The sequence below is a fragment of the Daphnia pulicaria genome, chromosome 1, assembly GCF_021234035.1.
Source record: "Daphnia pulicaria isolate SC F1-1A chromosome 1, SC_F0-13Bv2, whole genome shotgun sequence".
NCBI lineage: Eukaryota > Metazoa > Arthropoda > Branchiopoda > Diplostraca > Daphniidae > Daphnia > Daphnia pulicaria.
The window spans coordinates 41,994,934-42,067,022 of NC_060913.1; the positions used below are offsets into that span (position 1 = coordinate 41,994,934).

General features: G+C 35.0%; 1 protein-coding gene and 3 long non-coding RNA genes across 5 annotated transcripts in view; 2 read left to right on the forward strand and 2 right to left on the reverse strand.

Annotated features, from left to right (window-relative positions):
- The first annotated feature begins 33,316 nt into the window (after window positions 1-33,316).
- LOC124326123 lies at window positions 33,317-34,765 on the forward strand. Its single transcript, XR_006915513.1, has 2 exons — window positions 33,317-33,874; window positions 33,937-34,765. It is a non-coding gene; the product is annotated as an uncharacterized LOC124326123 (long non-coding RNA).
- On the reverse strand, window positions 34,750-41,769 carry LOC124326120. Its single transcript, XR_006915511.1, has 12 exons — window positions 41,643-41,769; window positions 40,662-40,826; window positions 37,856-38,057; window positions 37,269-37,767; window positions 36,802-37,009; window positions 36,686-36,761; window positions 36,511-36,613; window positions 35,844-36,241; window positions 35,611-35,774; window positions 35,371-35,544; window positions 35,087-35,301; window positions 34,750-34,961 (listed from the first exon to the last, which is right to left on the reverse strand). It is a non-coding gene; the product is annotated as an uncharacterized LOC124326120 (long non-coding RNA).
- A 1,130-nt stretch (window positions 41,770-42,899) lies between these two features.
- Window positions 42,900-44,371, forward strand: LOC124324758. The gene is made up of 4 exons (XM_046784390.1): window positions 42,900-42,964; window positions 43,022-43,947; window positions 44,030-44,164; window positions 44,235-44,371. Exons 2-4 carry the CDS (start codon window positions 43,284-43,286, stop codon window positions 44,369-44,371), a joined length of 936 nt encoding a protein of 311 aa, XP_046640346.1. The 5' UTR covers window positions 42,900-42,964; window positions 43,022-43,283.
- A 27,060-nt stretch (window positions 44,372-71,431) lies between these two features.
- LOC124339157 overlaps window positions 71,432-72,089 on the reverse strand; it is a 6,189-nt gene continuing 5,531 nt past the window's right edge. Inside the window, exons 8-9 of one of the 2 annotated variants that reach the window (XR_006918010.1) lie at window positions 71,638-72,035; window positions 71,432-71,568 (exon numbers count right to left, since the gene is read on the reverse strand). This is a non-coding gene — a long non-coding RNA (uncharacterized LOC124339157). Of the gene's footprint in view, window positions 72,036-72,089 lie in introns of both variants that reach the window. The other variant, XR_006918009.1, reaches the window with a different exon arrangement.

Here is a 72,089-nt window from a genome sequence, read left to right on the forward strand (position 1 = left end):
AATTCATTGAAGTTGTGTTTTCACTTCCTGGAAGATTTTTTATCAACTCTTATTTCTAATTCTTTTCCTTCATGAGTGTCTTAATAGATTCATTGATTTTAAAGACTTGAAATAGTGTATTGGACATCGATTAACATATCCTGTAACAGGGAAACCCTTGAAATTTGTAAAACAATCAGAATCGTCATTTCAAATTCATTGAAGTAGTGATTTTCAGTTCCTGGAAGATTTTCTATCAACCCTTATTTCTATTTCTTTTCCTTCATGCATGTCTGAATAGATTCATTGATTTTAAAGACTTTAAATAGTGTAATGGACATCGAATTAACATATCGTGTAACAGGAAATTTGTTTAAACTTGTAAAACAATCAGAATCGTCATTTCAAATTCATTGAAGTTGTGTTTTCACTTCCTGGAAGATTTTTTATCAACTCTTATTTCTAATTCTTTTCCTTCATGAGTGTCTTAATAGATTCATTGATTTTAAAGACTTGAAATAGTGTATTGGACATCGATTAACATATCCTGTAACAGGGAAACCCTTGAAATTTGTAAAACAATCAGAATCGTCATTTCAAATTCATTGAAGTAGTGATTTTCAGTTCCTGGAAGATTTTCTATCAACCCTTATTTCTATTTCTTTTCCTTCATGCATGTCTGAATAGATTCATTGATTTTAAAGACTTTAAATAGTGTAATGGACATCGAATTAACATATCGTGTAACAGGAAATTTGTTTAAACTTGTAAAACAATCAGAATCGTCATTTCAAATTCATTGAAGTTGTGTTTTCACTTCCTGGAAGATTTTTTATCAACTCTTATTTCTAATTCTTTTCCTTCATGAGTGTCTTAATAGATTCATTGATTTTAAAGACTTGAAATAGTGTATTAGACATCGATTAACATATCCTGTAACAGGGAAACCCTTGAAATTTGTAAAACAATCAGAATCGTCATTTCAAATTCATTGAAGTAGTGATTTTCAGTTCCTGGAAGATTTTCTATCAACCCTTATTTCTATTTCTTTTCCTTCGTGAGTGTCTTCATAGATTCATTGATTTTAAAGACTTGAAATAGTGTATTGGACATCGAATAAACATATCATGTAACAAGAAATTTGTTTAAACTTGTAAAACAATTTATTTCGTCATTTCAAATTCATTGAAGTTGTGTTTTCACTTCCTGGAAGATTTTTTATCAACTCTTGTTTCTATTTCTTTTCCTTCATGAGTGTCTTAATAGATTCATTGATTTTAAAGACTTGAAATAGTGTATTGGACATCGATTAACATATCCTGTAACAGGGAAACCCTTGAAATTTGTAAAACAATCAGAATCGTCATTTCAAATTCATTGAAGTAGTGATTTTCAGTTCCTGGAAGATTTTCTATCAACTCTTATTTCTATTTCTTTTCCTTCGTGAGTGTCTGAATAGATTCATTGATTTTAAAGACTTGAAAAAGTGTAATGGACATCGAATTAACATATCGTGTAACAGGAAATTTGTTTAAACTTGTAAAACAATTTATATCGTCATTTCCAATTCATTGAAGTTGTGTTTTCACTTCCTGGAAGATTTTCTATCAACTCTTATTTCTAATTCTTTTCCTTCATGAGTGTCTTAATAGAATCATTGATTTTAAAGACTTTAAATAGTGTAATGGACATCGAATTAACATATCATGTAACAGGAAATTTGTTTAAACTTGTAAAACAATCAGAATCATCATTTCAAATTCATTGAAGTTGTGTTTCATTCCTGGAAGATTTTCTATCAACCCTTATTTCTCTTTCTTTTTTTTTCATGCATGTCTGAAAAGATTCATTGATTTTAAAGACTTTAAATAGTGTAATGGACATCGAATTAACATATCGTGTAACAAAAAATTTGTTTAAACTTGTAAAACAATTTATATCGTCATTTCAAATTTATTGAAGTTGTGTTTTCACTTCCTGGAAGATTTTCTATCAACTCTTATTTCTAATTCTTTTCCTTCATGAGTGTCTTAATAGATTCATTGATTTTAAAGACTTGAAATAGTGTATTGGACATCGATTAACATATCCTGTAACAGGGAAACCCTTGAAATTTGTAAAACAATCAGAATCGTCATTTCAAATTCATTGAAGTTGTGTTTTCACTTCCTGGAAGATTTTCTATCAACCCTTATTTCTATTTCTTTTCCTTCGTGAGTGTCTTCATAGATTCATTGATTTTAAAGACTTGAAATAGTGTATTGGACATCGAATAAACATATCATGTAACAAGAAATTTGTTTAAACTTGTAAAACAATTTATTTCGTCATTTCAAATTCATTGAAGTTGTGTTTTCACTTCCTGGAAGATTTTTTATCAACTCTTGTTTCTATTTCTTTTCCTTCATGAGTGTCTTAATAGATTCATTGATTTTAAAGACTTGAAATAGTGTATTGGACATCGATTAACATATCCGGTAACAGGGAAACCCTTGAAATTTGTAAAACAATCAGAATCGTCATTTCAAATTCATTGAAGTAGTGATTTTCAGTTCCTGGAAGATTTTCTATCAACTCTTATTTCTATTTCTTTTCCTTCGTGAGTGTCTTAATAGATTCATTGATTTTAAAGACTTGAATTAGTGTATTGGACATCGATTAACATATCCTGTAACAGGGAAACCCTTGAAATTTGTAAAACAATCAGAATCGTCATTTCAAATTCATTGAAGTTGTGTTTTCACTTCCTGGAAGATTTTCTATCAACCCTTATTTCTATTTCTTTTCCTTCGTGAGTGTCTTCATAGATTCATTGATTTTAAAGACTTGAAATAGTGTATTGGACATCGAATAAACATATCATGTAACAAGAAATTTGTTTAAACTTGTAAAACAATTTATTTCGTCATTTCAAATTCATTGAAGTTGTGTTTTCACTTCCTGGAAGATTTTTTATCAACTCTTGTTTCTATTTCTTTTCCTTCATGAGTGTCTTAATAGATTCATTGATTTTAAAGACTTGAAATAGTGTATTGGACATCGATTAACATATCCTGTAACAGGGAAACCCTTGAAATTTGTAAAACAATCAGAATCGTCATTTCAAATTCATTGAAGTAGTGATTTTCAGTTCCTGGAAGATTTTCTATCAACTCTTATTTCTATTTCTTTTCCTTCGTGAGTGTCTGAATAGATTCATTGATTTTAAAGACTTGAAAAAGTGTAATGGACATCGAATTAACATATCGTGTAACAGGAAATTTGTTTAAACTTGTAAAACAATTTATATCGTCATTTCCAATTCATTGAAGTTGTGTTTTCACTTCCTGGAAGATTTTCTATCAACTCTTATTTCTAATTCTTTTCCTTCATGAGTGTCTAAATAGAATCATTGATTTTAAAGACTTTAAATAGTGTAATGGACATCGAATTAACATATCATGTAACAGGAAATTTGTTTAAACTTGTAAAACAATCAGAATCGTCATTTCAAATTCATTGAAGTTGTGTTTCATTCCTGGAAGATTTTCTATCAACCCTTATTTCTCTTTCTTTTTTTTTCATGCATGTCTGAAAAGATTCATTGATTTTAAAGACTTTAAATAGTGTAATGGACATCGAATTAACATATCGTGTAACAAAAAATTTGTTTAAACTTGTAAAACAATTTATATCGTCATTTCAAATTTATTGAAGTTGTGTTTTCACTTCCTGGAAGATTTTCTATCAACTCTTATTTCTAATTCTTTTCCTTCATGAGTGTCTTAATAGATTCATTGATTTTAAAGACTTGAAATAGTGTATTGGACATCGATTAACATATCCTGTAACAGGGAAACCCTTGAAATTTGTAAAACAATCAGAATCGTCATTTCAAATTCATTGAAGTTGTGTTTTCACTTCCTGGAAGATTTTCTATCAACCCTTATTTCTATTTCTTTTCCTTCGTGAGTGTCTTCATAGATTCATTGATTTTAAAGACTTGAAATAGTGTATTGGACATCGAATAAACATATCATGTAACAAGAAATTTGTTTAAACTTGTAAAACAATTTATTTCGTCATTTCAAATTCATTGAAGTTGTGTTTTCACTTCCTGGAAGATTTTTTATCAACTCTTGTTTCTATTTCTTTTCCTTCATGAGTGTCTTAATAGATTCATTGATTTTAAAGACTTGAAATAGTGTATTGGACATCGATTAACATATCCTGTAACAGGGAAACCCTTGAAATTTGTAAAACAATCAGAATCGTCATTTCAAATTCATTGAAGTTGTGTTTTCACTTCCTGGAAGATTTTCTATCAACCCTTATTTCTATTTCTTTTCCTTCGTGAGTGTCTTCATAGATTCATTGATTTTAAAGACTTGAAATAGTGTATTGGACATCGAATAAACATATCATGTAACAAGAAATTTGTTTAAACTTGTAAAACAATTTATTTCGTCATTTCAAATTCATTGAAGTTGTGTTTTCTCTTCCTGGAAGATTTTTTATCAACTCTTGTTTCTATTTCTTTTCCTTCATGAGTGTCTTAATAGATTCATTGATTTTAAAGACTTGAAATAGTGTATTGGACATCGATTAACATATCCTGTAACAGGGAAACCCTTGAAATTTGTAAAACAATCAGAATCGTCATTTCAAATTCATTGAAGTAGTGATTTTCAGTTCCTGGAAGATTTTCTATCAACTCTTATTTCTATTTCTTTTCCTTCGTGAGTGTCTGAATAGATTCATTGATTTTAAAGACTTGAAAAAGTGTAATGGACATCGAATTAACATATCGTGTAACAGGAAATTTGTTTAAACTTGTAAAACAATTTATATCGTCATTTCCAATTCATTGAAGTTGTGTTTTCACTTCCTGGAAGATTTTCTATCAACTCTTATTTCTAATTCTTTTCCTTCATGAGTGTCTTAATAGAATCATTGATTTTAAAGACTTTAAATAGTGTAATGGACATCGAATTAACATATCATGTAACAGGAAATTTGTTTAAACTTGTAAAACAATCAGAATCGTCATTTCAAATTCATTGAAGTTGTGTTTCATTCCTGGAAGATTTTCTATCAACCCTTATTTCTCTTTCTTTTTTTTTCATGCATGTCTGAAAAGATTCATTGATTTTAAAGACTTTAAATAGTGTAATGGACATCGAATTAACATATCGTGTAACAAAAAATTTGTTTAAACTTGTAAAACAATTTATATCGTCATTTCAAATTTATTGAAGTTGTGTTTTCACTTCCTGGAAGATTTTCTATCAACTCTTATTTCTAATTCTTTTCCTTCATGAGTGTCTTAATAGATTCATTGATTTTAAAGACTTGAAATAGTGTATTGGACATCGATTAACATATCCTGTAACAGGGAAACCCTTGAAATTTGTAAAACAATCAGAATCGTCATTTCAAATTCATTGAAGTAGTGATTTTCAGTTCCTGGAAGATTTTCTATCAACCCTTATTTCTATTTCTTTTCCTTCATGCATGTCTGAATAGATTCATTGATTTTAAAGACTTTAAATAGTGTAATGGACATCGAATTAACATATCGTGTAACAAGAAATTTGTTTAAACTTGTAAAACAATTTATATCGTCATTTCAAATTCATTGAAGTTGTGTTTTCACTTCCTGGAAGATTTTTTATCAACTCTTATTTCTAATTCTTTTCCTTCATGAGTGTCTTAATAGATTCATTGATTTTAAAGACTTGAAATAGTGTATTAGACATCGATTAACATATCCTGTAACAGGGAAACCCTTGAAATTTGTAAAACAATCAGAATCGTCATTTCAAATTCATTGAAGTAGTGATTTTCAGTTCCTGGAAGATTTTCTATCAACTCTTATTTCTATTTCTTTTCCTTCGTGAGTGTCTTAATAGATTCATTGATTTTAAAGACTTGAATTAGTGTATTGGACATCGATTAACATATCCTGTAACAGGGAAACCCTTGAAATTTGTAAAACAATCAGAATCGTCATTTCAAATTCATTGAAGTAGTGATTTTCAGTTCCTGGAAGATTTTCTTTCAACCCTTATTTCTATTTCTTTTCCTTCATGCATGTCTGAATAGATTCATTGATTTTAAAGACTTTAAATAGTGTAATGGACATCGAATTAACATATCGTGTAACAGGAAATTTGTTTAAACTTGAAAACAATCAGAATCGTCATTTCAAATTCATTGAAGTTGTGTTTTCACTTCCTCGAAGATTTTCTATCAACCCTTATTTCTATTTCTTTTCCTTCATGCATGTCTGAATAGATTCATTGATTTTAAAGACTTTAAATAGTGTAATGGACATCGAATTAACATATCGTGTAACAGGAAATTTGTTTAAACTTGTAAAACAATCAGAATCGTCATTTCAAATTCATTGAAGTTGTGTTTTCACTTCCTGGAAGATTTTCTATCAACCCTTTTTTCTATTTCTTTTCCTTCATGCATGTCTGAATAGATTCATTGATTTTAAAGACTTTAAATAGTGTAATGGAAATCGAATTAACATATCGTGTAACAAGAAATTTGTTTAAACTTGTAAAACAATTTATATCGTCATTTCAAATTCATTGAAGTTGTGTTTTCACTTCCTGGAAGATTTTCTATCAACTCTTATTTCTATTTCTTTTCCTTCATGCATGTCTGAATAGATTCATTGATTTTAAAGACTTTAAATAGTGTAATGGAAATCGAATAAACATATCATGTAACAAGAAATTTGTTTAAACTTGTAAAACAATTTATATCGTCATTTCAAATTCATTGAAGTTGTGTTTTCACTTCCTGGAAGATTTTTTATCAACTCTTGTTTCTATTTCTTTTCCTTCATGAGTGTCTTAATAGATTCATTGATTTTAAAGACTTGAAATAGTGTATTGGACATCGATTAACATATCCTGTAACAGGGAAACCCTTGAAATTTGTAAAACAATCAGAATCGTCATTTCAAATTCATTGAAGTAGTGATTTTCAGTTCCTGGAAGATTTTCTATCAACTCTTATTTCTATTTCTTTTCCTTCATGAGTGTCTTAATAGATTCATTGATTTTAAAGACTTTAAATAGTGTAATGGAAATCGAATTAACATATCGTGTAACAAGAAATTTGTTTAAACTTGTAAAACAATTTATATCGTCATTTCAAATTCATTGAAGTTGTGTTTTCACTTCCTGGAAGATTTTCTATCAACTTTATTTCTATTTCTTTTCCTTCGTGAGTGTCTTAATAGATTCATTGATTTTAAAGACTTGAAATAGTGTATTGGACATCGATTAACATATCCTGTAACAGGGAAACCCTTGAAATTTGTAAAACAATCAGAATCGTCATTTCAAATTCATTGAAGTAGTGATTTTCAGTTCCTGGAAGATTTTCTATCAACCCTTATTTCTATTTCTTTTCCTTCATGCATGTCTGAATAGATTCATTGATTTTAAAGACTTTAAATAGTGTAATGGACATCGAATTAACATATCGTGTAACAGGAAATTTGTTTAAACTTGAAAACAATCAGAATCGTCATTTCAAATTCATTGAAGTTGTGTTTTCACTTCCTGGAAGATTTTCTATCAACCCTTATTTCTATTTCTTTTCCTTCATGAATGTCTGAATAGATTCATTGATTTTAAAGACTTTAAATAGTGTAATGGACATCGAATTAACATATCGTGTAACAGGAAATTTGTTTAAACTTGTAAAACAATCAGAATCGTCATTTCAAATTCATTGAAGTAGTGATTTTCAGTTCCTGGAAGATTTTCTATCAACTCTTATTTCTATTTCTTTTCCTTCATGAATGTCTGAATAGATTCATTGATTTTAAAGACTTTAAATAGTGTAATGGAAATCGAATTAACATATCGTGTAACAAGAAATTTGTTTAAACTTGTAAAACAATTTATATCGTCATTTCAAATTCATTGAAGTTGTGTTTTCACTTCCTGGAAGATTTTCTATCAACTTTATTTCTATTTCTTTTCCTTCGTGAGTGTCTTAATAGATTCATTGATTTTAAAGACTTGAAATAGTGTATTGGACATCGATTAACATATCCTGTAACAGGGAAACCCTTGAAATTTGTAAAACAATCAGAATCGTCATTTCAAATTCATTGAAGTAGTGATTTTCAGTTCCTGGAAGATTTTCTATCAACTCTTATTTCTATTTCTTTTCCTTCATGAGTGTCTTAATAGATTCATTGATTTTAAAGACTTGAATTAGTGTATTGGACATCGATTAACATATCCTGTAACAGGGAAACCCTTGAAATTTGTAAAACAATCAGAATCGTCATTTCAAATTCATTGAAGTAGTGATTTTCAGTTCCTGGAAGATTTTCTATCAACCCTTATTTCTATTTCTTTTCCTTCATGCATGTCTGAATAGATTCATTGATTTTAAAGACTTTAAATAGTGTAATGGACATCGAATTAACATATCGTGTAACAGGAAATTTGTTTAAACTTGAAAACAATCAGAATCGTCATTTCAAATTCATTGAAGTTGTGTTTTCACTTCCTGGAAGATTTTCTATCAACCCTTATTTCTATTTCTTTTCCTTCATGAATGTCTGAATAGATTCATTGATTTTAAAGACTTTAAATAGTGTAATGGACATCGAATTAACATATCGTGTAACAGGAAATTTGTTTAAACTTGTAAAACAACCAGAATCGTCATTTCAAATTCATTGAAGTTGTGTTTTCACTTCCTGGAAGATTTTCTATCAACTCTTATTTCTATTTCTTTTCCTTCATGCATGTCTGAATAGATTCATTGATTTTAAAGACTTTAAATAGTGTAATGGAAATCGAATAAACATATCATGTAACAAGAAATTTGTTTAAACTTGCAAAACAATTTATATCGTCATTTCAAATTCATTGAAGTTGTGTTTTCACTTCCTGGAAGATTTTTTATCAACTCTTGTTTCTATTTCTTTTCCTTCATGAGTGTCTTAATAGATTCATTGATTTTAAAGACTTGAAATAGTGTATTGGACATCGATTAACATATCCTGTAACAGGGAAACCCTTGAAATTTGTAAAACAATCAGAATCGTCATTTCAAATTCATTGAAGTAGTGATTTTCAGTTCCTGGAAGATTTTCTATCAACTCTTATTTCTATTTCTTTTCCTTCATGAGTGTCTTAATAGATTCATTGATTTTAAAGACTTGAATTAGTGTATTGGACATCGATTAACATATCCTGTAACAGGGAAACCCTTGAAATTTGTAAAACAATCAGAATCGTCATTTCAAATTCATTGAAGTAGTGATTTTCAGTTCCTGGAAGATTTTCTATCAACCCTTATTTCTATTTCTTTTCCTTCATGCATGTCTGAATAGATTCATTGATTTTAAAGACTTTAAATAGTGTAATGGACATCGAATTAACATATCGTGTAACAGGAAATTTGTTTAAACTTGTAAAACAATCAGAATCGTCATTTCAAATTCATTGAAGTTGTGTTTTCACTTCCTCGAAGATTTTCTATCAACCCTTATTTCTATTTCTTTTCCTTCATGCATGTCTGAATAGATTCATTGATTTTAAAGACTTTAAATAGTGTAATGGACATCGAATTAACATATCGTGTAACAGGAAATTTGTTTAAACTTGAAAACAATCAGAATCGTCATTTCAAATTCATTGAAGTTGTGTTTTCACTTCCTGGAAGATTTTCTATCAACCCTTATTTCTATTTCTTTTCCTTCATGAATGTCTGAATAGATTCATTGATTTTAAAGACTTTAAATAGTGTAATGGACATCGAATTAACATATCGTGTAACAGGAAATTTGTTTAAACTTGTAAAACAATCAGAATCGTCATTTCAAATTCATTGAAGTAGTGATTTTCAGTTCCTGGAAGATTTTCTATCAACTCTTATTTCTATTTCTTTTCCTTCATGAATGTCTGAATAGATTCATTGATTTTAAAGACTTTAAATAGTGTAATGGAAATCGAATTAACATATCGTGTAACAAGAAATTTGTTTAAACTTGTAAAACAATTTATATCGTCATTTCAAATTCATTGAAGTTGTGTTTTCACTTCCTGGAAGATTTTCTATCAACTTTATTTCTATTTCTTTTCCTTCGTGAGTGTCTTAATAGATTCATTGATTTTAAAGACTTGAAATAGTGTATTGGACATCGATTAACATATCCTGTAACAGGGAAACCCTTGAAATTTGTAAAACAATCAGAATCGTCATTTCAAATTCATTGAAGTAGTGATTTTCAGTTCCTGGAAGATTTTCTATCAACTCTTATTTCTATTTCTTTTCCTTCATGAGTGTCTTAATAGATTCATTGATTTTAAAGACTTGAATTAGTGTATTGGACATCGATTAACATATCCTGTAACAGGGAAACCCTTGAAATTTGTAAAACAATCAGAATCGTCATTTCAAATTCATTGAAGTAGTGATTTTCAGTTCCTGGAAGATTTTCTATCAACCCTTATTTCTATTTCTTTTCCTTCATGCATGTCTGAATAGATTCATTGATTTTAAAGACTTTAAATAGTGTAATGGACATCGAATTAACATATCGTGTAACAGGAAATTTGTTTAAACTTGAAAACAATCAGAATCGTCATTTCAAATTCATTGAAGTTGTGTTTTCACTTCCTGGAAGATTTTCTATCAACCCTTATTTCTATTTCTTTTCCTTCATGAATGTCTGAATAGATTCATTGATTTTAAAGACTTTAAATAGTGTAATGGACATCGAATTAACATATCGTGTAACAGGAAATTTGTTTAAACTTGTAAAACAACCAGAATCGTCATTTCAAATTCATTGAAGTTGTGTTTTCACTTCCTGGAAGATTTTCTATCAACTCTTATTTCTATTTCTTTTCCTTCATGCATGTCTGAATAGATTCATTGATTTTAAAGACTTTAAATAGTGTAATGGAAATCGAATAAACATATCATGTAACAAGAAATTTGTTTAAACTTGCAAAACAATTTATATCGTCATTTCAAATTCATTGAAGTTGTGTTTTCACTTCCTGGAAGATTTTTTATCAACTCTTGTTTCTATTTCTTTTCCTTCATGAGTGTCTTAATAGATTCATTGATTTTAAAGACTTGAAATAGTGTATTGGACATCGATTAACATATCCTGTAACAGGGAAACCCTTGAAATTTGTAAAACAATCAGAATCGTCATTTCAAATTCATTGAAGTAGTGATTTTCAGTTCCTGGAAGATTTTCTATCAACTCTTATTTCTATTTCTTTTCCTTCATGAGTGTCTTAATAGATTCATTGATTTTAAAGACTTGAATTAGTGTATTGGACATCGATTAACATATCCTGTAACAGGGAAACCCTTGAAATTTGTAAAACAATCAGAATCGTCATTTCAAATTCATTGAAGTAGTGATTTTCAGTTCCTGGAAGATTTTCTATCAACCCTTATTTCTATTTCTTTTCCTTCATGCATGTCTGAATAGATTCATTGATTTTAAAGACTTTAAATAGTGTAATGGACATCGAATTAACATATCGTGTAACAGGAAATTTGTTTAAACTTGTAAAACAATCAGAATCGTCATTTCAAATTCATTGAAGTTGTGTTTTCACTTCCTCGAAGATTTTCTATCAACCCTTATTTCTATTTCTTTTCCTTCATGCATGTCTGAATAGATTCATTGATTTTAAAGACTTTAAATAGTGAAATGGACATCGAATTAAGATATCGTGTAACAGGAAATTTGTTTAAACTTGTAAAACAATCAGAATCGTCATTTCAAATTCATTGAAGTTGTGTTTTCACTTCCTGGAAGATTTTCTATCAACCCTTATTTCTATTTCTTTTCCTTCATGCATGTCTGAATAGATTCATTGATTTTAAAGACTTTAAATAGTGTAATGGAAATCGAATAAACATATCATGTAACAAGAAATTTGTTTAAACTTGTAAAACAATCAGAATCGTCATTTCAAATTCATTGAAGTTGTGTTTTCACTTCCTGGAAGATTTTCTATCAACCCTTATTTCTATTTCTTTTCCTTCATGCATGTCTGAATAGATTCATTGATTTTAAAGACTTTAAATAGTGTAATGGAAATCGAATTAACATATCGTGTAACAAGAAATTTGTTTAAACTTGTAAAACAATTTATATCGTCATTTCAAATTCATTGAAGTTGTGTTTTCACTTCCTGGAAGATTTTCTATCAACTCTTATTTCTATTTCTTTTCCTTCATGCATGTCTGAATAGATTCATTGATTTTAAAGACTTTAAATAGTGTAATGGAAATCGAATAAACATATCATGTAACAAGAAATTTGTTTAAACTTGTAAAACAATTTATCTCGTCATTTCAAATTCATTGAAGTAGTGATTTTCAGTTCCTGGAAGATTTTCTATCAACCCTTATTTCTATTTCTTTTCCTTCATGCATGTCTGAATAGATTCATTGATTTTAAAGACTTTAAATAGTGTAATGGAAATCGAATTAACATATCGTGTAACAAGAAATTTGTTTAAACTTGTAAAACAATCAGAATCGTCATTTCAAATTCATTGAAGTTGTGTTTTCACTTCCTGGAAGATTTTCTATCAACCCTTATTTCTATTTCTTTTCCTTCATGCATGTCTGAATAGATTCATTGATTTTAAAGACTTTAAATAGTGTAATGGACATCGAATTAACATATCGTGTAACAGGAAATTTGTTTAAACTTGTAAAACAATCAGAATCGTCATTTCAAATTCATTGAAGTAGTGATTTTCAGTTCCTGGAAGATTTTCTATCAACTTTATTTCTATTTCTTTTCCTTCATGCATGTCTGAATAGATTCATTGATTTTAAAGACTTTAAATAGTGTAATGGACATCGAATTAACATATCGTGTAACAGGAAATTTGTTTAAACTTGTAAAACAATCAGAATCGTCATTTCAAATTCATTGAAGTTGTGTTTTCACTTCCTGGAAGATTTTCTATCAACCCTTATTTCTATTTCTTTTCCTTCATGCATGTCTGAATAGATTCATTGATTTTAAAGACTTTAAATAGTGTAATGGACATCGAATTAACATATCGTGTAACAGGAAATTTGTTTAAACTTGTAAAACAATCAGAATCGTCATTTCAAATTCATTGAAGTTGTGTTTTCACTTCCTGGAAGATTTTCTATCAACCCTTATTTCTATTTCTTTTCCTTCATGCATGTCTGAATAGATTCATTGATTTTAAAGACTTTAAATAGTGTAATGGACATCGAATTAACATATCGTGTAACAGGAAATGTGTTTAAACTTGTAAAACAATCAGAATCGTCATTTCAAATTCATTGAAGTTGTGTTTTCACTTCCTGGAAGATTTTCTATCAACCCTTATTTCTATTTCTTTTCCTTCATGCATGTCTGAATAGATTCATTGATTTTAAAGACTTTAAATAGTGTAATGGAAATCGAATTAACATATCGTGTAACAAGAAATTTTTTTAAACTTGTAAAACAATTTATATCGTCATTTCAAATTCATTGAAGTTGTGTTTTCACTTCCTGGAAGATTTTCTATCAACTCTTATTTCTATTTCTTTTCCTTCATGCATGTCTGAATAGATTCATTGATTTTAAAGACTTTAAATAGTGTAATGGAAATCGAATAAACATATCATGTAACAAGAAATTTGTTTAAACTTGTAAAACAATTTATCTCGTCATTTCAAATTCATTGAAGTAGTGATTTTCAGTTCCTGGAAGATTTTCTATCAACCCTTATTTCTATTTCTTTTCCTTCATGCATGTCTGAATAGATTCATTGATTTTAAAGACTTTAAATAGTGTAATGGAAATCGAATTAACATATCGTGTAACAAGAAATTTGTTTAAACTTGTAAAACAATCAGAATCGTCATTTCAAATTCATTGAAGTTGTGTTTTCACTTCCTGGAAGATTTTCTATCAACCCTTATTTCTATTTCTTTTCCTTCATGCATGTCTGAATAGATTCATTGATTTTAAAGACTTTAAATAGTGTAATGGACATCGAATTAACATATCGTGTAACAGGAAATTTGTTTAAACTTGTAAAACAATCAGAATCGTCATTTCAAATTCATTGAAGTAGTGATTTTCAGTTCCTGGAAGATTTTCTATCAACTTTATTTCTATTTCTTTTCCTTCATGCATGTCTGAATAGATTCATTGATTTTAAAGACTTTAAATAGTGTAATGGACATCGAATTAACATATCGTGTAACAGGAAATTTGTTTAAACTTGTAAAACAATCAGAATCGTCATTTCAAATTCATTGAAGTTGTGTTTTCACTTCCTGGAAGATTTTCTATCAACCCTTATTTCTATTTCTTTTCCTTCATGCATGTCTGAATAGATTCATTGATTTTAAAGACTTTAAATAGTGTAATGGACATCGAATTAACATATCGTGTAACAGGAAATTTGTTTAAACTTGTAAAACAATCAGAATCGTCATTTCAAATTCATTGAAGTTGTGTTTTCACTTCCTGGAAGATTTTCTATCAACCCTTATTTCTATTTCTTTTCCTTCATGCATGTCTGAATAGATTCATTGATTTTAAAGACTTTAAATAGTGTAATGGACATCGAATTAACATATCGTGTAACAGGAAATGTGTTTAAACTTGTAAAACAATCAGAATCGTCATTTCAAATTCATTGAAGTTGTGTTTTCACTTCCTGGAAGATTTTCTATCAACCCTTATTTCTATTTCTTTTCCTTCATGCATGTCTGAATAGATTCATTGATTTTAAAGACTTTAAATAGTGTAATGGAAATCGAATTAACATATCGTGTAACAAGAAATTTTTTTAAACTTGTAAAACAATTTATATCGTCATTTCAAATTCATTGAAGTTGTGTTTTCACTTCCTGGAAGATTTTCTATCAACTCTTATTTCTATTTCTTTTCCTTCATGCATGTCTGAATAGATTCATTGATTTTAAAGACTTTAAATAGTGTAATGGAAATCGAATAAACATATCATGTAACAAGAAATTTGTTTAAACTTGTAAAACAATTTATTTCGTCATTTCAAATTCATTGAAGTTGTGTTTTCACTTCCTGGAAGATTTTCTATCAACTCTTATTTCTATTTCTTTTCCTTCGTGAGTGTCTTAATAGATTCATTGATTTTAAAGACTTGAAATAGTGTATTGGACATCGATTAACATATCCTGTAACAGGGAAACCCTTGAAATTTGTAAAACAATCAGAATCGTCATTTCAAATTCATTGAAGTAGTGATTTTCAGTTCCTGGAAGATTTTCTATCAACTCTTATTTCTATTTCTTTTCCTTCATGAGTGTCTTAATAGATTCATTGATTTTAAAGACTTGAAATAGTGTATTGGACATCGATTAACATATCCTGTAACAGGGAAACCCTTGAAATTTGTAAAACAATCAGAATCGTCATTTCAAATTCATTGAAGTAGTGATTTTCAGTTCCTGGAAGATTTTCTATCAACCCTTATTTCTATTTCTTTTCCTTCATGCATGTCTGAATAGATTCATTGATTTTAAAGACTTTAAATAGTGTAATGGAAATCGAATTAACATATCGTGTAACAAGAAATTTGTTTAAACTTGTAAAACAATTTATATCGTCATTTCAAATTCATTGAAGTTGTGTTTTCACTTCCTGGAAGATTTTCTATCAACTCTTATTTCTATTTCTTTTCCTTCGTGAGTGTCTTAATAGATTCATTGATTTTAAAGACTTGAAATAGTGTATTGGACATCGATTAACATATCCTGTAACAGGGAAACCCTTGAAATTTGTAAAACAATCAGAATCGTCATTTCAAATTCATTGAAGTAGTGATTTTCAGTTCCTGGAAGATTTTCTATCAACTCTTATTTCTATTTCTTTTCCTTCATGAGTGTCTTAATAGATTCATTGATTTTAAAGACTTGAAATAGTGTATTGGACATCGATTAACATATCCTGTAACAGGGAAACCCTTGAAATTTGTAAAACAATCAGAATCGTCATTTCAAATTCATTGAAGTAGTGATTTTCAGTTCCTGGAAGATTTTCTATCAACCCTTATTTCTATTTCTTTTCCTTCATGCATGTCTGAATAGATTCATTGATTTTAAAGACTTTAAATAGTGTAATGGAAATCGAATTAACATATCGTGTAACAAGAAATTTGTTTAAACTTGTAAAACAATTTATATCGTCATTTCAAATTCATTGAAGTTGTGTTTTCACTTCCTGGAAGATTTTCTATCAACTCTTATTTCTATTTCTTTTCCTTCGTGAGTGTCTTAATAGATTCATTGATTTTAAAGACTTGAAATAGTGTATGGGACATCGATTAACATATCCTGTAACAGGGAAACCCTTGAAATTTGTAAAACAATCAGAATCGTCATTTCAAATTCATTGAAGTAGTGATTTTCAGTTCCTGGAAGATTTTCTATCAACCCTTATTTCTATTTCTTTTCCTTCATGCATGTCTGAATAGATTCATTGATTTTAAAGACTTTAAATAGTGTAATGGAAATCGAATTAACATATCGTGTAACAAGAAATTTGTTTAAACTTGTAAAACAATTTATATCGTCATTTCAAATTCATTGAAGTTGTGTTTTCACTTCCTGGAAGATTTTCTATCAACTCTTATTTCTATATCTTTTCCTTCGTGAGTGTCTTAATAGATTCATTGATTTTAAAGACTTGAAATAGTGTATTGGACATCGATTAACATATCCTGTAACAGGGAAACCCTTGAAATTTGTAAAACAATCAGAATCGTCATTTCAAATTCATTGAAGTAGTGATTTTCAGTTCCTGGAAGATTTTCTATCAACTCTTATTTCTATTTCTTTTCCTTCATGAGTGTCTTAATAGATTCATTGATTTTAAAGACTTGAAATAGTGTATTGGACATCGATTAACATATCCTGTAACAGGGAAACCCTTGAAATTTGTAAAACAATCAGAATCGTCATTTCAAATTCATTGAAGTAGTGATTTTCAGTTCCTGGAAGATTTTCTATCAACCCTTATTTCTATTTCTTTTCCTTCATGCATGTCTGAATAGATTCATTGATTTTAAAGACTTTAAATAGTGTAATGGAAATCGAATTAACATATCGTGTAACAAGAAATTTGTTTAAACTTGTAAAACAATTTATATCGTCATTTCAAATTCATTGAAGTTGTGTTTTCACTTCCTGGAAGATTTTCTATCAACTCTTATTTCTATTTCTTTTCCTTCGTGAGTGTCTTAATAGATTCATTGATTTTAAAGACTTGAAATAGTGTATGGGACATCGATTAACATATCCTGTAACAGGGAAACCCTTGAAATTTGTAAAACAATCAGAATCGTCATTTCAAATTCATTGAAGTAGTGATTTTCAGTTCCTGGAAGATTTTCTATCAACCCTTATTTCTATTTCTTTTCCTTCATGCATGTCTGAATAGATTCATTGATTTTAAAGAGTTTAAATAGTGTAATGGAAATCGAATTAACATATCGTGTAACAAGAAATTTGTTTAAACTTGTAAAACAATTTATATCGTCATTTCAAATTCATTGAAGTTGTGTTTTCACTTCCTGGAAGATTTTCTATCAACTCTTATTTCTATATCTTTTCCTTCGTGAGTGTCTTAATAGATTCATTGATTTTAAAGACTTGAAATAGTGTATTGGACATCGATTAACATATCCTGTAACAGGGAAACCCTTGAAATTTGTAAAACAATCAGAATCGTCATTTCAAATTCATTGAAGTAGTGATTTTCAGTTCCTGGAAGATTTTCTATCAACTCTTATTTCTATTTCTTTTCCTTCATGAGTGTCTTAATAGATTCATTGATTTTAAAGACTTGAAATAGTGTATTGGACATCGATTAACATATCCTGTAACAGGGAAACCCTTGAAATTTGTAAAACAATCAGAATCGTCATTTCAAATTCATTGAAGTAGTGATTTTCAGTTCCTGGAAGATTTTCTATCAACCCTTATTTCTATTTCTTTTCCTTCATGCATGTCTGAATAGATTCATTGATTTTAAAGACTTTAAATAGTGTAATGGAAATCGAATTAACATATCGTGTAACAAGAAATTTGTTTAAACTTGTAAAACAATTTATATCGTCATTTCAAATTCATTGAAGTTGTGTTTTCACTTCCTGGAAGATTTTCTATCAACTCTTATTTCTATTTCTTTTCCTTCGTGAGTGTCTTAATAGATTCATTGATTTTAAAGACTTGAAATAGTGTATTGGACATCGATTAACATATCCTGTAACAGGGAAACCCTTGAAATTTGTAAAACAATCAGAATCGTCATTTCAAATTCATTGAAGTAGTGATTTTCAGTTCCTGGAAGATTTTCTATCAACTCTTATTTCTATTTCTTTTCCTTCATGAGTGTCTTAATAGATTCATTGATTTTAAAGACTTGAAATAGTGTATTGGACATCGATTAACATATCCTGTAACAGGGAAACCCTTGAAATTTGTAAAACAATCAGAATCGTCATTTCAAATTCATTGAAGTAGTGATTTTCAGTTCCTGGAAGATTTTCTATCAACCCTTATTTCTATTTCTTTTCCTTCATGCATGTCTGAATAGATTCATTGATTTTAAAGACTTTAAATAGTGTAATGGAAATCGAATTAACATATCGTGTAACAAGAAATTTGTTTAAACTTGTAAAACAATTTATATCGTCATTTCAAATTCATTGAAGTTGTGTTTTCACTTCCTGGAAGATTTTCTATCAACTCTTATTTCTATTTCTTTTCCTTCGTGAGTGTCTTAATAGATTCATTGATTTTAAAGACTTGAAATAGTGTATGGGACATCGATTAACATATCCTGTAACAGGGAAACCCTTGAAATTTGTAAAACAATCAGAATCGTCATTTCAAATTCATTGAAGTAGTGATTTTCAGTTCCTGGAAGATTTTCTATCAACTCTTATTTCTATTTCTTTTCCTTCATGAGTGTCTTAATAGATTCATTGATTTTAAAGACTTGAAATAGTGTATTGGACATCGATTAACATATCCTGTAACAGGGAAACCCTTGAAATTTGTAAAACAATCAGAATCGTCATTTCAAATTCATTGAAGTAGTGATTTTCAGTTCCTGGAAGATTTTCTATCAACTCTTATTTCTATTTCTTTTCCTTCGTGAGTGTCTTAATAGATTCATTGATTTTAAAGACTTGAAATAGTGTATTGGACATCGATTAACATATCCTGTAACAGGGAAACCCTTGAAATTTGTAAAACAATCAGAATCGTCATTTCAAATTCATTGAAGTAGTGATTTTCAGTTCCTGGAAGATTTTCTATCAACTCTTATTTCTATTTCTTTTCCTTCATGAGTGTCTTAATAGATTCATTGATTTTAAAGACTTGAAATAGTGTATTGGACATCGATTAACATATCCTGTAACAGGGAAACCCTTGAAATTTGTAAAACAATCAGAATCGTCATTTCAAATTCATTGAAGTAGTGATTTTCAGTTCCTGGAAGATTTTCTATCAACCCTTATTTCTATTTCTTTTCCTTCATGCATGTCTGAATAGATTCATTGATTTTAAAGACTTTAAATAGTGTAATGGAAATCGAATTAACATATCGTGTAACAAGAAATTTGTTTAAACTTGTAAAACAATTTATATCGTCATTTCAAATTCATTGAAGTTGTGTTTTCACTTCCTGGAAGATTTTCTATCAACTCTTATTTCTATTTCTTTTCCTTCGTGAGTGTCTTAATAGATTCATTGATTTTAAAGACTTGAAATAGTGTATGGGACATCGATTAACATATCCTGTAACAGGGAAACCCTTGAAATTTGTAAAACAATCAGAATCGTCATTTCAAATTCATTGAAGTAGTGATTTTCAGTTCCTGGAAGATTTTCTATCAACCCTTATTTCTATTTCTTTTCCTTCATGCATGTCTGAATAGATTCATTGATTTTAAAGACTTTAAATAGTGTAATGGAAATCGAATTAACATATCGTGTAACAAGAAATTTGTTTAAACTTGTAAAACAATTTATATCGTCATTTCAAATTCATTGAAGTTGTGTTTTCACTTCCTGGAAGATTTTCTATCAACTCTTATTTCTATATCTTTTCCTTCGTGAGTGTCTTAATAGATTCATTGATTTTAAAGACTTGAAATAGTGTATTGGACATCGATTAACATATCCTGTAACAGGGAAACCCTTGAAATTTGTAAAACAATCAGAATCGTCATTTCAAATTCATTGAAGTAGTGATTTTCAGTTCCTGGAAGATTTTCTATCAACTCTTATTTCTATTTCTTTTCCTTCATGAGTGTCTTAATAGATTCATTGATTTTAAAGACTTGAAATAGTGTATTGGACATCGATTAACATATCCTGTAACAGGGAAACCCTTGAAATTTGTAAAACAATCAGAATCGTCATTTCAAATTCATTGAAGTAGTGATTTTCAGTTCCTGGAAGATTTTCTATCAACCCTTATTTCTATTTCTTTTCCTTCATGCATGTCTGAATAGATTCATTGATTTTAAAGACTTTAAATAGTGTAATGGAAATCGAATTAACATATCGTGTAACAAGAAATTTGTTTAAACTTGTAAAACAATTTATATCGTCATTTCAAATTCATTGAAGTTGTGTTTTCACTTCCTGGAAGATTTTCTATCAACTCTTATTTCTATTTCTTTTCCTTCGTGAGTGTCTTAATAGATTCATTGATTTTAAAGACTTGAAATAGTGTATTGGACATCGATTAACATATCCTGTAACAGGGAAACCCTTGAAATTTGTAAAACAATCAGAATCGTCATTTCAAATTCATTGAAGTAGTGATTTTCAGTTCCTGGAAGATTTTCTATCAACTCTTATTTCTATTTCTTTTCCTTCATGAGTGTCTTAATAGATTCATTGATTTTAAAGACTTGAAATAGTGTATTGGACATCGATTAACATATCCTGTAACAGGGAAACCCTTGAAATTTGTAAAACAATCAGAATCGTCATTTCAAATTCATTGAAGTAGTGATTTTCAGTTCCTGGAAGATTTTCTATCAACCCTTATTTCTATTTCTTTTCCTTCATGCATGTCTGAATAGATTCATTGATTTTAAAGACTTTAAATAGTGTAATGGAAATCGAATTAACATATCGTGTAACAAGAAATTTGTTTAAACTTGTAAAACAATTTATATCGTCATTTCAAATTCATTGAAGTTGTGTTTTCACTTCCTGGAAGATTTTCTATCAACTCTTATTTCTATTTCTTTTCCTTCGTGAGTGTCTTAATAGATTCATTGATTTTAAAGACTTGAAATAGTGTATGGGACATCGATTAACATATCCTGTAACAGGGAAACCCTTGAAATTTGTAAAACAATCAGAATCGTCATTTCAAATTCATTGAAGTAGTGATTTTCAGTTCCTGGAAGATTTTCTATCAACCCTTATTTCTATTTCTTTTCCTTCATGCATGTCTGAATAGATTCATTGATTTTAAAGAGTTTAAATAGTGTAATGGAAATCGAATTAACATATCGTGTAACAAGAAATTTGTTTAAACTTGTAAAACAATTTATATCGTCATTTCAAATTCATTGAAGTTGTGTTTTCACTTCCTGGAAGATTTTCTATCAACTCTTATTTCTATATCTTTTCCTTCGTGAGTGTCTTAATAGATTCATTGATTTTAAAGACTTGAAATAGTGTATTGGACATCGATTAACATATCCTGTAACAGGGAAACCCTTGAAATTTGTAAAACAATCAGAATCGTCATTTCAAATTCATTGAAGTAGTGATTTTCAGTTCCTGGAAGATTTTCTATCAACTCTTATTTCTATTTCTTTTCCTTCATGAGTGTCTTAATAGATTCATTGATTTTAAAGACTTGAAATAGTGTATTGGACATCGATTAACATATCCTGTAACAGGGAAACCCTTGAAATTTGTAAAACAATCAGAATCGTCATTTCAAATTCATTGAAGTAGTGATTTTCAGTTCCTGGAAGATTTTCTATCAACCCTTATTTCTATTTCTTTTCCTTCATGCATGTCTGAATAGATTCATTGATTTTAAAGACTTTAAATAGTGTAATGGAAATCGAATTAACATATCGTGTAACAAGAAATTTGTTTAAACTTGTAAAACAATTTATATCGTCATTTCAAATTCATTGAAGTTGTGTTTTCACTTCCTGGAAGATTTTCTATCAACTCTTATTTCTATTTCTTTTCCTTCGTGAGTGTCTTAATAGATTCATTGATTTTAAAGACTTGAAATAGTGTATTGGACATCGATTAACATATCCTGTAACAGGGAAACCCTTGAAATTTGTAAAACAATCAGAATCGTCATTTCAAATTCATTGAAGTAGTGATTTTCAGTTCCTGGAAGATTTTCTATCAACTCTTATTTCTATTTCTTTTCCTTCATGAGTGTCTTAATAGATTCATTGATTTTAAAGACTTGAAATAGTGTATTGGACATCGATTAACATATCCTGTAACAGGGAAACCCTTGAAATTTGTAAAACAATCAGAATCGTCATTTCAAATTCATTGAAGTAGTGATTTTCAGTTCCTGGAAGATTTTCTATCAACCCTTATTTCTATTTCTTTTCCTTCATGCATGTCTGAATAGATTCATTGATTTTAAAGACTTTAAATAGTGTAATGGAAATCGAATTAACATATCGTGTAACAAGAAATTTGTTTAAACTTGTAAAACAATTTATATCGTCATTTCAAATTCATTGAAGTTGTGTTTTCACTTCCTGGAAGATTTTCTATCAACTCTTATTTCTATTTCTTTTCCTTCGTGAGTGTCTTAATAGATTCATTGATTTTAAAGACTTGAAATAGTGTATTGGACATCGATTAACATATCCTGTAACAGGGAAACCCTTGAAATTTGTAAAACAATCAGAATCGTCATTTCAAATTCATTGAAGTAGTGATTTTCAGTTCCTGGAAGATTTTCTATCAACTCTTATTTCTATTTCTTTTCCTTCATGAGTGTCTTAATAGATTCATTGATTTTAAAGACTTGAAATAGTGTATTGGACATCGATTAACATATCCTGTAACAGGGAAACCCTTGAAATTTGTAAAACAATCAGAATCGTCATTTCAAATTCATTGAAGTAGTGATTTTCAGTTCCTGGAAGATTTTCTATCAACCCTTATTTCTATTTCTTTTCCTTCATGCATGTCTGAATAGATTCATTGATTTTAAAGACTTTAAATAGTGTAATGGAAATCGAATTAACATATCGTGTAACAAGAAATTTGTTTAAACTTGTAAAACAATTTATATCGTCATTTCAAATTCATTGAAGTTGTGTTTTCACTTCCTGGAAGATTTTCTATCAACTCTTATTTCTATTTCTTTTCCTTCGTGAGTGTCTTAATAGATTCATTGATTTTAAAGACTTGAAATAGTGTATTGGACATCGATTAACATATCCTGTAACAGGGAAACCCTTGAAATTTGTAAAACAATCAGAATCGTCATTTCAAATTCATTGAAGTAGTGATTTTCAGTTCCTGGAAGATTTTCTATCAACTCTTATTTCTATTTCTTTTCCTTCATGAGTGTCTTAATAGATTCATTGATTTTAAAGACTTGAAATAGTGTATTGGACATCGATTAACATATCCTGTAACAGGGAAACCCTTGAAATTTGTAAAACAATCAGAATCGTCATTTCAAATTCATTGAAGTAGTGATTTTCAGTTCCTGGAAGATTTTCTATCAACCCTTATTTCTATTTCTTTTCCTTCATGCATGTCTGAATAGATTCATTGATTTTAAAGACTTTAAATAGTGTAATGGAAATCGAATTAACATATCGTGTAACAAGAAATTTGTTTAAACTTGTAAAACAATTTATATCGTCATTTCAAATTCATTGAAGTTGTGTTTTCACTTCCTGGAAGATTTTCTATCAACTCTTATTTCTATTTCTTTTCCTTCGTGAGTGTCTTAATAGATTCATTGATTTTAAAGACTTGAAATAGTGTATTGGACATCGATTAACATATCCTGTAACAGGGAAACCCTTGAAATTTGTAAAACAATCAGAATTGTCATTTCAAATTCATTGAAGTAGTGATTTTCAGTTCCTGGAAGATTTTCTATCAACTCTTATTTCTATTTCTTTTCCTTCATGAGTGTCTTAATAGATTCATTGATTTTAAAGACTTGAAATAGTGTATTGGACATCGATTAACATATCCTGTAACAGGGAAACCCTTGAAATTTGTAAAACAATCAGAATCGTCATTTCAAATTCATTGAAGTAGTGATTTTCAGTTCCTGGAAGATTTTCTATCAACCCTTATTTCTATTTCTTTTCCTTCATGCATGTCTGAATAGATTCATTGATTTTAAAGACTTTAAATAGTGTAATGGACATCGAATTAACATATCGTGTAACAGGAAATTTGTTTAAACTTGTAAAACAATCAGAATCGTCATTTCAAATTCATTGAAGTTGTGTTTTCACTTCCTCGAAGATTTTCTATCAACCCTTATTTCTATTTCTTTTCCTTCATGCATGTCTGAATAGATTCATTGATTTTAAAGACTTTAAATAGTGAAATGGACATCGAATTAAGATATCCTGTAACAGGAAATTTGTTTAAACTTGTAAAACAATCAGAATCGTCATTTCAAATTCATTGAAGTTGTGTTTTCACTTCCTGGAAGATTTTCTATCAACCCTTATTTCTATTTCTTTTCCTTCATGCATGTCTGAATAGATTCATTGATTTTAAAGACTTTAAATAGTGTATTGGACATCGAATAAACATATCATGTAACAAGAAATTTGTTTAAACTTGTAAAACAATTTATTTCGTCATTTCAAATTCATTGAAGTTGTGTTTTCACTTCCTGGAAGATTTTTTATCAACTCTTGTTTCTATTTCTTTTCCTTCATGAGTGTCTTAATAGATTCATTGATTTTAAAGACTTGAAATAGTGTATTGGACATCGATTAACATATCCTGTAACAGGGAAACCCTTGAAATTTGTAAAACAATCAGAATCGTCATTTCAAATTCATTGAAGTAGTGATTTTCAGTTCCTGGAAGATTTTCTATCAACTCTTATTTCTATTTCTTTTCCTTCATGAGTGTCTTAATAGATTCATTGATTTTAAAGACTTTAAATAGTGTATTGGACATCGATTAACATATCCTGTAACAAGAAATTTGTTTAAACTTGTAAAACAATTTATATCGTCATTTCAAATTCATTGAAGTTGTGTTTTCACTTCCTGGAAGATTTTCTATCAACTCTTATTTCTATTTCTTTTCCTTCGTGAGTGTCTTAATAGATTCATTGATTTTAAAGACTTGAAATAGTGTATTGGACATCGAATAAACATATCATGTAACAAGAAATTTGTTTAAACTTGTAAAACAATTTATTTCGTCATTTCAAATTCATTGAAGTTGTGTTTTCACTTCCTGGAAGATTTTTTATCAACTCTTGTTTCTATTTCTTTTCCTTCATGAGTGTCTTAATAGATTCATTGATTTTAAAGACTTGAAATAGTGTATTGGACATCGATTAACATATCCTGTAACAGGGAAACCCTTGAAATTTGTAAAACAATCAGAATCGTCATTTCAAATTCATTGAAGTAGTGATTTTCAGTTCCTGGAAGATTTTCTATCAACCCTTATTTCTATTTCTTTTCCTTCATGCATGTCTGAATAGATTCATTGATTTTAAAGACTTTAAATAGTGTAATGGAAATCGAATTAACATATCGTGTAACAAGAAATCTGTTTAAACTTGTAAAACAATTTATATCGTCATTTCAAATTCATTGAAGTTGTGTTTTCACTTCCTGGAAGATTTTCTATCAACTCTTATTTCTATTTCTTTTCCTTCGTGAGTGTCTTAATAGATTCATTGATTTTAAAGACTTGAAATAGTGTATTGGACATCGATTAACATATCCTGTAACAGGGAAACCCTTGAAATTTGTAAAACAATCAGAATCGTCATTTCAAATTCATTGAAGTAGTGATTTTCAGTTCCTGGAAGATTTTCTATCAACTCTTATTTCTATTTCTTTTCCTTCATGAGTGTCTTAATAGATTCATTGATTTTAAAGACTTGAAATAGTGTATTGGACATCGATTAACATATCCTGTAACAGGGAAACCCTTGAAATTTGTAAAACAATCAGAATCGTCATTTCAAATTCATTGAAGTAGTGATTTTCAGTTCCTGGAAGATTTTCTATCAACCCTTATTTCTATTTCTTTTCCTTCGTGAGTGTCTTAATAGATTCATTGATTTTAAAGACTTGAAATAGTGTATTGGACATCGATTAACATATCCTGTAACAGGGAAACTAGATACTTTCGTATTGAATCACTATAGAATACTCTATTTTACAATAATTACAAGAAGAAACTCAGAACATGTGACAGGTTGCATTGGTGTTGAAGAAATACCAAAAAAAATCGTCCAAAACATCTAGCCTGAAATATTTCCAAATCGTGGTGGAGACCTTTTCTATCACATGTTTTAGTATTTTTCGTGTTGAATCAGTATAGAATACTCTAATTTACAATAATTATAAGAAGAAACTCAGAACATGTGACAGGTTGCATTGCTGTTGAAGAAATACCAAAAAAACGTCCCAAACATCTAGCCTGAAATATTTCCAAATTATGGTGGAGACCTTTCCTATCACATGTTTTAGTATTTTTTGTGTTGAATCAGTATAGAATACTCTATTTTACAATTATTACAAGAAGAAACTCAGAACATGTGACAGGTTGTATTGGTGTTGAAGAAATACCATAAAAAACGTCCCAAACATCTAGCCTGAAATATTTCCAAAACGTGGTGGAGACCTTTCCTATCACATGTTTTAGTATTTTTCGTGTTGAATCAGTATAGAATACTCTATTTTAAAATAATTATAAGAAGAAACTCAGAACATGTGACAGCTTGCATTGCTGTTGAAGAAATACCAAAAAAACGTCCCAAACATCTAGCCTGAAATATTTCCAAATTATGGTGGAGACCTTTCCTATCACATGTTTTAGTATTTTTTGTGTTGAATCAGTATAGAATACTCTATTTTACAATAATTACAAGAAGAAACTCAGAACATGTGACAGGTTGCATTGGTGTTGAAGAAATACCATAAAAAACGTCCCAAACATCTAGCCTGAAATATTTCCAAAACGTGGTGGAGACCTTTCCTATCACATGTTTTAGTATTTTTCGTGTTGAATCAGTATAGAATACTCTATTTTAAAATAATTATAAGAAGAAACTCAGAACATGTGACAGCTTGCATTGCTGTTGAAGAAATACCAAAAAAACGTCCCAAACATCTAGCCTGAAATATTTCCAAATTATGGTGGAGACCTTTCCTATCACATGTTTTAGTATTTTTTGTGTTGAATCAGTATAGAATACTCTATTTTACAATAATTACAAGAAGAAACTCAGAACATGTGACACTTTGCATTGGTGTTGAAGAAATACCCAAAAATACGTCCCAAACATCTAGCCTGAAATATTTCCAAATCGTGGTGGAGATCTTTCCTATCACATGGTTTAGTATTTTTCGTATTGAATCAGTATAGAATATTCTATTTTACAATAATTATAAGAAGAAACTCAGAACATGTGACAGGTTGAATTGCTGTTGAAGAAATACCATAAAAAACGTCCCAAACATCTAGCCTGAAATATTTCCAAAACGTGGTTGAAACCTTTCCTATCACATGTTTTAGTATTTTTTGTGTTGAATCACTATAGAATACTTGTTTTTACAATAATTATAAGAAGAAACTCAGAACATGTGACAGCTTGCATTGCTGTTGAAGAAATACCAAAAAAACGTCCCAAACGTCTAGCCTGAAATATTTCCAAATCGTGGTGGAGACCTTTCCTATCACATGTTTTAGTATTTTTCGTGTTGAATCAGTATAGAATACTCTATTTTACAATAATTATAAGAAGAAACTCAGAACATGTGACAGGTTGCATTGGTGTTGAAGAAATACCAAAAAAAAACGTCCAAAACATCTAGCCTGAAATATTTCCAAATCGTGGTGGAGACCTTTTCTATCACATGTTTTAGTATTTTTCGTGTTGAATCAGTATAGAATACTCTAATTTACAATAATTATAAGAAGAAACTCAGAACATGTGACAGGTTGCATTGCTGTTGAAGAAATACCAAAAAAACGTCCAAAACATCTAGCCTGAAATATTTCCAAATCGTGGTGGATACCTTTCCTATCACATGTTTTAGTATTTTTCGTGTTGAATCACTATAGAATACTCTATTTTACAATAATTACAAGAAGAAACTCAGAACATGTGACAGGTTGCATTGCTGTTGAAGAAATACCAAAAAAAACGACCCAAACATCTAGCCTGAAATATTTCCAAAACGTGGTGGTGACCTTTCCTATCTCATGTTTTAGTATTATTCGTGTTGAATCAATATAGAATACTCTATTTTAGAAAAATTATAAGAAGAAACTCAGAACATGTGACACTTTGCATTGTTGTTGAAGAAATACCCAAAAAAACGTCCCAAACATCTAGCCTGAAATATTTCCAAATCGTAGTGGAGATCTTTCCTATCACATGTTTTAGTATTTTTCGTATTGAATCAGTATAGAATACTCTATTTTAAAATAATTATAATAAGAAACTCAGAACATGTGACAGATTGCATTGCTGTTGAAGAAATACCATAAAAAACGTCCCAAACATCTAGCCTGAAATATTTCCAAAACGTGGTGGAGACCTTTCCTATCACATGTTTTAGTATTTTTCGTGTTGAATCACTATAGAATACTCTATTTTACAATAATTATAAGAAGAAACTCAGAACATGTGACAGGTTGCATTGCTGTTGAAGAAATACCAAAAAAACGTCCCAAACATCTAGCCTGAAATATTTCCAAATTATGGTGGAGACCTTTCCTATCACATGTTTTAGTATTTTTTGTGTTGAATCAGTATAGAATACTCTATTTTACAATTATTGCAAGAAGAAACTCAGAACATGTGACAGGTTGTATTGGTGTTGAAGAAATACCATAAAAAACGTCCCAAACATCTAGCCTGAAATATTTCCAAAACGTGGTGGAGACCTTTCCTATCACATGTTTTAGTATTTTTCGTGTTGAATCAGTATAGAATACTCTATTTTAAAATAATTATAAGGAGAAACTCAGAACATGTGACAGCTTGCATTGCTGTTGAAGAAATACCAAAAAAACGTCCCAAACATCTAGCCTGAAATATTTCCAAATTATGGTGGAGACCTTTCCTATCACATGTTTTAGTATTTTTTGTGTTGAATCAGTATAGAATACTCTATTTTACAATAATTACAAGAAGAAACTCAGAACATGTGACAGGTTGCATTGGTGTTGAAGAAATACCATAAAAAACGTCCCAAACATCTAGCCTGAAATATTTCCAAAACGTGGTGGAGACCTTTCCTATAACATGTTTTAGTATTTTTCGTGTTGAATCAGTATAGAATACTCTATTTTACAATAATTATAAGAAGAAACTCAGAACATGTGACAAGTTGCATTGCTGTTGAAGAAATACCATAAAAAACGTCCCAAACATCTAGCCTGAAATATTTCCAAAACGTGGTGGAGACCTTTCCTATCACATGTTTTAGTATTTTTCGTGTTGAATCACTATAGAATACTCTATTTTACAATAATTATAAGAAGAAACTCAGAACATGTGACAATTTGCATTGCTGTTGAAGAAATACCATAAAAAACGTCCCAACCATCTAGCCTGAAATATTTCCAAAACGTGGTGGAGACCTTTCCTATCACATGTTTTAGTATTTTTCGTGTTGAATCACTATAGAATACTCTATTTTACAATAATTATAAGAAGAAACTCAGAACATGTGACAGGTTGCATTGCTGTTGAAGAAATACCATAAAAAACGTCCCAAACATCTAGCCTGAAATATTTCCAAAACGTGGTGGAGACCTTTCCTATCACATGTTTTAGTATTTTTCGTGTTGAATCAATATAGAATACTCTATTTTAGAAAAATTATAAGAAGAAACTCAGAACATGTGACACTTTGCATTGGTGTTGAAGAAATACCCAAAAATACTTCCCAAACATCTAGCCTGAAATATTTCCAAATCGTGGTGGAGATCTTTCCTATCACATGGTTTAGTATTTTTCGTATTGAATCAGTATAGAATATTCTATTTTACAATAATTATAAGAAGAAACTCAGAACATGTGACAGGTTGAATTGCTGTTGAAGAAATACCATAAAAAACGTCCCAAACATCTAGCCTGAAATATTTCCAAAACGTGGTTGAAACCTTTCCTATCACATGTTTTAGTATTTTTCGTGTTGAATCACTATAGAATACTTGTTTTTACAATAATTATAAGAAGAAACTCAGAACATGTGACAGCTTGCATTGCTGTTGAAGAAATACCAAAAAAACGTCCCAAACGTCTAGCCTGAAATATTTCCAAATCGTGGTGGAGACCTTTCCTATCACATGTTTTAGTATTTTTCGTGTTGAATCAGTATAGAATACTCTATTTTAAAATAATTATTAGAAGAAACTCAGAACATGTGACAGGTGGCATTGGTGTTGAAGAAATACCAAAAAAACGTCCCAAACATCTAGCCTGAAATATTTCCAAATCGTGGTGGAGACCTTTTGTATCACATGTTTTAGTATTTTTCGTGTTGAATCAGTATAGAATACTCTATTTAAAATAATTATAAGAAAAAACTCAGAACATGTGACAGGTTGCATTGCTGTTGAAGAAATGCCAAAAAACGTCCCAAACATCTTACCAGTTCTGCATAGCAGAGCACGCCAGAGCACGCCAGAGCACGGTAGAGCACACCAGAGCACGCCAGAGCACGCCACAGCACGCCAGAGCACGCCAGAGCACGCCAGAGCACGCCAGAGCACGCCAGAGCACGCCAGAGCACGCCAGTGTACGCCAATTCACACCAGAGCACGCCCGTGCACGCCAGTGCACGCCAGAGCACGCCAGTGCACGCCAGAGCACGCCAGTGCACGCCAGAGCACGCCAGTGCACGCCAGAGCACGCCAGTGCACGCCAGAGCACGCCAGTGCACGCCAGTGCACGCCAGTGCACGCCAGAGCACGCCAGTGCACGCCAGAGCACGCCAGTGCACGCCAGAGCACGCCAGTGCACGCCAGTGCACAACAGAGCACGCCAATTCACACCAGAGCACGCCAGTGCACGCCAGAGAATGCCAGTGCACGCCAGAGCTTGCCAGAGCACTCCAATACACGCCAGAGCACGCCAATTCACACCAGAGCACGCCAGTGCACGCCAGAGCACGGTAGAGCACGCCAGAGCAAGCTAGAACACGCCAGTGCACGCAAATTCACACCAGAGCACGCCAGTGTACGCTTTAACACGCCAATGCACGCCAGTGCACGCCAGTTATCTCAGTTATTTGAGTTCTATTGTCGGGTAGTGGATTTCTATTGTCAAACACTTGATTTCTGCATAGCAGAGTACGCCAGAGCACGCCAGAGCACGCCAGTGCACGCCAGAGCACGCCAGAGGAAGCCAATTCACACCAGAGCACGCCAATGCACGCCAGTGCATGCCAGAGCATGCCAGAGCATGCCAGAGTACGCCAGTGCACGCCACAGCACGCCAGTGCACGCCAGAGCACGCCAGAGCACGCCAGAGCACGCCAGAGCACGCAAGTGCACGCCAGAACACGCCAATTCACACCAGAGCACGCCAGAGCACGCCAGAGCACGCCAGTGCACGCCAGAGCACGCCAGTGCACGCCAGAGCACGCCAATTCACACCAGAGCACGCCAGAGCATGCCAGAGTACGCCAATGCACGCCAGTGCACGCCAGAGCACGCCAGAGCACGCCAGAGCACGCCAGTGCACGCCAGAGCAAGCCAGAGCACGCCAGTGCACGCCAATTCACACCAGAGCACGCCAGTACACACCAGAGCACGCCAGAGCACGCCATTGCAGGCAAGAGCACGCCAGAGCACGCCAGTGCACACCAGAGTACGCCAGAGCACGCCAATTCACACCAGAGCACGCAAGAGCACGCAAGAGCACGCCAGAGCACGCCAGTGCACACCAGAGCACGCCAGTCCACGCCACTGCCCGCCACAGCACGCCAGAGCACGCAAAAGCAAGCCAGTGCACTCCAATTCACACCAGAGCACCCCAGTGCACGCTAGAGCACGCCAGTGCACGCCAGAGAACGCCAATGCACGCCAATGCACGCCAGAGCACGACAGTGCACGCCAGTGCACACCAGAGCACGCCAGTGCACGCCAGAGAACAGCTCAGCACTTGAAGTTGCTATAGCACGCCAGAGCACGCCAGTGCACACCTGAACACGCCAGTGCACGCCTGAGCACGCCAGTGCACGCCAGTGCACGCTTTCAGTGCACGCCAGAGCACGCCAGAGCACGCCAGTGCACGCCAATTCACACCAGAGCACGCCAGAGCACGCCATTGCACGCCAATTCACACCAGAACACGCCAGTGCACGCCAGAGCACGCCAATGCACGCCAGTGCACTCCAGAGCATGCCAGTGCACGCCAAAGCACGCCAGAGCACGCCAGTGCACGCCAGTGCACGCCAGAGCACGCCAGTGCACGCCAGAGAACAGCTCAGCACTTGAAGTTGCTATAATATTTATTTCTATTGTTAAAACCATTTTTTAATTACAGCATGTGTAAATCAATGTCCAATACACCATTTCAAGTCTATTGAATCAATAAATTTATAGAGCAAATCATGAACAAAAAGTTTTAGAAAAACGCACATCACAGCACTTGAATTTTTAAAAATTATTCAAGTTTTTTTAGTTCTATTGTCGGGTAGTGGATTTCTATTGTCAAGCACTTGAGTTCTGCATAGCAGAGCACGCCAGAGCACGCCAGAGCACGCCAGAGCACCCCAGAGCACGCCAGAGCACGCCAGTGCAAGCCAGAGCACGCCAGAGCAAGCCAGAGCACGCCATTGCACGCAAGAGCACGCCAGTGCACGCCAGAGCACGCCAATTCACACCAGAGGACGCCAGAGCACGCAGGAGCACGCGTTGCCTTGCCGAGGAAGAAGAGTGCGTTAGGCATTATATATGCGTATTTTATCAGTTTAGTCTATAATGTACAAAATATGGTTATTCTCACAACGCACTCTTCTTCCTTGCCAAGGTAATCACTATGCGTATAGTCAATCAAGATTGACTTGCCCTGTCTTGATTGACTGTGTATGCGAATTACAGGAAGTAATCCGCTAAATAATGAGGAAAACAAACAATAGTTAAATCACTTAAATGGATCTGTTAAAACTCTCACAGAAACGAAATTGCGTTTAGAACAGAAATTTTTTTAATTAAACTTACTAAATCTTGTATATAATATTTTCCTACTTCATAAAACTTACTTTAAAATAAAAAATAAAAAAAGTCTTACCCGGGTATTGAACAGATGGCGTGCGGCACCGTAGCACAAGGCACAAGGCACAAGGCTCCAGCCACTCGGCCAACTGTTCCTCTTAAATAGATGTTTTTTTTTTGTCATTGTGTATGCGTATTTTATCAGTTTAGTCCATAATGTACCATATGTGGTTATTCTCACTACGCACTCTTCTTCATTGCCCAGGAAATCTCTCTATGCGAAGCTAATCAAGATGGACTTGCCCTGTCTTGATTGACTGTGTGTAATAAACTTGTTAGTTTAATCCCTCGTCCGCCCTCGTCGCTGTTCCAAACCTTATCCACTAGTGGAATATGCCGAAAGATGTTGAACTTATTCCAGGTATCTTCTCATTATCTTTTTTTTTTACTGCATTCTTAGTTAGTCATTTTCTTTCATTTCAGGTTAACCCTTCGCCATCGTGCTATAGAAGTTGACGGTTAAAGAAGAGCTTGCTTTCGATCAATAACAATAAATTAGGTAAATGTAGATAAATTACAAGTGCATGGGCTCCCTTCTATTCTGTGGCCCCGTTTCCCTAACTAACCACCTACGGAGGGCTCTGGTCGAACGGGGACTTGAACGGTTCATGTTCTGAAGAAAATTTTTGGAGGGACAAGAGTCTAATCAGGCAGTCTACTATGATCCCAAGCAAAAATTGCCTCGCACTCTAAGCTTCTATCTTCTTCCCTGTCCGGGTAATCTCTCTGGGCAGAGTCAATCAAGGTAGTCTCCCCCTATCTAGATTGGATGTGCGAGGCCTAGCAACTAATGGAAATTTGCGTTTGGTTATTTAAACTTCAGCAGTATATCGTTTATTTCATTTTATGTTAGACTATTTATTTAGCTAGAATGAAAAAAGGAAAATTTCGCTTTGAAGTATATTGTTTATTATGTTATTATTCATGAATAAGTAGTTATGAGAATAAGTATATTAAGTTGTAACAGGATTATTTATAAATATATTTCATAGAAATGTGGTTAAATGGTGTAAGCAATAAATGTATAGGTGTATGTTTATAAGATTAATAAAGTTGAAGATATTTATAATTACCGAATCAATTTCTTCGACAAAACACTTCAACATTTCTTTTAAATATTTAAGTCTCCCTCCCACCTCCTCGTTGCTTTCCCAATCTTTGATTTGTTTACTATTTGGCAAAATGACAATTTAACATACTGTTTGAAACTTCCGCAACATGAAACCATCATCAAGGTACAGTCACAGTTCAATTTATGCAAAAAGTCTTTTACCAGCAGGCTGCAACAACATATCAAATTAGACAGCAGCTATGGGAGCATAATCTAGAAACAAAATCAAATTAAATTAATCTTCAGATTCAGGCCATGTGAAAAATTGTTTGGCAGAGTTGAATTATGAAATTCAGCATCTCCATTGACACCGTCAACGTCAAATGGCTATCGAAACCTACAGGGAAAAAGACAGATTTAGTTTCAGACAGAAATTGGTTAATGACATCAAAGGAATTAAAGTTAATGAAGAAAGTTAGCCACATCTTACTGCAAGTTCAATGAATACACAAACATTATTACCTTGTCCACTATGCTGTTATCTGTTCATAGGATGCTATGTAGAGCAAGCAGGAGAAGACATATTTTCGGCAACATGAGACACAATTTCAAGTCAAGTACTTTTTTTTTATTACATCTTTAACTAATTTAGTAGAATGTGGTCCCACGACAGCAATGTAGCTCCGACTTGGCTGAGTTCTCAATTTCTGCAATATATCAGCAAAGCAGTCTGATCCCTGAACATAAGCTAATAAAATCTTTAAAATCTATTGCATTATTGCAGGGATATTGATCAATATATTTACTTAAATTGGTCTGAAGTGCTTCTTCACGGGACGAGACGTACAGCAAACTCGTACAGCAGGTACAGGTAATAATAGACGCCTAGACGACATTCGGCAAAATGGACAGCAGTTTTGGCCCACGTGATCAGATTATTTCGCCAAAAGGAAATTACAGGAGGATGGATTACGCATTGCCTATAGAATCACACATTAATATGTAACATTTAGTAAATTGAAGAAAAAGTTTCAAACTAGAATTACCAATTAGTTTTTATGACCATGATGAATTTGGAAGACATTTTCAGTCGGTGGCTGGAAAATGTGAAAATGTCTGAGTTTTGACGCGACGCTCGCGCCACCTGGCGGCCGGAGGACATAAGCGCTACATTATGCAAGGCATACCCAGAGGGCATACCTGTCTGGAGCTGAAAATTGGTTGCATGCTTTCATTCCGAAGTGGAAAATGCTATGAATGTAAGAAATAAATCACTAACAATATGAACAATAAACATGCCTGAACACATTCCAAGAGGCAAGAACGGAAGTTAGGTAAAATAAAACATGCCTATGTTACAATAAAATGGTAACCTTTCTTAGGATGCAAGAAGGGAATGCTAACTTAACAAATCTGAAATGATACCATACCACATTTAGTGGGTTGGAGGACAGAATGACAGATTTCTTTGGAAGGACATGGTCTTCTATGTTCTCAACATTTTTGGTTATCTCTGAATATCAACCCAAAAATACTTATCAATAAAATACACGCAAACACTGAGCAGACACAAATCAAGTGAAACCATGCCAAAATGTCAGCACCATGAAAAGCTGAGAACAGCAAGCACATTAGATTGCTTTACCAGAGACTGCTCCAACAAACACCAACCACCTGCTTCAAAGCAAAGTGAAATAATACAATTTTTAAAATGTTATTAGTTTAAAGTGAAACGCTACACTAAAGGGAGCATCAATTGGCACAACCCAACAGAATAAATTAAAGAGTTCAAGCTTAAATTGAAGAAGATATTGTTCTACTTAAATAAATATCAAAACAAAATCACCCAGGTAATGGACTAGAGAAAATTTGTAACTAGGAAGATCCATTAGAAAACAATTCACTCGATAAATATTGAATAAAACTACAATTTCAACTCAATTTACCTGTTTGATAGTCTTCCCACACAGGTAAGTAGATAAGGTTTACTTCAATTGCCATCAATTCTCACTTCATCACAATACCGAGGTAAGACATTAATAGGAACCACTGTAATTAAGTCACAACATTTAAATACACATTTTCCAAAGGACAATAATTGACAGCTAAAATTCCAGTTACCTTGTTGTAATCCACGGAGATCTGGCGAACCGTCGACCAGAATCGATCACGTGCTGGTAATGGAATGTCCTTCCCACTGTAATGCAGTCAGAAATGTTTTAATTAATCCTTGTTACCTTTTCTAGATCTATAAATTAAATCTACAATTTCAATAAATTTTCTTCAAAGTTTGACGCGACGAACTGCAAATTCTCATTACACCTTTCGAAGTCCTGTGAGAAAATTTGCAAATGAACAGCAGAGTGCAGACAGCAGAAAACGCCAAACGTTCTTTGGTGGAAGATGAGTGGCGTTGGCGTTGCCAATTTGGTGCAACTCGGCCGTCTAATAAAATATATTTTGCAACTCTTCCAATATAGAATTTTTGTTTTTCAAAATATGAATTCCAAGATTAATTACAGATTAAGATCACTTGTTTTTTTCTCTCTATAAGAGTAGAAATGTTTCTTAGGAATTAGTTACTTGGGTATGTTAGTTGCATAGGATCATTTTTCGAAAGCATTACAGACATTATAGAATAGGATGTTAATCTATAGCTCTTTTGTTGAGGAGTGAAAAGGACTGAAAAAGACACTCCACTTACAGACAACAATAAAACATTAGCTGCCTCTAAATGAGATTGGAGATAATCCAACTGATGGTGTAAATGGGTAAGTAGGGAATCTGCTTTGGAGCCAGGTGGTCGCTCAGGCTAGCAATCGAAAAATGTCATGTCCACTACAAGTTGGTCGTTCTTCTGGCAGGCATATGCATTCCAGGGCTTGGAAAGTTTGCGTCGACGACAATCGGGCTAGCCTGATACGTAAGTAAGCCTCGTAATAACTCCTTGATACTATCAGGCTGTAAGGGTATCCAGTCGACGTAAATAAGGGATCAACCAACGACAAAGTTTTGGTTTTAAAAAATCAACATCACAGCTATCCGTGATTAGATGACAAACGCTCAGTTCGCTCATGCCGTCGAGTCTTTCCAAGTTGAAATGTTATTGCTGGAGGTTGTAGACAAAGATGTGTTCCAAGTGAGGTACGTTTCCTTCTAGACCAGCAAGTTTGACAAAAGCCAACGGGTTCTCTACCTACATACTATCAAATATAACAAATGTGTATCACCAATATTATCAGTACCTACAACATAACATACATACTACCTACATAACAAATCAAACCAAACCTTAGTTTCTCGATGTCCGCAGCTCGTGTTCCATAGAACAGACTTACAAGGTCGGTGGTTAGTTCAATTCCCATGGAGATGAAAGGTCTCATTGTTTCGCTTCTTCACTGTAATTGATCAACAGTGTTTATTTCTAATAATTGATCCACATCGACAGCCATAGGGGCGACTAGGCATTCACACCGATCTGACTTTGTAGTCCCTGTTGTTGCTCCCATTAAAAAAATAAAATAAAATCCTCACCGACATCACATTCGGGTAAAAGGAGCGGAATTCAAAAGGCGGAAAGGTGTCAGGGAAGCAAGAACATATACGTCCGTGAGGTAGCGTTTGGGGTCCACTGAGAGTGAACATAACAGAGACGGTTTGACATTTAGGCATTTACCCTGGCGGAAAAAACCTCCCGCCGATTCCAACGCTGTTGAGACCGTTCGAAAAACAAACAAAAAAAAGACTGGACAAAGGCGCTGTCCTGCGGCATGAGGTCCACTCATTAAAGTTTATCTTGTAACAAGGCAATCGATCTAGAAACTGCAGCAAAATTCGTCGTGTTGATATCATCATAAATGTTTCGCTCCACTATCAAATTGTGCCAGCCTCTGTTTTCTTTGCCTTCCTTGTTGAAGATACCAAGTTACGAATCTTAAAAATCAATGGGACCCCATACTGCCTTCTTACGACGTCCTCCCTCTATGACAATTACTCCGCCTAGATCAGTATTTGAAAAATTTAAACGGCTAAATTGTCAGTGAAATAAAAATAATTATTTACTCAACCTCGACTTCACTTTAATACACAACATGAACATTAATCACAGCTTACACTATGATTTGTGACTAAATATTTTTTTCTTTAAGCTTCAAATCTATAATATTACGAAATTAATAATATGTAACTGGTGTTTTTTTCTCCTATCTTAATAAATTTCTACTTTTATGTTGATCAATCAACCATCGGGGATGACATGAAAATTCGTTTAGAATAGAACTCGAATAGAGAGGGGTTGAATTCAGGACTGCTCAACGTAAGAGTAGAAATTCTTAATTAAGGAGAAACAATATCAGTATCATAATAATTGATCATTGTTTGTAATTATGTGGTTATTTCATTAGCAGTAATCATTTAAAGTCAATAGAATTTAAATCAAATCAAATTATGCAAAAACAAGCCCAATTGGCGGTTGCTAACAACCTACGACACACCCAAACCTTGATAAAGACCGGCAGTTAATGGAAAGTTCAGTTATACGATTGATTTTCATCATCTTTGAAATACAAAAATGGCACGAGGACAGCAAAACCGAAATGGAACCCACACGAGAAAATTGACGAAAAAGCAGAAGCTGGCGCTTGCATCGAAAAGGCTTACCCACGGTCAGGAAAAAAAGGCTATCCTTATCACAAAAATCTTGGCAAGAGCTCTCTTCCTTTTCAAACGAGAATTGACACAGTTTCTCAAGTCATGGGGATTGGCCCCTCGCAAATATCAAGACACGCCCACCCTTCTCAAGAAAATGATTGACTATAATCAACAGATACCGAATTTCTTTGGAACCACCAAACGTCGAGTGGAAGTCGTTACCGCAACGCTACTTAAGGCCACTTATGGCAGAAACGCCGTCTTCCACGGTGTTTTACCCGTTGTCTGGAGGGAATGGAAAAAGTTTCTCCGAGCTTGGATTACAGTGGCGAACATGATTGGGGCCAAGTCGCTAGCCCAAAAGTTACGAAAAATGATGACGCGTCTACTTTCCTCGCACGGACGACGACCCTACACCGTGTCGAAAAACACTATTTTCATGAGTATGGCTTCGGAAGAGACGACTAAATGGACATCCTCCAAACGATCGGCCGCCATCGCGATTGGGCACATAGTTTTCGACACTTTTCTTCAAAATGTGGCACCGAACCTTCGCACATTCATCGATTCAAATAACATCAGACCGAATTGGACTTCCGTGTTGGACGCATATGAGCTGAGTAAGCTCATTTTGGACAAATGCAGCGCCGACTGCTTTTTCGTTCCGCCCGGGACGCAAGATGAAGATGAATTGATAACAAGACTGGAAGGAGCGATGGAGGGGCGGCATGCGGTAAGTCACGATAAGCAAGAGAACGTCTTCTATAATTGGGAACCATACTTAAAGGATTGTGTTTATATACTGACAGCGATTCACTGTCCAGACGCAGCCGCACGCGTCCAGAAACGCCTTGATCGCCTCACTGCATCCAGAGACCAGGCCAAAAAACAATTTTCTGCATTAACAGCTCGCCGCGTCACTACCGTCCATCGCAGCTTCCTGCAAGCCAAAAAATCGCCCCAACTCAAAGGTAAGCCAGGAAAGTGGCCGAGGCCTAATAGTCGATGGTTGAAAGGAATGTGTCCGTCCCAAACGATCGGGGACGCCTTTAGATTCCGACTCAAGAACAAGGTTCACAAGATTCTTCATTAACCGAATTTCGATTCTCTAAATTCTCTTGATTGTTGCTGCTAAGTCGCTGATACGTTGACCGTAATTCTGAATACAAAAGTTGTCGATTTGAAAATTTTCTATCTAGTCTCGTCTTTCATTCAGTTGCAATTAGTTATGAATAATTAAATGGATAACTCATGACTCATGAGAAGCAAAAATACGAAGCGGTAAAATGATCTGACAATAAAGCCGGTCAAATACCACATATGTCAGAAATTCTATCAATCCTCACTGAACAAATTTGTTTCTCAACTGAGGCTGGTATAACAAAGAGCCAAACAACACACACTTGGCACTTCCAAACGAATACAAGGGAAATTGTCAGATACATACCTGTTAGATATACTGTTGAAGACATAGTGGCATTCTCCATCATGAAATTGCAGTCAGCCAACCGTCTAACTTTACTGCTGTTTGGTCACCAACTGCTTGTTGAAAAGGGTAGACAAATTCACGCGGGATGCGGTGGTGAACCCCAATGTTGGCACACCTTCAAACCTGGAACACAAAAAGATTGCACAGCAGTTAGGATAACAACTTCGGAAATAAAACAGTAAATTAGTCTCAATTTGAATTTGTTCTTTACGCTTGCATTCTAAAAATACACAAATCTTACTGGATAATAATAAAAGATTGATTTTTAAAAAGTATTTCATAGAAAGTCAGTGATCAGCTGGGTGAGAATGATCAGGTCATCAATTTCAACCCTCTTCTTTGAATCTGGAACGTGTAGGCAAAATTCAGGCTTCCATTAACTTTTACATTTTTCTCATTGGCTACTCACTTTACTTCAGCTGGGATATTTTGTTATACATTGTGAAGCTATGATCCATGACTATCCACATGTAAATTGGAGAAATTGTTATATTAACCATGCATTGTGTCTATAGTTTTAGGAGTAGGCTACAGTGGCTACAGCTAGTTCAACCTTGTTACGAGATATTCTTCTTAAACGGATTCTTCCAAAGGCACAGACAATTCTAAAAGTCAAACATTAATTGGAAAGTATAGACTTGTCGTGCATCAGCTAAATGATGCTGTAACATTGGCTAAGAATCACACGAAAAATTTCCCAATAGTTCCACCATTTTCAGTATGGAGATATTATAAGTCATATGCAAGAGAAACCATCGACGCCTCACCTCTCGTACCGATGAGATCTTATTCTAAGAGATGTAGAATGCTTAACTGTTTTCTCACATTTTATCGGTTACTATACCTACACATTTTCAACCACGCGTAAGGGGACGCGATACTTGTGATAACAACACATGAATTTTAGATCAGGCAATGAACAAACAAAAGAATACTTACGTCAATGAACTTTTTAAGCAATTAATTCAATTTCACTCTACTTTGTAAAACTACTCCTCTCCCCACGACTGGTTAATGTATATTGTAAAGGCCGGTCACTCAGCCACAATCTGTTTCAATCACGCTCTCTTCAAAACAGCATCAGAGTGGCAGACTGGCAGGGTGCTGAATGCAGACGAACTTCCGTTTTAACAGCGTTGCCATTTTAGCTCGACGGAGTTTAATCAAATGTTTGATAAGTGAATCAAAACAATCTCCATTAAATTCATTTGTCGTATCAAAGTAGACTAGTAGAGGCCTCTTTAATTTAATTTAATCTTTGTATTTAATCTTTAATTTAATAGAAATGCACCAATAATATTTTATTTTACCAAAATTTTCCGAAGAGACAAAAAGTCTGGATCTCGTCTTCTTCATCTCACAACAAATAAGATTTTTGATAAGAATGACATGATCGGCTTCCACTCTGCTGGTTTCTCTGTGTGTAAACCTGAAAAATATGAAAATTGACTAGAAGTCACTATAGAGGTTGCCTTGCACTGATGGATCATAAAGGATAATTGCTGTCTAGGAGGAGAAAATCGAGAAATTTCTGAAATCTCAAATGAATCCGGATCTGTTATGTTAAAAAGTGGAAATGTTCAATGTCTTTTATCCATGATCTTATCAGTATAACCATATTAAGAGCAAAATGGACGTCGCTGTTGAAATACGAATATTACCAAAAATTCGTAGGAAAAAAACAAAAACAGTTGGCCGAGAGGTGGGAGCGTACGCTATACGCAGGCTGTTTAATCCAAGGAGGAATTTAATTTTTTTATTTTTTAATGAAATTATAGAGTTGAGAAATATTCGAGAAATTATTAACAGAGAGAAAAATATAGAACAGACGACAGTTCGAGTCTAAACGCAATTTTTTTCTGTGCAAGGTTTAACATATCAATTTAACTATCGCTTTTCCCTCATTACGTAGGGGATTACTAGCTAAATTTCGAACATACAATAAATTAAGAAAGGTAAAGTCCATGTTGATTTACCTTTCCTGGAGATTACCTGGGCAAGGAAGAAGAGAGAAGAGTGCCTATAGTGAGAATAACAATATATTGTAGATTATGGACTATAAACTGATAAAATACGAATGTATAATGACCAAAAATTCGATTAACTAAGAGGAACAGTGGTAGGAGTCTTAGTGGAGTCAAGATATGAAAAAAAGGGGGGTTACCGGGAACAAATTGCAACACGGAATTTTTTTCATGAGCTTAGTTTTTGAATATAATTTTAATATAAAGATGCCAGCATTTCATCACTCTCTTTTGCAGGTTAGATTTTCTTTTACATAAAAATGGCAGTATTTTTTAATTTATTGTTGCTATTAGGTTTTAGTACTCGGGTTTCTGTTGACGGCTGTTGTAGCCGATCCCCGCAGACAATATGATGCCAATGACGTAAGGCCAACAGTACATAACAGTAAGGGCGCATTGCGCCAACAACGGGCTGCCTGCCCGGAAGATTATTCGCCTTGCCTGTGCGAATTGACTGCCAACGGGATCGAAGTCACTTGCGTCGATATTCCCGTCGCCGATATTGCCAACGTCTTTTACCGCACCCGAAACATCGACCTATATACCAGGTCGTCTTATGACGGCCTCTGGTTCGGGATCTGTCGATTTGCCCACCGACCTCTTGAAAGACAAACGCGTTGAACGCATTTACCTGGGCTGCCAGGTCAATGCTTCCCCCAAACTCGGCCTCACTATTGCGCCTTCGACTTTTGAATTCACGCGGTACAACACGACCGTCTTCGGCATCTTGAACTGCGATCTGGCCGGACAGACGGACATGCAATACCTGAACGATTTTTTAATTCTCAACACTTTGAGAATTGACGATTGCGATAAAATGGAAGCCATCGAAAGCCTACCCACTTCTACCTTACCCGCCCTCAAGGAAATGATTGTCGTCAACTGCACAGGACTGGAAAATGTCACCTTTCCCGATTTGACTCCGGCCAGATTGGAGCTGTTGCAATTGGAAGGCAACGGGTTGACCGATGCGGCCGTCAACAGCATTTTAGTTTCCGTTGCCAGTTCCTCGTCGTCCAGTTCATTGCAGAAATTGGTTTTGTCGAATGAGTACACGATGACCAAAGTCCCAAGGATCGCCTCTTTCTCTAAATTGGCTTTGTATGACGTCAGTTTCAACGCCATCCCTTTCATGAGCCAATCAAATTTGATTTTCAACGCACCTGTTAACTTGGTCGGCCTCAAAAATATCGGATTGCCCGCCAGGGATCGAAGGAGGGGCTTTCTTGGGTAAGCCTGTGTTTAAGTAACGCAAATAAAATGTCTTTCTCTGTTTATCTTTTTTTACATCTTTTTGGGCAGGTGACTACTCAAAGGCATTTGTCTACTTGGAGAACAATAAACTGACCGAGTTTAGGGAGGACGTCTTCAAATCGATGCTGCAGCAGATGGCCGCTCAGCCTGTCGGTTCTGGAGGTCAAGTTTTCGTCACTGGAAGTAATTCAAAATTGATTGAGACATGGCCGTATGTTGCTGACATGATATACTGACTCGCATTTTTCTACAGATCCTTTTGATTGCGGTTGCGGTTTGGCCTGGTTGATCCGAGACAATCCAGCTCTTCTACCCAGTGTCCAGGACGGAGTTTGCGGCGGATTCTTTAGATTCGAGGACCTTAATCCTGATTCCTATGCAAACTGTTAACTTGGGTCAAACTGCTGAAATTTATTTTTATAGAATTTGGTAATCCCCTTCAGCGTCTTGCTTTATTAATTACTTAAACATTATGGTAAGCAATATACGATTCATTCCTGTCAACATCAAAATTATTGTCTTTGATTATTTATCGACACTATTGTTCCCGTATCAGTTCGATGAATTTAGTTTTTTACGAGTTGGAGTTGACCCCCCACCCCCACTCTTTGCGGCTTCATTTTCGTTTCATAAAAATAAAAATTAGTAGTTTAAGCGGAAAAATTAAGAAAAGTTGATGGACTCTGTATTCAACCTTTTCTGAATACCGTTGTTAATTACCTAGCTCTCATTAACTCCATTCCACTCATGTGGAATTTTGCATCAATTCTACTGGTACACATTGCGATTGTTTACGTTTAATAGTTTAGGAGATTTTTGTAAAAAAATAGTGAGTAGTCTAAAATCAAATTTTTCAGATGGAAAAAAATGCGTTTAGAACAGAAATTTCTTTATTAAATTTACAAAATCATGTATGTAATATTTTCCAACTTCATAAAACTCCCTTAAAAATTAAAAAAAAAAAAAATCTTACCCCGGGTATTGAACAGCTGGCTCACGGTACCGTAGCACAAGGCACAAGGCACAAGGCTCCAACCACTGGCGCAACTGTTCCCCTTAGATTAGCGAATTTTTGGTCATTATAAATGCGTATTTTATCAGTTTAGTCTGTAATGTACAAAATATGGTTATTCTCACTACGCACTCTTCTCTCTTCTTCCTTTCCAAGGTAATCTCCCTATGCAAAGTCAATCAAGATAGATTTGCCCTGTCTTGATTGACTGTATGTGCGAATTACAAGTAATCCGCTAAGTAATGAGGAAAACAAACAATAGTTATATGGATCTGTTAAAACTTGCACAGAAAAAATCAATTGCGTTTAGAACAGGAATCTCTGTTTATTAAATTTACAAAATCATGTATTTATTATTTTCAAACTCTAAATAACTCTCTTAAAAAATAAAATTAAAAAGTTGTCCCGAGGATCGAACAGCTGACTTACGGTTCCGTAGCACATGGCTTCCACTTTTCGGCCAACTGTTCCTATTATTTATACGAATTTTTGGTAATATATGCGCATTTTACGGCATTTCATCAGTTTCGTCCATTATGTAAATAATAATGTTATTCTCACTACGTACTCTTCTCTCTTCTTCCTTGCCCAGGTAATCTCTAGGAAAGGTCAATCAACATGGACTTTCCCTGTCTTAATTTACTGTATGTTCAAATTTTAGCTAGTAAACCGCTACGTAGGCCTAATGAGGAAAAAAAAAACGATAGTTAAATGGATGTGTTTAATCTTAAACAGAAAAAAATGCGCTTAGAACAGGACGCTCTGTTTATTAAATTTACAAAATCATGTATATATTATTTTTCAACTCTTAATAACTTCATAAAAAAATAAAATAAATAAGATGTCACCGAGGATCGAACAGCTGACTTACGGTTCCGTAGCACCTGGCTTCCACTTTTCGGCCAACTGTTCTTATTATTTTTACGATTTTTGGTAATTTATGCGTATTTTGTGACGTCCTACGTACATGATATGTTAATACTCACTACGCACTCTTATCTCTTGTGCCTTGCCTATGCAAAGTAAATCAAGATGGACTTGGCCTGTCTTGATTGACTGTATGTGCGAATTACAGCAAGTAATCCGCTAAATACTGGGAAAACCAAACAATAGTTAAATCACTTAAATGGACCTGTTAAAACTCGCACAGAAAAATAAATTGCGTTTAGGACAGAAATTTCTTTATTAAATTTACAAAATCCATATATAATAAAAGAACAAGCTTTTGGGGGAGGAGCCTGTGTCTGTCACGGACATTTTGGGGGGAGGAGCCTGTGTCTGTGTCAACACAGGCTCCTCCCCCAAAATGGAACATGCCCAAACATGCCAATCACCACTAGATGTCGTCGCCGTGATGACGCAATCTTTGATGACGTAACAACCAGCATCACACCCAGATGTCTCGCCGTGATGACGAAATCTTCAAGTAAGGTACTGGGCAGATTTCTCACGATAAATTCTTTTACGGGCAGATCGTGCTACAGAAAAGCGAATAGCAAAAGAGTCCAACTTTACGCTAGACCAAAGTTCCCCGGATTTGAACGGGGCTCAGGTTACTCGTCCGCTATATAATGAGGAAAACAAACAATAGTAAAATCACTTAAATATGGATCTGTTAAAACTCTCACAGAAAAAAAATTGCGTTTAGAACAGGAATTTTTTTATTAAACTTACAAAATTATGTATATAATATATTCCAACTCCATAAAACTTCCTTAAAAATAATAAAAAAAAAGTCTTACCCCGGGTATTAAACAGCTGGCTCACGGCACTCTTGCACTTGACGCGAGGCACAAGGCTCATACCACTGGCGCAACTGTTCCCCTTAGATAAGCGAAGTTTTGGTCATTATAAATGCGTATTTTATCAGTTTAGTCCATAATGTACAATAAATGGTTATTCTCACTATGCACTCTTCTCTCTTCTTCCTTGCCCAGGAAATATCTATGCAAAGCTAATCAAGATGGACCTGCCCTGTCTTGATTGACTGTATGTGCGAATTACATTAAGTAGCTAATCCGCTAAAAAATGAGGAAAACAAACAATAGTTAAATAGATCTGTTAAACCTTCACAAAAAAAACATTGTGTTTAGAAAAGAAATCTCTTTTTATTAAATTTACAAAATTATGTATATAATATCTTCCAACTCCATAAACCTTCCTTAAAAATAATAAAAAAAAAAGTCTTACCCCGGGTATTGAACAGCTGGCTCACGGCACTCTTGCACTTGGCGCGAGGCACAAGGCTCATACCACTGGCGCAACTGTTCCCCTTAGATAAGCGAAGTTTTGGTCATTATAAATGCGTATTTTATCAGTTTAGTCCATAATGTACAATAAATGTTTATTCTCACTATGCACTCTTCTCTCTTCTTCCTTGCCCAGGAAATATCTATGCAAAGCTAATCAAGATGGACCTGCCCTGTCTTGATTGACTGTATGTGCGAATTACATTAAGTAGCTAATCCGCTAAAAAATGAGGAAAACAAACAATAGTTAAATAGATCTGTTAAACCTTCACAAAAAAAAAATTGTGTTTAGAAAAGAAATCTTTTTTTATTAAATTTACAAAATTATGTATATAATATCTTCCAACTCCATAAAACTTCCTTAAAAATAATAAAAAAAAAGTCTTACCCCGGGTATTGAACAGCTGGCTCACGGCCCTCTTGCACTTGGCGCGAGGCACAAGGCTCATACCACTGGCGCAACTGTTCCCCTTAGATAAGCGAAGTTTTGGTCATTATAAATGCGTATTTTATCAGTTTAGTCCATAATGTACAATAAATGTTTATTCTCACTATGCACTCTTCTCTCTTCTTCCTTGCCCAGGAAATATCTATGCAAAGCTAATCAAGATGGACCTGCCCTGTCTTGATTGACTGTATGTGCGAATTACATTAAGTAGCTAATCCGCTAAAAAATGAGGAAAACAAACAATAGTTAAATAGATCTGTTAAACCTTCACAAAAAAAAATTGTGTTTAGAAAAGAAATCTTTTTTTATTAAATTTACAAAATTATGTATATAATATCTTCCAACTCCATAAAACTTCCTTAAAAATAATAAAAAAAAAAGTCTTACCCCGGGTATTGAACAGCTGGCTCACGGCCCTCTTGCACTTGGCGCGAGGCACAAGGCTCATACCACTGGCGCAACTGTTCCCCTTAGATAAGTGAAGTTTGGGTCATTATAAATGCGTATTTTATCAGTTTAGTCCATAATGTACAATAAATGTTTATTCTCACTATGCACTCTTCTCTCTTCTTCCTTGCCCAGGAAATATCTATGCAAAGCTAATCAAGATGGACCTGCCCTGTCTTGATTGACTGTATGTGCGAATTACATTCAGTAGCTAATCCGCTAAAAAATGAGGAAAACAAACAATAGTTAAATAGATCTGTTAAACCTTCACAAAAAAAAATTGTGTTTAGAAAAGAAATCTTTTTTTATTAAATTTACAAAATTATGTATATAATATCTTCCAACTCCATAAAACTTCCTTAAAAATAATTAAAAAAAAAGTCTTACCCCGGGTATTGAACAGCTGGCTCACGGCCCTCTTGCACTTGGCGCGAGGCACAAGGCTCATACCACTGGCGCAACTGTTCCCCTTAGATAAGCGAAGTTTTGGTCACTATAAATGCGTATTTTATCAGTTTAGTCCATAATGTACAATAAATGGTTATTCTCACTATGCACTCTTCTGTCTTCTTCCTTGCCCAGGAAATATCTATGCAAAGCTAACCAAGATGGACCCGCCCTGTCTTGATTGACTGTATTTGCGAATAACATTAAGTAGCTAATCCGCTAAAAAATGAGGAAAACAAACAATAGTTAAATAGATCTGTTAAACCTTCACAAAAAAAAATTGTGTTTAGAAAAGAAATCTTTTTTTATTAAATTTACAAAATTATGTATATAATATCTTCCAACTCCATAAAACTTCCTTAAAAATAATAAAAAAAAAGTCTTACCCCGGGTATTGAACAGCTGGCTCACGGCCCTCTTGCACTTGGCGCGAGGCACAAGGCTCATACCACTGGCGCAACTGTTCCCCTTAGATAAGCGAAGTTTTGGTCATTATAAATGCGTATTTTATCAGTTTAGTCCATAATGTACAATAAATGGTTATTCTCACTATGCACTCTTCTGTCTTCTTCCTTGCCCAGGAAATATCTATGCAAAGCTAATCAAGATGGACCTGCCCTGTCTTGATTGACTGTATGTGCGAATTACATTAAGTAGCTAATCCGCTAAAAAATGAGGAAAACAAACAATAGTTAAATAGATCTGTTAAACCTTCACAAAAAAAAACATTGTGTTTAGAAAAAAAATCTCTTTTTATTAAATTTACAAGATTATGTATATAATATCTTCCAACTACATAAAACTTCCTTAAAAATAATAAAAAAAAAGTCTTACCCCGGGTATTGAACAGCTGGCTCACGGCCCTCTTGCACTTGGCGCGAGGCACAAGGCTCATACCACTGGCGCAACTGTTCCCCTTAGATAAGCGAAGTTTTGGTCATTATAAATGCGTATTTTATCAGTTTAGTCCATAATGTACAATAAATGGTTATTCTCACTATGCACTCTTCTCTCTTCTTCCTTGCCCAGGAAATATCTATGCAAAGCTAACCAAGATGGACCTGCCCTGTCTTGATTGACTGTATGTGCGAATTACATTCAGTAGCTAATCCGCTAAAAAATGAGGAAAACAAACAATAGTTAAATAGATCTGTTAAACCTTCACAAAAAAAAATTGTGTTTAGAAAAGAAATCTTTTTTTATTAAATTTACAAAATTATGTATATAATATCTTCCAACTCCATAAAACTTCCTTAAAAATAATAAAAAAACAGTCTTACCCCGGGTATTGAACAGCTGGCTCACGGCCCTCTTGCACTTGGCGCGAGGCACAAGGCTCATACCACTGGCGCAACTGTTCCCCTTAGATAAGCGAAGTTTTGGTCATTATAAATGCGTATTTTATCAGTTTAGTCCATAATGTACAATAAATGGTTATTCTCACTATGCACTCTTCTCTCTTCTTCCTTGCCCAGGAAATATCTATGCAAAGCTAACCAAGATGGACCCGCCCTGTCTTGATTGACTGTATCCATATATAATAAAAGAACAAGCTTTTTGGGGGAGGGGCTTATTCATGTGTCAACAATGTGTCAACACAGGCTCCTCCCCCAAAATGGAACATGCCCAAACATGTAAGCTTTTGGGGGAGGAGCCTGTGTCTGTCACGCGCTGAGATTTGGTCAGTCGATTTTGGGGGAGGAGCTTATTCATGATCAAATCACCACCAGATGTCTATAGCATCGCCGTGACGCAACCATGCCCCAACCATGACGCAACAACCAGAATTGAATTTAAGTTTGCAGTTATTAAACTAAAGGGTGGTTATTTTTAATTTCAATAATTGAACTTTATGTGTAAAAATCTATTTTAAATATAATAAAAGAACAAGCTTTTGGGGGAGGAGTTTATTCATGTCACGCACAATGTCACGGATAATGTCACGAACATTTTGGGGGAGGAGCTTATCCTGCCCAAACATGCCCAAACAAATCACCACCAGATGTCGTCGCCGTGATGACGCAATCTTTGATGACGCAACAACCAGCATCACCGCAAGATGTCTATAGCATCTCCGTGATGACGAAATCTTCAAGTAAGGTAGTCACTGGGCAGATTTCCCACGATAAAATCTATTACGGGCAGATGATTAAGCTACAGAAAAGCGAATTGCCAAAGAGTCCAACTTTACCCTAGAAAAAAGTTTCCCGGGTTCAAACAGGGCTCAGGTTACTCGTTTGCGAATAACGTTAAGTAGCTAATCCGCTAAAAAATGAGGAAAACAAACAATAGTTAAATAGATCTGTTAAACCTTCACAAAAAAAAAATTGTGTTTAGAAAAGAAATCTTTTTTTATTAAATTTACAAAATTATGTATATAATATCTTCCAACTCCATAAAACTTCCTTAAAAATAATAAAAAAAAAGTCTTACCCCGGGTATTGAACAGCTGGCTCACGGCCCTCTTGCACTTGGCGTGAGGCAAAAGGCTCATACCACTGGCGCAACTGTTCCCCTTAGATAAGCGAAGTTTTGGTCATTATAAATGCGTATTTTATCAGTTTAGTCCATAATGTACAATAAATGTTTATTCTCACTATGCACTCTTCTCTCTTCTTCCTTGCCCAGGAAATATCTATGCAAAGCTAATCAAGATGGACCTGCCCTGTCTTGATTGACTGTATGTGCGAATTACATTCAGTAGCTAATCCGCTAAAAAATGAAGAAAACAAACAATAGTTAAATAGATCTGTTAAACCTTCACAAAAAAAATTGTGTTTAGAAAAGAAATCTTTTTTTATTAAATTTACAAAATTATGTATATAATATCTTCCAACTCCATAAAACTTCCTTAAAAATAATAAAAAAAAAGTCTTACCCCGGGTATTGAACAGCTGGCTCACGGCCCTCTTGCACTTGGCGCGAGGCACAAGGCTCATACCACTGGCGCAACTGTTCCCCTTAGATAAGCGAAGTTTTGGTCATTATAAATGCGTATTTTATCAGTTTAGTCCATAATGTACAATAAATGGTTATTCTCACTATGCACTCTTCTGTCTTCTTCCTTGCCCAGGAAATATCTATGCAAAGCTAATCAAGATGGACCTGCCCTGTCTTGATTGACTGTATGTGCGAATTACATTAAGTAGCTAATCCGCTAAAAAATGAGGAAAACAAACAAAAGTTAAATAGATCTGTTAAACCTTCACAAAAAAAAACATTGTGTTTAGAAAAGAAATCTCTTTTTATTAAATTTACAAGATTATGTATATAATATCTTCCAACTCCATAAAACTTCCTTAAAAATAATAAAAAAAAAGTCTTACCCCGGGTATTGAACAGCTGGCTCACGGCCCTCTTGCACTTGGCGCGAGGCACAAGGCTCATACCACTGGCGCAACTGTTCCCCTTAGATAAGCGAAGTTTTGGTCATTATAAATGCGTATTTTATCAGTTTAGTCCATAATGTACAATAAATGGTTATTCTCACTATGCACTCTTCTCTCTTCTTCCTTGCCCAGGAAATATCTATGCAAAGCTAACCAAGATGGACCCGCCCTGTCTTGATTGACTGTATTTGCGAATAAAATTAAGTAGCTAATCCGCTAAAAAATGAGGAAAACAAACAATAGTTAAATAGATCTGTTAAACCTTCACAAAAAAAAAATTGTGTTTAGAAAAGAAATCTTTTTTTATTAAATTTACAAAATTATGTATATAATATCTTACAACTCCATAAAACTTCCTTAAAAATAATAAAAAAAAAGTCTTACCCCGGGTATTGAACAGCTGGCTCACGGCCCTCTTGCACTTGGCGCGAGGCACAAGGCTCATACCACTGGCGCAACTGTTCCCCTTAGATAAGCGAAGTTTTGGTCATTATAAATGCGTATTTTATCAGTTTAGTCCATAATGTACAATAAATGGTTATTCTCACTATGCACTCTTCTGTCTTCTTCCTTGCCCAGGAAATATCTATGCAAAGCTAACCAAGATGGACCTGCCCTGTCTTGATTGACTGTATGTGCGAATTACATTCAGTAGCTAATCCGCTAAAAAATGAGGAAAACAAACAATAGTTAAATAGATCTGTTAAACCTTCACAAAAAAAAATTGTGTTTAGAAAAGAAATCTTTTTTTATTAAATTTACAAAATTATGTATATAATATCTTCCAACTCCATAAAACTTCCTTAAAAATAATAAAAAAACAGTCTTACCCCGGGTATTGAACAGCTGGCTCACGGCCCTCTTGCACTTGGCGCGAGGCACAAGGCTCATACCACTGGCGCAACTGTTCCCCTTAGATAAGCGAAGTTTTGGTCATTATAAATGCGTATTTTATCAGTTTAGTCCATAATGTACAATAAATGGTTATTCTCACTATGCACTCTTCTCTCTTCTTCCTTGCCCAGGAAATATCTATGCAAAGCTAACCAAGATGGACCCGCCCTGTCTTGATTGACTGTATCCATATATAATAAAAGAACAAGCTTTTTGGGGGAGGGGCTTATTCATGTGTCAACAATGTGTCAACACAGGCTCCTCCCCCAAAATGGAACATGCCCAAACATGTAAGCTTTTGGGGGAGGAGCCTGTGTCTGTCACGCGCTGAGATTTGGTCAGTCGATTTTGGGGGAGGAGCTTATTCATGATCAAATCACCACCAGATGTCTATAGCATCGCCGTGACGCAACCATGCCCCAACCATGACGCAACAACCAGAATTGAATTTAAGTTTGCAGTTATTAAACTAAAGGGTGGTTATTTTTAATTTCAATAATTGAACTTTATGTGTAAAAATCTATTTTAAATATAATAAAAGAACAAGCTTTTGGGGGAGGAGTTTATTCATGTCACGCACAATGTCACGGATAATGTCACGAACATTTTGGGGGAGGAGCTTATCCTGCCCAAACATGCCCAAACAAATCACCACCAGATGTCGTCGCCGTGATGACGCAATCTTTGATGACGCAACAACCAGCATCACCGCAAGATGTCTATAGCATCTCCGTGATGACGAAATCTTCAAGTAAGGTAGTCACTGGGCAGATTTCCCACGATAAAATCTATTACGGGCAGATGATTAAGCTACAGAAAAGCGAATTGCCAAAGAGTCCAACTTTACCCTAGAAAAAAGTTTCCCGGGTTCAAACAGGGCTCAGGTTACTCGTTTGCGAATAACGTTAAGTAGCTAATCCGCTAAAAAATGAGGAAAACAAACAATAGTTAAATAGATCTGTTAAACCTTCACAAAAAAAAAATTGTGTTTAGAAAAGAAATCTTTTTTTATTAAATTTACAAAATTATGTATATAATATCTTCCAACTCCATAAAACTTCCTTAAAAATAATAAAAAAAAAAGTCTTACCCCGGGTATTGAACAGCTGGCTCACGGCCCTCTTGCACTTGGCGTGAGGCAAAAGGCTCATACCACTGGCGCAACTGTTCCCCTTAGATAAGCGAAGTTTTGGTCATTATAAATGCGTATTTTATCAGTTTAGTCCATAATGTACAATAAATGTTTATTCTCACTATGCACTCTTCTGTCTTCTTCCTTGCCCAGGAAATATCTATGCAAAGCTAATCAAGATGGACCTGCCCTGTCTTGATTGACTGTATGTGCGAATTACATTCAGTAGCTAATCCGCTAAAAAATGAGGAAAACAAACAATAGTTAAATAGATCTGTTAAACCTTCACAAAAAAAAATTGTGTTTAGAAAAGAAATCTTTTTTTATTAAATTTACAAAATTATGTATATAATATCTTCCAACTCCATAAAACTTCCTTAAAAATAATAAAAAAAAAAGTCTTACCCCGGGTATTGAACAGCTGGCTCACGGCCCTCTTGCACTTGGCGCGAGGCACAAGGCTCATACCACTGGCGCAACTGTTCCCCTTAGATAAGCGAAGTTTTGGTCATTATAAATGCGTATTTTATCAGTTTAGTCCATAATGTACAATAAATGGTTATTCTCACTATGCACTCTTCTGTCTTCTTCCTTGCCCAGGAAATATCTATGCAAAGCTAATCAAGATGGACCTGCCCTGTCTTGATTGACTGTATGTGCGAATTACATTAAGTAGCTAATCCGCTAAAAAATGAGGAAAACAAACAATAGTTAAATAGATCTGTTAAACCTTCACAAAAAAAACATTGTGTTTAGAAAAGAAATATCTTTTTATTAAATTTACAAGATTATGTATATAATATCTTCCAACTCCATAAAACTTCCTTAAATATAATTTAAAAAAAAGTCTTACCCCGGGTATTGAACAGCTGGCTCACGGCCCTCTTGCACTTGGCGCGAGGCACAAGGCTCATACCACTGGCGCAACTGTTCCCCTTAGATAAGCGAAGTTTTGGTCATTATAAATGCGTATTTTATCAGTTTAGTCCATAATGTACAATAAATGGTTATTCTCACTATGCACTCTTCTCTCTTCTTCCTTGCCCAGGAAATATCTATGCAAAGCTAACCAAGATGGACCCGCCCTGTCTTGATTGACTGTATTTGCGAATAAAATTAAGTAGCTAATCCGCTAAAAAATGAGGAAAACAAACAATAGTTAAATAGATCTGTTAAACCTTCACAAAAAAAAAATTGTGTTTAGAAAAGAAATCTTTTTTTATTAAATTTACAAAATTATGTATATAATATCTTCCAACTCCATAAAACTTCCTTAAAAATAATAAAAAAAAAAGTCTTACCCCGGGTATTGAACAGCTGGCTCACGGCCCTCTTGCACTTGGCGCGAGGCACAAGGCTCATACCACTGGCGCAACTGTTCCCCTTAGATAAGCGAAGTTTTGGTCATTATAAATGCGTATTTTATCAGTTTAGTCCATAATGTACAATAAATGGTTATTCTCACTATGCACTCTTCTCTCTTCTTCCTTGCCCAGGAAATATCTATGCAAAGCTAATCAAGATGGACCTGCCCTGTCTTGATTGACTGTATGTGCGAATTACATTCAGTAGCTAATCCGCTAAAAAATGAGGAAAACAAACAATAGTTAAATAGATCTGTTAAACCTTCACAAAAAAAAATTGTGTTTAGAAAAGAAATCTTTTTTTATTAAATTTACAAAATTATGTATATAATATCTTCCAACTCCATAAAACTTCCTTAAAAATAATAAAAAAAAAAGTCTTACCCCGGGTATTGAACAGCTGGCTCACGGCCCTCTTGCACTTGGCGCGAGGCACAAGGCTCATACCACTGGCGCAACTGTTCCCCTTAGATAAGCGAAGTTTTGGTCATTATAAATGCGTATTTTATCAGTTTAGTCCATAATGTACAATAAATGGTTATTCTCACTATGCACTCTTCTCTCTTCTTCCTTGCCCAGGAAATATCTATGCAAAGCTAACCAAGATGGACCCGCCCTGTCTTGATTGACTGTATTTGCGAATAACATTAAGTAGCTAATCCGCTAAAAAATGAGGAAAACAAACAATAGTTAAATAGATCTGTTAAACCTTCACAAAAAAAATTGTGTTTAGAAAAGAAATCTTTTTTTATTAAATTTACAAAATTATGTATATAATATCTTCCAACTCCATAAAACTTCCTTAAAAATAATAAAAAAAAAGTCTTACCCCGGGTATTGAACAGCTGGCTCACGGCCCTCTTGCACTTGGCGCGAGGCACAAGGCTCATACCACTGGCGCAACTGTTCCCCTTAGATAAGCGAAGTTTTGGTCATTATAAATGCGTATTTTATCAGTTTAGTCCATAATGTACAATAAATGGTTATTCTCACTATGCACTCTTCTGTCTTCTTCCTTGCCCAGGAAATATCTATGCAAAGCTAACCAAGATGGACCTGCCCTGTCTTGATTGACTGTATGTGCGAATTACATTCAGTAGCTAATCCGCTAAAAAATGAGGAAAACAAACAATAGTTAAATAGATCTGTTAAACCTTCACAAAAAAAAATTGTGTTTAGAAAAGAAATCTTTTTTTATTAAATTTACAAAATTATGTATATAATATCTTCCAACTCCATAAAACTTCCTTAAAAATAATAAAAAAACAGTCTTACCCCGGGTATTGAACAGCTGGCTCACGGCCCTCTTGCACTTGGCGCGAGGCACAAGGCTCATACCACTGGCGCAACTGTTCCCCTTAGATAAGCGAAGTTTTGGTCATTATAAATGCGTATTTTATCAGTTTAGTCCATAATGTACAATAAATGGTTATTCTCACTATGCACTCTTCTCTCTTCTTCCTTGCCCAGGAAATATCTATGCAAAGCTAACCAAGATGGACCCGCCCTGTCTTGATTGACTGTATCCATATATAATAAAAGAACAAGCTTTTTGGGGGAGGGGCTTATTCATGTGTCAACAATGTGTCAACACAGGCTCCTCCCCCAAAATGGAACATGCCCAAACATGTAAGCTTTTGGGGGAGGAGCCTGTGTCTGTCACGCGCTGAGATTTGGTCAGTCGATTTTGGGGGAGGAGCTTATTCATGATCAAATCACCACCAGATGTCTATAGCATCGCCGTGACGCAACCATGACGCAACAACCAGAATTGAATTTAAGTTTGCAGTTATTAAACTAAAGGGTGGTTATTTTTAATTTCAATAATTGAACTTTATGTGTAAAAATCTATTTTAAATATAATAAAAGAACAAGCTTTTGGGGGAGGAGTTTATTCATGTCACGCACAATGTCACGGATAATGTCACGAACATTTTGGGGGAGGAGCTTATCCTGCCCAAACATGCCCAAACAAATCACCACCAGATGTCGTCGCCGTGATGACGCAATCTTTGATGACGCAACAACCAGCATCACCGCAAGATGTCTATAGCATCTCCGTGATGACGAAATCTTCAAGTAAGGTAGTCACTGGGCAGATTTCACACGATAAAATCTATTACGGGCAGATGATTAAGCTACAGAAAAGCGAATTGCCAAAGAGTCCAACTTTACGCTAGAAAAAAGTTTCCCGGGTTCAAACAGGGCTCAGGTTACTCGTTTGCGAATAACGTTAAGTAGCTAATCCGCTAAAAAATGAGGAAAACAAACAATAGTTAAATAGATCTGTTAAACCTTCACAAAAAAAAAATTGTGTTTAGAAAAGAAATCTTTTTTTATTAAATTTACAAAATTATGTATATAATATCTTCCAACTTCATAAAACTTCCTTAAAAATAATTTAAAAAAAAGTCTTACCCCGGGTATTGAACAGCTGGCTCACGGCCCTCTTGCACTTGGCGTGAGGCAAAAGGCTCATACCACTGGCGCAACTGTTCCCCTTAGATAAGCGAAGTTTTGGTCATTATAAATGCGTATTTTATCAGTTTAGTCCATAATGTACAATAAATGTTTATTCTCACTATGCACTCTTCTCTCTTCTTCCTTGCCCAGGAAATATCTATGCAAAGCTAATCAAGATGGACCTGCCCTGTCTTGATTGACTGTATGTGCGAATTACATTCAGTAGCTAATCCGCTAAAAAATGAAGAAAACAAACAATAGTTAAATAGATCTGTTAAACCTTCACAAAAAAAATTGTGTTTAGAAAAGAAATCTTTTTTTATTAAATTTACAAAATTATGTATATAATATCTTCCAACTCCATAAAACTTCCTTAAAAATAATAAAAAAAAAGTCTTACCCCGGGTATTGAACAGCTGGCTCACGGCCCTCTTGCACTTGGCGCGAGGCACAAGGCTCATACCACTGGCGCAACTGTTCCCCTTAGATAAGCGAAGTTTTGGTCATTATAAATGCGTATTTTATCAGTTTAGTCCATAATGTACAATAAATGGTTATTCTCACTATGCACTCTTCTCTCTTCTTCCTTGCCCAGGAAATATCTATGCAAAGCTAACCAAGATGGACCCGCCCTGTCTTGATTGACTGTATCCATATATAATAAAAGAACAAGCTTTTTGGGGGAGGGGCTTATTCATGTGTCAACAATGTGTCAACACAGGCTCCTCCCCCAAAATGGAACATGCCCAAACATGTAAGCTTTTGGGGGAGGAGCCTGTGTCTGTCACGCGCTGAGATTTGGTCAGTCGATTTTGGGGGAGGAGCTTATTCATGATCAAATCACCACCAGATGTCTATAGCATCGCCGTGACGCAACCATGCCCCAACCATGACGCAACAACCAGAATTGAATTTAAGTTTGCAGTTATTAAACTAAAGGGTGGTTATTTTTAATTTCAATAATTGAACTTTATGTGTAAAAATCTATTTTAAATATAAAGATAGAAAAGCAAGCTTATCAGCTCGCCGAATGGATAGTCGTAAGCCAGTTAAAAACTGTCTTAAATGACAAATTCAGGACCTATTTTGTATTCAAAAGTGACGTTACGTTGTTGAGTGACAAAGGCACACGAAAAGCGAATTTGTGAGACAGCAAAACAGTAAGAAAATAAAACAAATTTATTCTGGGTTATTTTCAAACCATTGATCTTGTGTAACCTGACACAACATATTTAGCCGTCTTTCTTCCATCTTTCTAGCAAATAACCCATCGCCAGTCGATATTTTCAATGCTCTTTGATAGTCAAATGGCAAGACGGCCAAATCACTAATGTGTCTTACCCTTGAAAGAGCGACGAAAGTCAGGCCGGCGGTTTCTTTGGGACCGATGTCTACAACAGTTTTGCCTAGAGTTTCTCCTTGAGATTTCCATACGGTCATCGCATAAGCCAGGCGAAGGGGAAACTGAATCCGGACGGCTCTCGTGTCATCAGACCGTATGGATATTGCCGGGATTGGTATACAGTTGTGAGTTGAAATGCCGTTATTCATGGTTGTAGAGAAGAATTGAGGACCGGTATAATCAGGCCATCTAACAACGATGAAATCAGGCAGATCAACATTGGGCTGTTTGGAATAGACGATGTCAACCACGGTACCTCTGGCACCATTAGTGAGACCCACATCCGTGTTGATGTTGGATGTTAACGTTACTTGGGCTCCAATCGCAAGGTACAGTTCAACTTCAAGCCCTCGAAACTGATCAGATGGCTTTGACTTGCCACTTGAAGGCACATTTACCGACCGTAGTAGGGTGATTGGCATTTGAAGTTGTGGTAATTTAAAGTAATTCCTGCGATTAACAGCTTCGTTGGTGGCAAACAAGTAGGTCGCATCTTCAAAATCAGTGCCAAAGTTGGCAATGGCTTCCGGATTCCTTGCTTGAAGGAATTTCCACTGGTCTATGGAACAGTTTCCCTCTCTCAAAGAGTTGAGTGTGTCCAGGAATGTTTGCTGGTCAATGTCGCCATCTTCTACTTGTTGTCGTCGAACTTCTGTCAACTTGATGACGGATTGGAAAGCCAAGTAAGCGGCCCGACCCTCGTTGGCAAACGGTGCTGTTGATTGGGAATAGAGGGAAGGAGCAGCCACAGGAGGAAGCTGAGCTGGATCTCCAACCAAAATAACAGTCAGCCCACCACAAAAAAGGTTGTTGCCTTTAGCTTCACGAAGACGAGCGTCAATTTTTCCAAGCATGGTCAAGCTCAACATTGAATATTCGTCAATTATGATAATTTTAACATGACGAAATTTCTCTTGAAGAGCTGCCAGTTTCGCTCCATTAAGAGGGCCAAACTTTGTGCCTTGGCCTTTTTCTACTGGAATTTGAAATATCTTGTGCAAAGTTTCACCGCGGATGAGATGGGCAGCTTTCGCGGTGTAGGCCGAACGGACGATATGTTCTTTAGGGACAGCACTGGAAATTGCTGAAATAGTGAAGGTTTTGCCAGTACCAGCTGTGCCATTGACGATCAATAACAACTGTTTCCGAGATTGCAGAGCCTCAACAACCATATCGAACCACATTCGTTGTGAACGATTCAGTTGACTGGGACTGACAAACGGTAAATCTGTAGAATCAGTGCCGAGATCTCTTCCGTTGGTTAGATGATTAACCACCCAAGTGCTTCCACAGGCCAATTCATGTGGAGTGTAATGAAGCTGAAGACTAGTCAGCCAAGGGAAAGAACGGTCAATCACAGGTAGATCAGAACGAACTTCTTGTTCGCCAGCAGGTCGCATACCGACCGCTTGCTGCCATTCAAGTTGATTAAAGTTGTCGTTTTCAATGTTGTCTTCTTCCTGGAGGTCATCAGCTGCCTGATCTAATCGACTTTGTAATTCTTCGTCTAAGTTGAAATATTGACGCAGTTCCTGAGCTGCAGTCAATCGAAAGTCTTGCCATTGGCGTACGACAAGGTTGTCATCCAAAAGCATTGGAATAGATGATTCCGTCCATGGGAAAAACTTGATTAGCGAATATCGGCAGAACAGATGGTAGGTAGCTGACGTAGGAGAATTTCGATGCACCGGGAATGTCAAAACAATGGTCTTGTCCGGCTTGGGATTATTTCTAAGATTCCCTTTGACGACAGTGAAGTGACGACAAAACTCGATAAAATTGGGTTGATCAAGATTCCAATTGGGGTAGGTGTTTTGTTCAATGTAAACATGACGTTTGGCAAAGTAGGTAAGCAGAGTTGGTCGAGTTTCCAACTCACCAGTCGTTGGATTTCTGAAGACTTCGTTTACAGTCAGGTCCAAAGAAACGTTGACGTAATTGAAGGATGATTCACAGTGGTGGCCGGAAAACAAAATGCGCGACGCTTCACCTTTCCCGATGTCACGATGGCCAATGGAACGAATGATAGAGGAGCGAAAAGCGGAGCCAGCATTATCTGTGACATCAGCCTTGTTGATAATCGTTTTGATCACTTGCTGTAAAGTGTTTCCAGACCGCTCTTGTTTGCTAGCATACTTGACCATGTAGTTCATTGCAGCGTGATGATCAAGAATGAGCTGAAGATCTACATTGGCACACCAATGTTCCAACATTGATCTGTTGTGAACATTCATGTACTTGTCGTTTCTTTTGAGAACAATTTTCGCACGAACAGAGTCTGTGTTTCCGATTTTTTCAAAAACTATTCTCGATTCACTAACTAGATCAAAAGGAAAGTGGAAACGACATTTGCCGTCCTTCGATTTACAGTAACCGTCTGGTCGACAGACGTGACGTTGAACACAGTTTGCCAATCTTTCGAAGAAGTCGTCCATGGCTGCTCCATCGTTCAAAATTGACGAGACATTGCTTGAACACGGATGGGGAACTGGTACTTCAGCATTGAACGGGTTGACTGGATCAGACCGAGTATTACAGGCACACAACAGAGTATCGGCATACTTTAGAACCTTGAGTTCTGCAAGAATGCCGGCTTCAACTAGATCTTGCTTTTCTTGGACGTCTTGTTCGCTAAGGTTTGCTGTGTACTGTGGATCAGCTAGTTTTTGCGCCATAAGTCGGCCAGCGTAGACTTTAATCATTAGGTCGGCAATCCCCGGGTCGTTTTTGAGCTTTACAACACCGTGGGCATGAATGGCTGTTCTTGATTGCCACTCGAAACGATACCAAAACCATTCGAGATCCAAGACACCACCGAAAAAATGTTTCATGAAAAGACGTAATTTTTCGGAAAAGTACCAGTCTGCTAGATGTAAATTTGCATTTGTACTCTGGTAGCGAAGTTTTGGTTCAGCTGAACCGTTGGGCATGAGACGATGGAGGTCGTCCCAGTGATTGTCAGCAAAGCTAACAGTAAAAAAAGCCGTGCCAAGACCTTTCTGTTGCATTATAGCCTCTAATTCTCTCCGACGCTTGCTCCAGTAGGCGTCACTGCCAGTGACATTGGCTGTATAAGAGTACATTTTGCTGATGACCGAGTCAAGTTGACCGTTGGCAGCCATAGCCTTAAGTTCCTCCATAGACAATGCAGCTTCTTCGGGATTTTGTCTCAGAAAAACGGAACACTGCCCAAGGGCTCGATGGCGTCGTATGCGATCAACCGACCAAAAACAGAAGCGCTCATGTTCAGCAAACGGATAATACAAATACTCGTTTGGATGAGATTCGTCGGGTTCCTTTGTACAATCAATCTCGGCATATTTCATTAAGTGGTTAGAAGCAACGAGTTCGGATAGGTCTTGTCTGCGACCTTTCTTTGTTGGGTCAGCTTGCCCAAGAGGAAACAACTTGGTGAAAGCCAGAGATGCAAGACCAGACATGACCTCAAATTCGTTGATAGGCTCAGTTGAAATTGTTGGCCAATTAACCGGATCGAGCGCATTTAATATTTCATTTTGTTGAGGAGGCCTGATGTTGTTTGAAATGACGAAAGCGACATCAGGAGGTTGTGGCTGATCAAGAATGTCTTCTGATGGAACATCCCTTGTCATGGCTCCTTCGTCAGTGACATTCAATTCATCGTTGTCGCTGTCCATCGTCGGAATATTTAACAAAGGTCCATCTTCGGGCAGCAAATCACAGTTGGTCTGGCTAAAAGTGATACGATGTGAAGCAAAGCCTGGATGGTTCTGAATGAGAAATCGGCCAACTGCTTCAACTCGTTTACGGCAAACTTTGAATTCGGCACAGGTGTTGTCCACACCTCTCCTTCTTATGACGAGGCACGGAAGTTGCTCTGCTGTGAGAGGAATCTCTCTGATGAATCCGGCTACGTCTTGTTTGAAATTTGCCACGTAGCCACGAGAAACATGTCCACCAGAAGGTAGCCGGAAGACAGACATGATGGAAATTACTGGCGAGAGAAGCATTTCTTCAAGAGGAGTAAGTTCCCGAAAGTGCTTCTGAATTGCTAGTGGAATAGATGAAAAATCACGCACCATATCATTTTGAATGCCAAAAGGGTTGAATTCCGTAAGTTTCTTGCAACGGCAGCAAATGTAGGGATCGACAATTGCATCTGTTGTAGGCCACAATTCTCGACAGTGGAGGCAATGCTGCTGATTTAATTGATGCAATTCAGAATGGAATTTTTTCATATGCTTGTCGACGAAAGGTTGCTTATGAAGCGGTCCATTGACGGAAGCATCAAAAACATCTAGATATTCTTCTTTGGAGATTTGACGGGTTTCCCTAGATCGTCGTTGAATACTTGCATTACTTTGTCGCCTATCGTTAGCTTCATCTTGGGTTTCATTGGATATTCTGGCGGCAAATCGAGCAGCGGAAGCAGCAAGTCTAGCAGCAGTTTGTTGAGGACACTCGGCTTCTCTGTCGAATGTATGCCTCAGAGCATCTTCAGCACGGCGATTAACAGTCTGTTGTTCAGACTCGGCTGATCGTACTGCAGAATTCCTGAGAGCATTTGCTTCAAGTCGAGCACACCGCTGAACTTCAGACTCGGCTAATCGTGCTGCAACATTTCTAGCAGCATTTGCTTCAAGTCGAGCACAAAGCTGTACTTCAGACTCTGCTGATCGTGCTGCAGCATTCCTAACAGCATTTAATTCAAGTCGAGCACACCGCTGAACTTCAGACTCGGCTGATCTCGCTGCAGCATTCCTGACAGCATTTGCTTCAAGTCGAGCAAACCGCTGTTCTTCAGATTCCGTTGCTCTACGTTTGGCTTGCCTAGCTGCAAGTTCATCCTTTCGTTTTCTCTTAGAAGACATTTTGACGTTCGATAATCCGGGAATAGATTTGACTATTGCTTTTGGTGTGGTAAAAAAAACAATCAGGCAGAAACGGTGTTTTTGTGTGGTAAAAACAGTCTGACAGAAATGGTGTGTGTTTGGCACCCTTTAAAATCAATTTGTTTTTTTTATGGTAAAAACAATCGATATTCTGGGAATAGAAATCATCAAAGTGATGGAGCAATGTGATTTCTTGTTTTCTTTGTATGGTAAAAAAAACAATCAGGCAGAAACGGTGTTTTTGTGTGGTAAAAACAGTCTGACAGAAACGGTGTGTGTTTGGCACCCTTTTAAAATCAACTCGAGTCGAATCACCCTTATATAACCTCGTATCAACACTTTCTTTCGCAATTGCAATCCTGTGGGATTTTTCTGTCACAGTTCAATATCCTTGCAAGTTATTTTCGTTTAGTTTGCTCAACTCAAATGTTCCTATTTTTACAAATAAAGTTCAATAATTGAATTTAAAAATAACCATTTTTTAGTCAAATAACTGCAAAACATAAATGCAAATCTGGTTGTTGCGTCATGGATGGGACATCAAAGATTGCGTCATCACGGCGATACTACGGACATCTGGTGGTGATTTGTTTGGGCGGAATATATTCGTAAAATTATTTTACTCATGTTTAACCATCCATTACGAATATATTTCAATAAAAATTATTCGACGAGAAGGATGAATTTTTAACTTAACACTTTAAATAAATGACACTTACATATGTAGTGGAAAGTGAAATTTAAACCTAAGGTGAAAAGTTGTAGTCGCCACCGCCAGATGTCACTAGTCGTTAAGCAATTATTTTAACAGTTTTTCATTAATTACAGAAGAACTAATTAAGTAAATGAAATTATTTTTGTTCTGGTCGCACCGCATATTTTTTGTCTAATTTTTAAGACCAAAAAGTCTGAAATGTGTCGTAAAAAGCCCGAGCTATGGAGCGTTACATACATACATACATACATACATACATACAGACAAAGTGACATGGCTTTTTTTTTTCTGCGTATGCGATTATTAGCTTCGCCCTTCGGGCTCGCAATAAAAGAACAAGCTTTTGGGGGAGGAGTTTATTCATGTCACGCACAATGTCACGGATAATGTCACGAACATTTTGGGGGAGGAGCTTATCCTGCCCAAACATGCCCAAACAAATCACCACCAGATGTCGTCGCCGTGATGACGCAATCTTTGATGACGCAACAACCAGCATCACCGCAAGATGTCTATAGCATCTCCGTGATGACGAAATCTTCAAGTAAGGTAGTCACTGGGCAGATTTCCCACGATAAAATCTATTACGGGCAGATGATTAAGCTACAGAAAAGCGAATTGCCAAAGAGTCCAACTTTACGCTAGAAAAAAGTTTCCCGGGTTCAAACAGGGCTCAGGTTACTCGTTTGCGAATAACGTTAAGTAGCTAATCCGCTAAAAAATGAGGAAAACAAACAATAGTTAAATAGATCTGTTAAACCTTCACAAAAAAAAAATTGTGTTTAGAAAAGAAATCTTTTTTTATTAAATTTACAAAATTATGTATATAATATCTTCCAACTCCATAAAACTTCCTTAAAAATAATAAAAAAAAAGTCTTACCCCGGGTATTGAACAGATGGCTCACGGCCCTCTTGCACTTGGCGTGAGGCAAAAGGCTCATACCACTGGCGCAACTGTTCCCCTTAGATAAGCGAAGTTTTGGTCATTATAAATGCGTATTTTATCAGTTTAGTCCATAATGTACAATAAATGTTTATTCTCACTATGCACTCTTCTCTCTTCTTCCTTGCCCAGGAAATATCTATGCAAAGCTAATCAAGATGGACCTGCCCTGTCTTGATTGACTGTATGTGCGAATTACATTCAGTAGCTAATCCGCTAAAAAATGAAGAAAACAAACAATAGTTAAATAGATCTGTTAAACCTTCACAAAAAAAATTGTGTTTAGAAAAGAAATCTTTTTTTATTAAATTTACAAAATTATGTATATAATATCTTCCAACTCCATAAAACTTCCTTAAAAATAATAAAAAAAAAGTCTTACCCCGGGTATTGAACAGCTGGCTCACGGCCCTCTTGCACTTGGCGCGAGGCACAAGGCTCATACCACTGGCGCAACTGTTCCCCTTAGATAAGCGAAGTTTTGGTCATTATAAATGCGTATTTTATCAGTTTAGTCCATAATGTACAATAAATGGTTATTCTCACTATGCACTCTTCTGTCTTCTTCCTTGCCCAGGAAATATCTATGCAAAGCTAATCAAGATGGACCTGCCCTGTCTTGATTGACTGTATGTGCGAATTACATTAAGTAGCTAATCCGCTAAAAAATGAGGAAAACAAACAATAGTTAAATAGATCTGTTAAACCTTCACAAAAAAAAACATTGTGTTTAGAAAAGAAATATCTTTTTATTAAATTTACAAGATTATGTATATAATATCTTCCAACTCCATTCAACTTCCTTAAATATAATTTAAAAAAAAGTCTTACCCCGGGTATTGAACAGCTGGCTCACGGCCCTCTTGCACTTGGCGCGAGGCACAAGGCTCATACCACTGGCGCAACTGTTCCCCTTAGATAAGCGAAGTTTTGGTCATTATAAATGCGTATTTTATCAGTTTAGTCCATAATGTACAATAAATGGTTATTCTCACTATGCACTCTTCTCTCTTCTTCCTTGCCCAGGAAATATCTATGCAAAGCTAACCAAGATGGACCCGCCCTGTCTTGATTGACTGTATTTGCGAATAACATTAAGTAGCTAATCCGCTAAAAAATGAGGAAAACAAACAATAGTTAAATAGATCTGTTAAACCTTCACAAAAAAAAATTGTGTTTAGAAAAGAAATCTTTTTTTATTAAATTTACAAAATTATGTATATAATATCTTCCAACTCCATAAAACTTCCTTAAAAATAATAAAAAAAAAAGTCTTACCCCGGGTATTGAACAGCTGGCCCACGGCCCTCTTGCACTTGGCGCGAGGCACAAGGCTCATACCACTGGCGCAACTGTTCCCCTTAGATAAGCGAAGTTTTGGTCACTATAAATGCGTATTTTATCAGTTTAGTCCATAATGTACAATAAATGGTTATTCTCACTATGCACTCTTCTCTCTTCTTCCTTGCCCAGGAAATATCTATGCAAAGCTAATCAAGATGGACCTGCCCTGTCTTGATTGACTGTATGTGCGAATTGCATTAAGTAGCTAATCCGCTAAAAAATGAGGAAAACAAACAATAGTTAAATAGATCTGTTAAACCTTCACAAAAAAAAATTGTGTTTAGAAAAGAAACCTTTTTTTATTAAATTTACAAAATCATGTATATAATATCTTCCAACTCCATAAAACTTCCTTAAATATAATTTTAAAAAAAGTCTTACCCCGGGTATTGAACAGCTGGCCCACGGCCCTCTTGCACTTGGCGCGAGGCACAAGGCTCATACCACTGGCGCAACTGTTCCCCTTAGATAAGCGAAGTTTTGGTCATTATAAATGCGTATTTTATCAGTTTAGTCCATAATGTACAATAAATGGTTATTCTCACTATGCACTCTTCTCTCTTCTTCCTTGCCCAGGAAATATCTATGCAAAGCTAATCAAGATGGACCTGCCCTGTCTTGATTGACTGTATTTGCGAATAACATTAAGTAGCTAATCCGCTAAAAAATGAGGAAAACAAACAATAGTTAAATAGATCTGTTAAACCTTCACAAAAAAAAATTGTGTTTAGAAAAGAAATCTTTTTTTATTAAATTTACAAAATTATGTATATAATATCTTCCAACTCCATAAAACTTCCTTAAAAATAATTAAAAAAAAGTCTTACCCCGGGTATCGAACAGCTGGCTCACGGCCCTCTTGCACTTGGCGCGAGGCACAAGGCTCATACCACTGGCGCAACTGTTCCCCTTAGATAAGCGAAGTTTTGGTCATTATAAATGCGTATTTTATCAGTTTAGTCCATAATGTACAATAAATGGTTATTCTCACTATGCACTCTTCTGTCTTCTTCCTTGCCCAGGAAATATCTATGCAAAGCTAATCAAGATGGATCTGCCCTGTCTTGATTGACTGTATGTGCGAATTACATTAAGTAGCTAATCCGCTAAAAAATGAGGAAAACAAACAATAGTTAAATAGATCTGTTAAACCTTCACAAAAAAAAATTGTGTTTAGAAAAGAAATCTTTTTTTATTAAATTTACAAAATTATGTATATAATATCTTCCAACTCCATAAAACTTCCTTAAAAATAATATAAAAAAAAGTCTTACCCCGGGTATTGAACAGCTGGCTCACGGCCCTCTTGCACTTGGCGCGAGGCACAAGGCTCATACCACTGGCGCAACTGTTCCCCTTAGATAAGCGAAGTTTTGGTCATTATAAATGCGTATTTTATCAGTTTAGTCTATAATGTACAATAAATGTTTATTCTCACTATGCACTCTTCTCTCTTCTTCCTTGCCCAGGAAATATCTATGCAAAGCTAACCAAGATGGACCCGCCCTGTCTTGATTGACTGTATTTGCGAATTGCATTAAGTAGCTAATCCGCTAAAAAATGAGGAAAACAAACAATAGTTAAATAGATCTGTTAAACCTTAAAAAAAATTGTTTTTCGAACAGAAATCTCTTTTTATTAAATTTACAAAATTATGTATATAATATATTCCAACTCCATAAAACTTCCTTAAAAATAATAAAAAAAAAGTCTTACCCCGGGTATTGAACAGCTGGCTCACGGCCCTCTTGCACTTGGCGCGAGGCACAAGGCTCATACCACTGGCGCAACTGTTCCCCCTAGATAAGCGAAGTTTTGGTCATTATAAATGCGTATTTTATCAGTTTAGTCCATAATGTACAATAAATGGTTATTCTCACTATGCACTCTTCTCTCTTCTTCCTTGCCCAGGAAATATCTATGCAAAGCTAACCAAGATGGACCCGCCCTGTCTTGATTGACTGTATTTGAGAATTGCATTAAGTAGCTAATCCGCTAAAAAATGAGGAAAACAAACAATAGTTAAATAGATCTGTTAAACCTTAAAAAAAAAATTTTTTCGAACAGAAATCTCTTTTTATTAAATTTACAAAATTATGTATATAATATCTTCCAACTCCATAAAACTTCCTTAAAAATAATAAAAAAAAAGTCTTACCCCGGGTATTGAACAGCTGGCTCACGGCCCTCTTGCACTTGGCGCGAGGCACAAGGCTCATACCACTGGCGCAACTGTTCCCCCTAGATAAGCGAAGTTTTGGTCATTATAAATGCGTATTTTATCAGTTTAGTCCATAATGTACAATAAATGGTTATTCTCACTATGCACTCTTCTCTCTTCTTCCTTGCCCAGGAAATATCTATGCAAAGCTAACCAAGATGGACCCGCCCTGTCTTGATTGACTGTATTTGAGAATTGCATTAAGTAGCTAATCCGCTAAAAAATGAGGAAAACAAACAATAGTTAAATAGATCTGTTAAACCTTAAAAAAAAAATTTTTTCGAACAGAAATCTCTTTTTATTAAATTTACAAAATTATGTATATAATATCTTCCAACTCCATAAAACTTCCTTAAAAATAATAAAAAAAAAGTCTTACCCCGGGTATTGAACAGCTGGCTCACGGCCCTCTTGCACTTGGCGCGAGGCACAAGGCTCATACCACTGGCGCAACTGTTCCCCTTAGATAAGCGAAGTTTTGGTCATTATAAATGCGTATTTTATCAGTTTAGTCCATAATGTACAATAAATGGTTATTCTCACTATGCACTCTTCTCTCTTCTTCCTTGCCCAGGAAATATCTATGCAAAGCTAATCAAGATGGACCTGCCCTGTCTTGATTGACTGTATGTGCGAATTGCATTAAGTAGCTAATCCGCTAAAATATGAGAAAAACAAACAATAGTTAAATAGATCTGTTAAACCTTCACAAAAAAAAATTGTGTTTAGAAAAGAAATCTTTTTTTATTAAATTTACAAAATTATGTATATACGAGTAACCTGAGCCCCGTTTGAATCCGGGGAATTTTGGTCTAGCGTTAAGTTGGACTGTTTTGCTTTTCGCTTTTCTGTAGCACGATCTGCCCGTAAAAGAATTTATCGTGAGAAATCTGCCCAGTACCTTACTTGAAGATTTCGTCATCACGGCGAGACATCTGGTGGTGATGCTGGTTGTTACGTCATCAAAGATTGCGTCATCACGGCGACGACATCTAGTGGTGATTGACATGTTTGGGCATGTTCCATTTTGGGGGAGGAGCCTGTGTTGACACAGACACAGGCTCCTCCCCCAAAATTGTCCGTGACAGACACAGGCTCCTCCCCCAAAAGCTTGTTCTTTTAAGATAGAAAAGCAAGCTTATCAGCTCGCCGCGAAGGGATAGTCGTAAGCCAGTTGAAAACTGTCTTAAATGATAAATTCAGGGCCTATTGTTAAGTCGGACTTATTCACAATTCACACTTTTCTTCACATACTTTTTGGTTTTAAAAGGGGTTTTTCTGTCACAGTCCAATATCCTTGCAAGTTATTTACGTTTAGTTTGCTCAACTCAAATGTACCTATTTTTACACATAAAGTTCAATAATTGAATTTAAAAATAACCATCTTTAAGTTTAATAGCTGCAAAACTTAAATACAAATCAAATCTGGTTATTGCGTCATGGTTGGGTAATCAAAGATTGCGTCATCACGGCGATGCTATGAACATCTGGTGGTTTTTAATCATGTTTAACCATCCATAACGTATATATTTCAATAAAAAATATTCGACAAGAATTAATTTTAAACTTAACACGTTATTTTAAACTTAACACGTTAAGTAAATGACAAGCACGTTAAGAATGGAAAGTGGAATTTAAACCTAAGGTAAAAAAGTTGTAGTCGCCACCGCAAGATGTCACCAGTCATTAAGTGAAAAAGTTGTAGTCGCCACCGCAAGATGTCACTCATCAATTATTTTAACAGTTTTTCATTAATTACAGGAGAACTAATCAAGCAAATGAAATAACTTTTGTTCTGGTCGCACCGCATATTTTTTGTCTAATTTTTAAGACCAAAAAGTCCGAAATCTGTCATGAAACACCCGAGCTATGGAGCGTTACATACATACATACAGACAGACAGACAGACAGACAGACAAAGTGACATAGCTTTTTTTTTTCTGCGTATGCGATTATTAGCTTCGCCCTTCGGGCTCGCAATTATATATGGAATATCTTCCAACTCCATAAAACTTCCTTAAAAATAATAAAAAAAAAGTCTTACCCCGGGTATTGAACAGCTGGCTCACGGCCCTCTTGCACTTGGCGCGAGGCACAAGGCATGAATTTGGAAGACATTTTCAGTCGGTGGCTGGAAAATGTGAAAATGTCTGAGTTTTGACGCGACGCTCGCGCCACCTGGCGGCCGGAGGACATAAGCGCTACATTATGCAAGGCATACCCAGAGGGCATACCTGTCTGGAGCTGAAAATTGGTTGCATGCTTTCATTCCGAAGTGGAAAATGCTATGAATGTAAGAAATAAATCACTAACAATATGAACAATAAACATGCCTGAACACATTCCAAGAGGCAAGAACGGAAGTTAGGTAAAATAAAACATGCCTATGTTACAATAAAATGGTAACCTTTCTTAGGATGCAAGAAGGGAATGCTAACTTAACAAATCTGAAATGATACCATACCACATTTAGTGGGTTGGAGGACAGAATGACAGATTTCTTTGGAAGGACATGGTCTTCTATGTTCTCAACATTTTTGGTTATCTCTGAATATCAACCCAAAAATACTTATCAATAAAATACACGCAAACACTGAGCAGACACAAATCAAGTGAAACCATGCCAAAATGTCAGCACCATGAAAAGCTGAGAACAGCAAGCACATTAGATTGCTTTACCAGAGACTGCTCCAACAAACACCAACCACCTGCTTCAAAGCAAAGTGAAATAATACAATTTTTAAAATGTTATTAGTTTAAAGTGA

Bases quoted from the DNA above. Each gene is read 5' to 3' on its own strand.
- LOC124324758 (XM_046784390.1), top strand. From the start codon at position 43,284: ATGACGGCCTCTGGTTCGGGATCTGTCGATTTGCCCACCGACCTCTTG. The intron at 43,948-44,029 runs GCTTTCTTGGGT...CTTTTTGGGCAG, and splicing joins CGCCAGGGATCGAAGGAGGG to GTGACTACTCAAAGGCATTT. The intron at 44,165-44,234 runs GTAATTCAAAAT...ATTTTTCTACAG, and splicing joins TCAAGTTTTCGTCACTGGAA to ATCCTTTTGATTGCGGTTGC.